Consider the following 72,089-nt stretch of genomic DNA (forward strand, 5'->3'; position numbering starts at 1 on the left):
TTTTGCATCCTCCAGTTTGAGGAGCACGTAGTGATGTAATACTTGGCCTTACTTGGAACAACTCTGCACTTTTTATGTTGTACCTTCTGGGTCTTCTGTTCCCTTGGCTTTGAGCCCTCAGCTCCCTTGTCCATTTCTCCTTTGTGGCAGGATGGTGTTGCTTGCTCACATAGCACACATGCTGCCTTCTTCCTCTGGGTGCTCAATTTTCCATCCTAGGAATTTATAATATGAATATGGGTCAGTTTAGTTCACTAGTACCTGTTCTGTGCCAGTCCTGGGGACTGAGAGATGAGTAAGATACAGTTTTTGCCCTCAAGAAGATACAGTATAGAAGGGAAGGTATTCACAAGAAAATTAAAATGTATAATTCAGTACTACTTGCTACAGTAGAGAGAAAGGCACAGGATACCAGGGAAGCACGGAGCATACTTGGGTAAGCCTGATGAGACCAAAGAGATATCATGGAGGACTTCCTAGAGGAGGTGACAGGAACTGCATGTATAATGTTACCTAGAGAATAATTCATTGTAGTACATGATCAAGAACTGCATCATGTAGTTCAGGTACTATATCCTGTAGGAATTCAGGATGTGGTCATAGGCACCTGGTGGGGTATGAGTTTTCATTAAGATAGTGGAACATGAGTGGGATCTTGAATGATATGGGGCCAATAATTATTTATAATTATTAATATCATTAGCTATCATTAACTGATTTTTTGGGGATCTTCTCTGTATCATACACTTTTTAAAAATTAAAGTTTATTGAGGTGACAATTATTAGTAAAATTACATAGATTTCAGGTGTACAATTCTGTATTACATCATCTATAAATCCCATTGTGTGTTCACCACCCAGAGTCAGTTCTCCTTCCATCACCATATATTTGACCCCCTTACCCTCATCTCCCTCCCTCCACCCCCCTTGCCCTCTGGTAACCACTAAACTATTGTCTTTGTCTATGAGTTTTTGTTTCTCATTTGTTTGTCTTGTTCTTTTGTTGTTTTTGGTTTATATACCACATATCAGTGAAATCATAGGGTTCTCTGCTTTTTCTGTCTGACTTCTTTCACTTAGCATCATACTCTCAAGATCCATCCATGTTGTCACAAATGTTCCTATATCATCTTTTCTTACAGCCGAAGAGTATTCCATTGTGTATATATATCACAACTTCTTTATCCATTCATCCATCGAAGGGCATTTTGGTTGTTTCCATGTCTTGGCCATCATAAACAAAGCTGTAATGAACATTGGAGCACATGTGTCTTTATGGATAAATGTTTTCAAATTTTTTGGGTAGATACCCAGGAGAGGGATTGCTTGGTCATATGGTAATTTTATTCGTAATTTTTTGAGGAACCTCCACACTGCCTTCCATAGCGGCTGCACCAGTCTGCATTCCCACCAACAGTGTATGAGGGTTCCTTTTTCTCCACAGCCTCTCCAACACTTGTTACTATTTGTCTTGTTGATGATAGCCATTCTGACTGGGGTGAGGTGATATCTCATTGTGGTTTTCATTTGCATTTCTCTGATGATTAGTGATGTTGAGCATTTTTTCATATGTTTATTTGCCATTTGTATGTCCGCTTTGGAGAAATGTCTCTTCAAGTCCTCTGCCCATTTTTCAATTGGGTTGTTTGTTTTTTTGTTGAGTTTCATGAGTTCCTTGTATATTTTGGATATTACCCCTTATCGGAGTAACTGTTTGCAAATATCTTCCCCTGTTCAGTTGGTTGCCTCTTTATTTTGTCGATGGTTTCTTTTGCTGTGCAGAAGCTCTTAAGTTTCACATAGTCCCATTCATTTATTTTAGCTTTTACTTCCCTTGCCTTTGGAGTCAAATTCATAATATGCTCTTTGAACCCAAGGTCCATAAGTTTAGTACCTACATTTTCTTCTATGCATTTTATTGTTTCAGGTGTTATGCTTAAGTCTTTGATCTATTTTGAATTAATTTTGGTACATGGTGACAGGCAGCATTGCAATTTCATTCTTTTGCACCGTGGCTTTCCAATTCTGCCAGCACCACTTATTGAAGAGGCTGTCTTTTCTCCATTGTATGTTTTTTGCTTCTTTGTCAAAAATGATCTGTCCATATTTACGTGGCTTTATTTCTGGGGTCTCAATTCTATTCCATTTGTCTATGTGTCTGTTTTTCTGCCAATACCATGCTGTTTTGATTATTGTTGCCCTGTAGTACAAGCTAAAGTCAGGCAGTGTGATACCTCCAGCATTGTTCTTTTTTCTTAAGATTGCTTTGGCTATTCGGGGTCTTTTGTGGTTCCAAACAAATCTGATGATTTTTTGTTCTATTTCTTTAAAAAATGCCATTGGGATTTTGATGGGGATTGCATTAAATCTGTATATTGCTTTGGGTAATATGGCCATTTTAACTATGTTGATTCTTCCAATCCATGAGCATGGAATGTCTTTCCATTTCTTTGTGTCTTCTTCAATTTCTTTTAAAAATGTCTTATAGTTTTCAGTATATAGGTCTTTCACATCCTTGGTTAAGGTTATTTCTAAGTATTTTATTCTTTTGGTGCAATTGCAAAAGGAATTTTGCTTTTATTTCTTTTTCTGAGATTTCATTGTTAGTATATAGGATTGCAATGGACTTTTTAAAAATTTTATTTATAGATTATTTATAACCACAGTATAAATGAACATTTGTAAATAAGAGTCACAGCTTTATAATGGCTAGTGTTGGGGAATCTGCATACCCCTTTGAAAGACAATCTTTTTTTAGATACTGTTTTCCAATAAAGCATGTGTTTTCATGTGGAAACAATGTTTCTTGTCATTTTATAGGGTGAGTAACAAGTAATGGAACTGATTTGTTAACAAATATGTCAAAACATATATTTTAATTAGAGTTTTTATCCTGAAAACTACTTTCATCAAACCTAAGACACCACGGATCTAAAAATGCACTGATTGGAAAATGCTAAGAAAAAACAAACAAACAAAAAACTGTCAAACTCTGACCAAAGCTTTCTTATACTAATTTTAAGACACATTTGGATGTAATGGACTTTTGTACGTTGATTTTGTAGCCAGCAACTTTACTGTATTCGTTGATTATTTCTAATAGCTTTTTGGTGGAGTCTTTAGGGTTTTCTATATATAGCATCAGGTCATCTGCAAAGAGTGACAATTTAACTTCTTCATTCCCAATTTGGATGCCTTTTATTTTTTTCTCTTGCTTGATTTCTCTAGCCAGGACTTCCAATACTACGGTGTTTCCCCGAAAATAAGACCTAGCCAGACAATCAGCTCTAATGTGTCTTTTGGAGCAAAAATTAATAGAAGACGTGGTCTTATTTTTCTATAATATAATACTGGGTCTTTATAATATAATATAGTACAATGTAATATAATATAATATAATATAATTCCGAGTCTTATATTAATTTTTGCTCCAAAAGGTGTATTAGAGCTGATTGTCTGGTGAGGTTTTATTTTTGGGGAAACAATGTATGTTGAAAAGCAGGGGTGATGGGGGACAGCCCTGTTGTGTTCCTGAACGTAGAGCAAAGGGCTTCAGTTTTTCATCATTAATTTTTATTTTAGCTGAGGGTTTGTCATGTATGGCCTTTATTATGTTAAGGTATTTTCATTCTATACCTATTTTATTAAGTGTTTTAATCATAAATGGATGTTGTATCTTGTCAAATGCTTTTACTAGATACAGTAAAATAGATACAGTAAAATGCTTTTACTGTATCTATTGATGTAATCATATGATTCTGGTGTTTTCTTTTATGTGGTGTATCACATTGTTCGATTTGTGTACGTTAGAACATCTTTGTGCTCCTGGCATGAACCCCACTTTGTCGTGATACATAATCTTTTTTTTTTTAAAGGTTTTATTGGGGAAGGGGAACAGGACTTCATTGGAGAACAGTGTACACCTCCAGAACTCCTTTCCAAGTCAAGTTGTTGTCCTTTCAATCTTAGTTGTGGAGGGTGCTGTTCAGCTTCAAGTTGTTGTCCTTTCAGTCTTAGTTGTGGAGGGCGCAGCCCAGCTCCAGGTCCAGCCGCCGCCGCCAGTCGCAGGGGGTCAGCCCACCATCCCTTGTGGGACTTGAGGAATCGGACTGCCAACCTTATGGTTGAGAGGATGCGCTCCAGCCAACTGAGCCATCCGGGAGCTCAGCGGCAGCTCAGCTCAAGGTGCCGTGTTCAATCTTAGTTGCATGGGGCACTGTCTACCATCCCCTGCGGGACCTGAGGAATCGAACTGGCAACCTTGTGGTTGAGAGCCTGTGCTCCAGCCAACTGAGCCATCCGGGAGGCATCTCAGCCCAAGGTACCATGTTCAATCTTCGTTGCAGGGGGCGGAGCCCACCATCCCTTGCGGAACTTGAGGAATTGAACCAGCAACCTTGTGGTTGAGAGCCCACTGGCCCATGTGGGAATCGAACCGGCAGCCTTTGGAGTTAAGAGCCCGGACGTCCAACCGCCCACGCTACCGGGCCAGCCCCCATAATCTTTTTAATGCATTGTTGCATTCGATTTGCTAGAATTTTGTTTAGGATTTTTGCATCTGTATTCATCAGAGATATTGGTCTGTAATTTTCTTTTTTGTGTTGTCCTTACCAGGTTTTGGTATCCGGGTATTGTGGGACTCATAAAATGTGTTAGGGAGTATTGTCTCTTCTTCAGTTTTTTAGAAGAGTTTGAGTAGGACAGGTAGATCCTCTTTGAAGGTTTGGTAGAATTCACTAGTGAAGCCATCTTGTCCCGGACTTTTGTATTTGGGAAGGTTTCAGATCACTGATTGAATTTTCTTACTGGTGATCGGTCTGTTTAGATTTTCCAGTGCTTCGTGATTCAGCCTTGGAAGGATGTATGTTTTTAAGAACTTGTCCATTTCTTCTAGGTTATTGAATTTGGTGGTATGTAGTCCTTCATAGTATTCTTGCATGATCCTTGTATTTCTGTGGCATCTGTGATAACCTGCCCTCTTTCATTTCTGATTTTGTTTATTTGTGTCTTTTCTCTTTTTTTCTTAGTCTAGCCAAGAGTTTTTCAATTTTGTCAATCTTTTCAAAGAACCAGCTTTGTTGCATTAATTTTTTGTATTGTCTTTTTTTTCTCAATTTCATTTAGTTTTGCTCTGTTTTTATTATTTCTTTCCTTCTGCTGACTTTGGGTTTCATTTGTCCTTTTTGTAGTTCTTTAAGGTGTAACACGAGGTTATTTATTTGGGATTTTTCTTGTTTTTTGTGATAGGCCTTCAATGATATAAATTTCCCTCTTAAAACTGCTTTTGCTGCATCCCCAAAATTTTGGTAGGATGTATTTTCATTCTCATCTGTTTCTATGTATCTTTTGATCTCTCTTATTTCTTCTTGACCCAGTTTTTCTTTAAAAGTGTGTTGTTTAATCTCCACATATTTGTGGTTTTTCCTGTTTTTCTTTTGCAGTTGATATCCAATTTCAAAGCCTTGTGATCAGAAAATATATGCTTGGTATGATTTTAATCTTTTAAATTTGCTGATGCTAGTTTTGTGTCCCAATATATGGTCTATCCTTGAGAATGTTTCATGTACACTAGAAAAGAATGTCTGGTGTGATATTCTAGGATGAAGTACTCTACAAGTGTTAATTATGTCCATTTCATCTAATGTGTCATTTAGGGCTGCTATTTCTTTATTTTCTGTTTGGATGATCTGTCCATAGCTGTCAATGATGTATTTAGGTCCCTAGTATAATTGTATTTTGGTCAATTTCTCCCTTTAGTTCTGTTAGTAGTTGCTTGGTATATTTCAGTGCTCCCTATTGGGGGCATAAATATTGATGACTGTTATGTCTTCTTGTTGTATAGTCCCCTTTACCATTATGAAATATCCATCTTTGTCTCTTGTTACTTTTTCACCCTGAAGTCTGTTTCAACTGATATCAGGATGGCTACACCTGATTTTCTCTGTATACATTTTGTTTGGAGTGTCAATTTCTACCCTCTGACTTTGAGTCTATATTTGTCCTTGTTGCTGAGATGTGTCTTTTGGAGGCAGCATACGGTTGTGTTTAGTTTTTTAATCCAATCTGTGCCCTTTTATCGGTGAGTTCAGTCCATTTACGTTTAGGGTGATTATTGATAAGATCCTATCATTCTATCTTTGGTTTTCTGGTAGGACTGCGTCTCCATTGTTTCTTTGCCTTTTGGTTGCTTATATAATTTCAGTGTGGTGGTATTCTATGATTTTTCCCTCTGTTTCTTCTTTTATTATGTCATATATTTCAGTTCTGAATTTTTTTGAGTGTTTATTAGTTGTCATTTTTTTAATGCTCACTTTTCCTACAAAAATTGTTTGCAGTGTGTATTTAATACAGGGGATGCCAAAAAATTTACACATTTTAAGAGACATTGTCTATGTATTAGTTTTTGAAGTTCAGTTGAATTACGGTAGCAGTGTATACTATCACTTTCACCCAAAATGTGGCATTAATGAAATGAATGCTAACGTCATTCATTGTATTACAATTCTAATACCGTTTTTTCTTTTCTTAAAATGTGTATACATTTTTTTGCACCCTTTGTATTTTGTTAGTTAAATGTGTTATATTTTAAAATAGTTTGTAAGAATAGTGATCTAATGTTACTTTGCAGAAAATATTTCTAGGCCAATTGAACTTTGAATAATGATACCGTAAAATTTAGAAAACAAATATGGGCTTTTTAACATTGTTTTGGACTATTTGTTCATCACTGAACAATAGAACAAACAACAGAACAGATGTTTCTCTTAAACCATAAGTAAGTCCATGCATCTTACTTATTGTCTCTTTTAGCAGTATATAATTATATTTATGATTACAAACAATTGTTTTGTTCATATGTCAGCCAGCTCAATAGTCTTGAATAAATCAAAACCTACAAAGTGAAGAGGTTGGTTTAACCAAGTTACACATCATGCAGACATTGATTCCCATGGGGCTGAACATCTGCATATACCAGGTTCTGGTAGCTTACATAAAGAGCAGGTTTGTTTCCAGCAACATGTGATTCATTTAAGGAAATGTAGTATGTTTAGACACGTCCTATGGTCTATGTGAATGATGTTTTCTAAGGCTGTCAGTGCATAACCAGTGCATAACCATACACAGCAGCCCTGAATGCTCAGAAATTTCATTGTCAAACCTGAAATGGCCAACAAAGTTAAGCACTTGAGCCCAAGTTTTGAAAAATAAAATTGCATAATAGAATATGGCTGCAAATGAATTAGAAACATATTTTGATTCTCAATTAAAGAAGGCCTTACTTAAATTTTGTCCTGATACCAAAGGACAGAGTGATATATAATTATATGAATAAATGTTTACTCTTAAAGATTAGCAATTTTTTCATTCACATTAAATTCACTGTTACTACATTAAAATATAAGTGCATTTTAGGATGAAGACTATGGTAATAGCTGGCATTTAATTATCGGGAAACTGTTTTCTTATTTTGCAAGTGAGAAAACTGAACCTCAGAAATGTTGATTAACTTGTCAGAGGTGACAGCTCTTAAGTGATAGAGCCAGATTCTAATTCAGCTTGGAATGCAAGCCACCGGGCTTACCTTACACACCACTCCAACTCTTTGAGGGAACTTGACTCTTTCATGGGCACAGAATTGGCTCTTCAACCTGCCCAAAGAGGCCTGCTTCTCCAATGAAGAGCCTAAGTCTAAAGTCACACAGCCTGGAAAAAGGACAAGTTCCTGGGTCAGGGAAACAGTGATAATAACCTTGATTCTGCCCCTGTGGCCATGAGAAATTTTCTAGGGAAAAGTTAGGTCAGATGTTCTGGTTTGGTTGAGGAAGTAGAGACAACTGTGATGGGGCAAAGGGTAGCTCCCTTTATTCCTGTGTTTGGAGTGGGCCTTCCAGCTAGGGCCTTTCCACTGATTAAGGCAGAGCTAGCCAAATCATTAAGGCTTCGGCTGGGAAGGAAATTTTTCGGTGTTTCTGAATGAATTTTGTGTTCTTTGGGTCAGTGGTTCTGAACTAGCAGGACTCAGATTTAGTGTATGAGACACAGAGTTTTCCTGGCAACACTTGAAAACATATTAAGACTGTCATTTCTCTGTTCCCATGTTCTCTGGCAAGTGTGACAGACACTCTAGGCCTGTGGTTGTGGACACAGGATTTCTCCTAATCATCACCCTACTGCTCACTTCCTGCTATTTTTCTGCCAACCTTACTTGCCAGGGATTATCTGCTGGCTTTCTGCCCTTTCGCCTTCCAGTGCCAGGTGCTATGTATGCATGTGGTTCTGCTCTTTTTGCGTTAGGAGGCCAAGATGTTCCTCTGTCAAGGCTACATAGAGAGGCCCAGGGGCGGGCAGATTAAGAGGAAAGCCAGCCAGGGATCCTCCATGCAGCAGGGATAAGTGCCCTGGCCAGAGCCTGGGGCCTGCATTGCTTTCACTTAAGAGTTAAAAATACAATGGAAAGAGGTGTGGGTAGCCCTTCCTCGACCTTCTCACCATATAGATTAATTAGCGGGACATTAAACATGCTCGTTGAAAATTACCACTTTGGGTGACACCAGGAGTGTTTTCTCTTAATTTGTGAAGGTCAGGTTTCCAGAAATAAGGCATGTTTTGTGGTTAATAGTGCTTAAAAACAGCTGAATGAACCAGAACCTGTTTTGTTTCTTTTATATTAAAAACCTTACCTTGGCAATGACCAATATGATTACGACCACAATGGTGCAGAGGAAAATTAACAACTATTTTACCTTGAAAGAACACCAATATATAGGTACTGCCATATTTCGTGTTTCTCAATGCTAAGAGAGATTTAAAAAAAGGAGTAATGATTTATTTGTGGATTACTGCTTGGTTGATAGGAAACTATCTTGGAGGCATTTTTAAAAATAATATGTTCAGGGGAAAATTTTGGCTGTTATATACTATTTATTAACAAAAAAAAGGATGATGGATTAAACAAGAGTTACTTTCCCAGGGAAACCATTAAATATTTATGTAGGACACAGAAAATAAGCATAATAAGAAAGAGTTCTGGCAAGTTAACAGCCCAATTTATCTTTAAAATGCTTTACAAAAACAAGCTAATTAATCCTCCCACCCTTGACATGATAAAGTAAAAAATTGTTACCCCTTTTTTTTGTTCATCAACTTAGTTTTATTTAAAAAATATTTAGTGTGAATGTGTTTTTGATCCTACTTGATGTCTTTCTCAGTGATAGATTCATTGCTGTCCCCTCAGAGACCCATCTGATGAAGCGACCCTCCCTAAGAAAAGATAAAGTCAGATCGAACTGGCCAATCATAACAGATTGCGAGCTCATTTATAAACTTTCTGAAATTGTAAAAATCCTCCTTCCCAGAGGACCATAGCAAATAAATAATTCCTACCATGCATTTCTCATTGTGGGGGAAAGCTGAAATTTAGATTCGGTAAAAGTAACTGCTGTGATTTCACTCAACTATCCAGTGCCTCCCTGCTGACGGCCTGTCTTATACCAGGGGTGCCAAAAAATGTATACAAGTGGACATGTTGGTCAGCATTGCTCAAGCAGTAGTTCACTGTAATCAGAAGTGTCTGGACGCTGATGGTAACCACTTTGAGCACCTCTTGTAATTGCAGAAGTTAAACGTGACTTGTATTCATCTTTTGTTATTGGTATATATTGAGTATTATAATCTTAATACAGTTTTCCTTTCTTAAAATGTGTATACATTTTTTTGGCACCCTCTGTATTTACATAAATTGACTTCATGGATAGTTTATCAATTAACCAACTTTATCAACATTTTTTCTCCCAGTTTTATTGAGATATAACTGACATACAAGTATATAACATTTGTGTTTAAGATGTACAACATAATGATTTGATATATGTATATATTGCAAAAGGATTACCACAATAAGTTTAGTTAAATCTATCACTTCACATAATTACATTTTTTTCTTGTGATGAGAACTTTTATGGTTTATTCCCTTAGCAACTCAAGTATACAATGCAGTGTTGTTATATAGTCACCATTGCTGCACATTACATTGCCAGAACTTAAAACTGGAAGTTTGCAGCTTTTGACCACCTTCATCCACTTCCCTCTCTGCCTTTGGCAGCCATCAGTCTCTTCTCTGTTTTTATGATTCCGATGTTTTAGATTCTACATATAAATGAGATAACATATAATAGTATTTGTCTTTATCTGTCTCCTTATTTCTCCTAGCATAGTGACCTCAAGATCCATCCATATTATTGCAAATGGCAGGACTTTCTTCTTTTTTGTGACTGAGTAATATTCCATTGTGTGTGTGTGTGTGTGTGTGTGTACACACTTTATCCATTAATTCATCAGTGGGCACTTATGTTGTTCCTATGCCTTCGCTGTTGTAAATAACGCTGCAATAAACATGGAAGTGCAGATATCTCTTCAAGACAGTGATTTCATTTTCTTTGGCTATATACCCTCATTCTGATTCTTCTAATTGTTTACATTTTGCTCCATTTGCTTTATCTCATTCTCTCTCCATCTCTCTATCGCTCTTTTATTTTTTTTCTGAGTCTGAAAAATGGACAAGATATAATCTGATTTTCTTAGAATAATTCTGAGTGTGTACATGGTCAATATTTAAAAGATTGGCATATCCTTAAAAGAATATTATTGGTTTGTTTTAAAGACAAGACTTTAACTATTGCTAATATTTAATAGAGCCAGATAAATCAAGAATCAAAAACATACATTTGCATTTGAAGTAAATCTCTTAAAGTTAGGGTCAGCTCTGCCACATAGTAGGTATTATTCAAGTATTCAGTGAATAAATAATTTATAAGCATAAATATTCCAAAGTTGTTTATATTTCCTTTTCTTAACACAGTTCCTTTCTGCAACAAGAAGATGGATGAAAGTAACCTTTATGCTGTAATTTAGAATGTGAGTGTTTAACCTTTCAAACTTGCTTAATAATGCAAACTACAAACTAATAAATTATCTTCACATTAATGAATTAAAATGTTGTGTTTTTATTAGCTTCCGTTTAAGCTTAACACTGCAAAAGTCATCGCATTCATAACTGAGTCTGTCTTAAGTTAATTTCTATCAGTTTGGATTTGGAATCAGGAAATGCATATATCTTTAAGAACAATATGAAGAACAAAAAGTCTAAAATCTTCAAATAAATATGAAAGTATCTGAATCAGAAGGGTTCCCTCTTCATTGCTTCATCATCTTTGGGAAGGACAATGGGATGGGGTTACTTGTGCCAATGTCTTTTTTGAGAGGAATATGTGATCAGTTGGACTCTAGAACTGATCTGGTTCTAGATCAGTTTTTGGTTAAGGCATCTGGTTGGCATTCCACTTTCCTTTTGAGTAGATAGCAATTAATTTTTTATTAATGAAATGGTATTGTTGACATATTTACATTGTTGCAAGAAATTAAAATATCATTAAATGAATATTGTAATGATGTCTCTATGGTCAGATTCCTTAAGAGACTGTGTTGTTTGTGGTGGAGGATACCTACGATGATTAATTTTATGTGTCAACAGGACTGGGCCACGGGGTGTCCAGACATTTGGCCAAACACTATTCTGGGTGTGTCTACTATAAGTGTGTTTCTGGATGAGATTAGCATTTGAATTGGTAGACTGAGTAATGTCTTTCCCAATGCTTCTCAGTAACAAACAACCAAAGGCATTGAGGTCCCAACCCAGTCCTGCAATTTACAATAATCCCTGCCTTATAGGAAGAGAAGGATTATGCACAGAAGGCTAGTCTAAGAGCAAAGAAAATTTCTCCGGGCCTCAGTTTGCTCATCTGGAAAATGAGTGCGTTACAAGATTCTCCAATCCCCTTCCAGGGCTGCCTTCCTGATTCTCTGGATTTTAAGGACCCCACATGGTCAGGCTGGGGTTGGGGAGGACTGCTGTCTCTAATGTAGGTGGGTCTCATCCAATCATTTGAAGATCTGAATAGAACAAAAAGACTGGAAAAAAGGAACTTAACCTGCCTGATTGTTGAGCTGGGACATTGATGTTTTCCTGCCCTTGATCAGGAGCTTAGACCATCCAGACTTGGACTGGAACCACACCATTCAGGGCTCTTAGGGTCTCCAGCTTGTTGACTACAGATTGTGTGACTTCTCAGCCTCCATATTTGTGTAAGCCAATTCCTTATAATTATCTATCTATCTATCTATCTATCTATCTATCTATCTATCTATCTATCTATCTACCTATCCATCTATCTATCAATTATCTATCATATATCATCTATCTATGCCAATTCTACTGCAGAAATTATTTTTTTCTGTAAATGGTTTGCATTGTGAATTCAGGATTAGGGTTTTGTTTTGTTAAAGTATTGCTCATTAATTGTGAACATGTGTATAAATCCTTCTAAGATATTATGAAAACAATGCGAAGTTCATTGTGAGAGTAACTGCTCTACTCACCTTGGGATTAAATAAGGTGTGTTCAGTAACTGGCACATAATAAGGTCTCCTTATGCGTTAACTATTATTTTCAGATTCAGAAGAAAACAACTTGAGACTTTTATTTTTTTTTTTTTTGCAATCCCATGTGCTTCTTCCCACACACTATTTAAGCATTATTATTGTGCTTGGTACCTATCTGCATGGAAAAGTATTGTAATAGATTAGGAGAAAAACTAAAGCCCCAGGGCTTCTTGTCAACATCTAAACAAAGGCATTCCTTCGGCAGAATCTTCAGAGCATGGCTGTTGAAGGCAAGGACATAAAATAATTCCTTTTAATAGCAAAATGAGAGTAGGACTTTGGCATTTCAACTCCAACAACCACCTAGAACAGCAGAGTTCTCAAATGCTGCACGTAACAAGCAGCATTCTTGTCAATTCCTCCTGCTGCCACTTCATTATTGATGGTTGTGAATGAAACTGCTAAAGAGATGAGGGAAGGGAGAAGGCCGACAGAATTCTTATTAAAAGGTATTTCTATTTCTGGCAAATCACCTCTTGGTTACGTAGAGCAACAAATTTATCTGGAGGCCATTTTAAAAAAAGTGAATGTTGCCTTATAATGAATACTAAATAAAACCAATAGAATCCAGATTAATTTTTAATGAGCAGCAGTTGTGTACTGCATGTAATAATATTGAAATTAATACATAATTAAAGTAGACTTGTACAGAATAGTTCACACGAGAGTTGAGTAGTGGAGAACAAAATTGAACATCTCCAAATGCGACCCACAGCTTTGTATCCAGATTTTTCAGACACATGGAGAGATCCGTATTTCCTTGAGGCAAAGTCTCATTTCCCAGAGGCATTAGAGATCAGTGGAAACTTTGACCAAGATTAAAACCTGCCATGTTACTTCATAGAAAGTGGTACAGGAAATTGATTAGGACAAAATCTACACATGTCGTAGCTTTGCCCACAATTATGTACCATTACAGTGACTTTTCTTCCATATTTTCACTGGCTAATGATTTTCACCTTCCTTAAGTCAGGTTGTTAGGTCAAGCATTGTCATTCTGGAAAAGTAAGCAAGCAGTGCTACCAATCAACATAGCTTTAAATATAATTTGACTTTATTACATTGTAGAGATTACAATGGAACAGTGGATACCTCCAAAATGACAAGGAAAATACACTGGATGGGGAGGGGCCTGCGATTCTTTGCCCTGCATCTCTACTGCGATTGCTTTAATGAACTGCCGTTATTTCTGGAGAGGGCACCTCCATGTGGGGAGGGAGCAGTTGTAGGTTTCAGCTGAAAGTTGCCTTAGTGAATATCTGTTGCTTTTTTAAAAAAACCAAAAACAAACGCTCAGAATCAATCCCCCCTTCCTCTGCTATCAGCTCCTCCATTTTCCTTGGGGGAAGCACCTCTCCCACACTCTCAGTCTATGTACTGTACTTCAGGTGGGTTGAACCTCATCCTCGGTTGTCCGTGGGTGTGACTCAGAGGGTCACATCCGCTTGTCCACTGTGATTGGTTCAGGAATGACCATGTGACCCAGACTGGAAAAAACAGAGCCAGTCAAGCTCAGTTGTAGAATTTTAGGAAACTGCTGGGAGAGGAAGCCTTCTCTTTTGCTGTGGACTTAGAGCTGTGAGGAGATAGACCTGGCACTGGGAGCGGTGCTATGGCACAAGCCTTCCAGAGAAAGAAGCCAACAAAGAAAAACATGTTGAAAAGGGGTGGGCCGTTTTCAGTAACATTGTTTAAATGCATGGACCCAGCTGTGCTTCGAATTGGTCTACACCAGGACTTTCCCTGACCCGAACTGATTAAGTTTCCTTTTTCGCTTAATCTAGTTTGAGCTAGATTTTCTGCTACTGCCACTCAGAGTCTTGACTAATACGGGACACTCAGAAGTCTGTGCCTTTTCTCTACTGTTAGCTTAATACAATTCGGGACACCCCCCCCCCCCTGACAAGTTTGTGTGGTTGCTGCTGGAATTGGGGTTGTAACACTCAATTTGATCTTTGGAATCTCCCCAGGTCCCCATCTCAATAAGGAACGCCGATGCCCAGGAAAGCGGGGAGGAGAAGCAGCTAGGATGAGGCAAAGCTGCAGAAGTGAATGATCCTGCCCTCCCACTTTTCTGTAGCCCGCAGTTAGAGGAGATCCCTAGAAGGCAGACCTCAAACACCCAAGGATCAAGTTCAAAAGGCAGATTGTGATTCAGAAAGTCTAGGGTGTGGCATGCGATTCTGCATTGCTAACAGGCTTTCAGGATGCTGCTTGTCCCCCTCCGAATTGCAAGGTGCTTGGTATTGATTGGGCATGGTCTCTGTCTGCACAAGTCATCTCTGCTTCAACCCAGAGTCTAGACTGCGACTCCAGACGGATGAAATTCTTCAAGGAGTTCCGAATGAGAAATTCTCCTTGAATCTTTTACCCTCCTCTTGGCAAAGCTTTTGAACTAGAGAAGGTTTTTGTCTGGGGTTCATGGGTTATATAGCTATGGATGAAATGTCTAGAAAACCTCCAGTTTCTTGATGATAAATCATACTTTTATTCTTCAATAGATTATATAACTTATGTATCCAGCTCTAAAACAAAAACTCCTGCTTGCATTCTTGCTGTTAATCTTCAAGTTTTCCCAGCCGACAGAGCACTTGTTATAGATGATCAAAGCCAGTTTGGCTCTGATCAGACTGAAACATACAGTGTCTTCCTCAGGGAAACCCCAGGGCAACGGTGAACAGTGATAGAGATTTTCCAGGCCAACCACTAAGTGGTCCTGGAGGAACCCAAAACCTATGTTACAGTCTTAGAGTAGGGCCAGAGGTCCTTTATTTAATAGACACATCAATTCTTATTTATTATTATTAATTTATTATTGAGTATGAACACATCAATTCTTGTGGGCTTTGTTTGAGCCCACAACTTTTTATTAAGCTTTCTTTCTAAATGACAGGATAAGTAGTTGGTTGGTGCAAAAGTAATTGCGGTTTTTGCTATTATTTTTAACTGTACTGAGAAATAGGAAAGAGTGAAACAGAGGAGTTGAATAATTTCTGGAACACATAAAGCAGATGGAAGTGGGCTGAAGAAAAACAAGGTAGAAGATCTTTCACTACAACACAAAGGAGGCAGCCACTGAAGAAGTGACTGGATGATTCTTGTCTTAAGTTCAAAAGTGACTCTGGGAGTTGGGTTAGTTACCTGTAGGCATTGGATTGCAAGCTAGAACGTAGACCATTTTTGTTCATCTACAGAGATATTTTTGTGGAAAACTGGTAGCAAATGTTATGTTAAACTAGAAGTCTAGTGCAAGTGAAAGCTTTGAAATGTGTGGTAGATGTTTGTATTTATTTTAATGAACGTGGGATTGGGTAAGAGTCTGAAGAACCACTGGAGAGGAAAGCAAGGGCAGTGAGGCAGACAATTAGGTCACCGTGGAGTAACGAAGAGGGTTGTGTGCGGGTTAGGGATTTGGTATGTGCCGTGTGTGTATGTGTTTAAAATCTGATAATTTCTCAGAAAGAAGCTTAAAGGAGACAGTGCCATAATAATTAAATTTCTGGAATCTACTTCTTCTTAGGGTTATTAGAATATGATACAGCTTGATTAGTATTCCTACTGGGTCTTTTGCTTAAATTCCAGCTAAGGGTTTTATTTCCTTGAAATATGATTCCAATATGATGATCATAAGCCTTGGCTAATTTTAAGACATTTCTCTTCAGTCATCAGTAGTCCCTGCCAAAAACTCATTAAAATACCTTTTAACTTCTATTTTAAGGTCATTTTTAGTATTCGTAGCACTGTTAATTAGAAAACTGCCATTTCCTTTATTCTTACCAGAAACCCACTGCAGTAGCATCTTTGACTCTGGCATTTTGCTGACTGCCCTGTTTCCCTGAATTTAACTCTAACAGAATAAATGGCTCCATTTTTGCTTTGCTATATTTTCTTTAGCTATTAGTTTTGCAGCCTCGATTGCTGATAAACCTAAAGCTGTCATTTATTAATTTATTGAGATGCTCTTCACATTCTCCACAGAGTCAGAGAAGATGCCAATTAAATTTGTTACTGCAAAAGGGAGATCACAGAAAATGAATTTATATGTTGAGCACTAACTTACATCAAGTTGAATTCCAGTTTCCTAAAAGTACAAAATGTCTCATATGGAAATTCAATATATACTCATTGCTGCATTTTTGCAGACGTTCAGCAAATATCGTTTAGTTATTGCCTTCAAGAAAATGCATAGAGGGAAAATGTAAACTTTATGTTGCATGTGTGAGAGAGACGTACTGAAGAGGACACAGGAAACTTAGCTTCTAGTTCCAGTTATGGGTCTTGTTTGCACATCAAGTCAGGGATGAACACAAAGCAAGAGTTTACAGAACCTGGCCATGCCTCAGAGTTACCTGGAAGTTCTTTAAGAATACAGCTCTCTGGACCCCACTGAGAACCTACTGAATTAGCCTCTCTATTGATGGGGCCCAGGAATCTGTATGTATGTAAATCTCCCCAAGGATTCTGAGGCCATTATTCCTCTGAACACTGTTTGACAGTCTTATACTGGGAGTATACAGAAATATTAAAGTGGAAAACTGTGATATGTATTGTTTAATTCAGGCAGAGGTGCATGTCTAGCCAGGACCAATCCCTTGAGTCAGAGGTGGATGGAGGTGAACACTTCTTCACCTGTGCCTGAGGGACATGAAGTAAGTAGACAGAGAAAGGAGGTCCTGTCTGGGAAAGTGATTGAAGTTTAACTGGAAGTAAAAGTCCAAAACTAGTAATAGGAAAGCAACGAAGGGTGGGAACAGTGCTGCCATGCTGTATAACTCCAGGAACCGTTAACATTATAGTTGTAGTTATCCATCATTGTCTAACAAATCATCCCAAATTTAGCAGCTTAAAGCAACAAATATTTATTATATCACAGTTTCTGTGGGTCAGACAGCTGAGTCTCTCAAGTGGTTGCATTCCAGCTGTTCTTTAGTGCTGAAGTCATCTCAGGGCTTGACTGGGGGAGTGTCTGCTTCCAAGCTTACCCACATGGTTGCTGTTAGGCCTTGGTTCTATGCCATGTGTGCCTGTCCATAGGCTACTGAGTGGCTTCATGACATGGCAGCTGACTTTCCCAGAGTCAGTGATGAGAGAGGGAGAAAGAAAAGGGGAGAGAGAGACAGAGAGAGAGAGAGAGAGAGAGAGAGAGAGAGAGAGAGACAGAGAGAGACAGAGAGAGAGAGAGAGAGAGAGAGAGAGAGAGAGAGAGAGAGAGAGAGATCCCATTAGATAGCAGCTGCAGTCTTTTTATAACCTAATCTCCCAAGTGACATCCTATCACTTCTGCATTTTCAGTTACCAGAAGTGCATCACTAACTCCAGTCCACACTCAACAGCAGGGGAATTAAGCACTTTGAGGGGAGAAGCATTAATGAATTTGTAAACCTGTCTTTAATACCTCCACAGTGGTCTATGTCCCCTCCCGCCCAAGTTGTGCAGGACACATCTTACATGGCTACACATGGCAGTCCTGGTAGAAACCCAAAAGGTCTAGGACCAGGAGTAGAAGATCAGACAAACCTGAGATTACTTGGAGAAATTCCGGATAAGGAGTAGGAATGTGTGTGAAGCAATGGAGCACAATGATTAAGGGCTTTGAATCAAGCATACCAGGTGTGATTCTTAGTGCTTCCACTGTTTAGTTCTTGCTAGTAATTTTTTCTCGGTTTTATTGAGATATAATTGGCAGTAATTTAACATTTTAGTTTCAAGTTTTTAAAATCTGTAAAAGGGGTAATAAATGGTCAATATATTTGCCAACCTCATAAGGTCACTTCCCATGTTAAATTCTTCTGTGAGCTCTGTTGGTGCCACCACACAGCATTTCTCAGATTTATCCACTTTTCTCCATACCCACTGCTACCTCCCCAAGCCGAGACTCCACTACCTCTGATCTGGATGGCAGTAATACCATCTTTGTTAGTTTCCTCACTTCCACTTTTGTTCACCTCAGGTTCATTCCTCACCTAGCAACTGCAGTCATCTTTAAAATCTAAACAAATGAGATCATTCCATACCTCTGCTGAAAATATTCAGTGCTTCCATGTGGCTTTAACATAGAATGCCAATTCCTTGCCATGAACCATAAGGGAAGGCCCCACCTCATCTGACTCCCGCCTACCTTTCAGGACTCACCTTGGACCATCCTACCTCTGGAATCTTTTCTACTCATGTAACAAACCAGGCTATTTCCCACCTTGCGGCCTTTGCACTTGTACTCTCTGCCTGGGATGTGTTCCTTCAGTTTCCATGGCTGTCTTCTTTGTGTTCCTCAGGCCTCAGTTTAGATGTCACCACTGCAGAGAGCCTTCCATGATGATGCTTTTTTTAAAATTTATTGGGGTGACAATTTTAAGTGAAATTACATAGATTTCAGGTGTACAATTCTGTATTACATCATCTATAAATCCCATTGTGTGTTCACCACCCAGAGTCAGTTCTCCTACCATCACCATATATTTGATCCCCCCTTACCCTCGTCTCCCACTCCCACCCCCCTTACCCTCTGGTAACCACTAAACTATTGTCTGTGTCTATGAGTTCTTGTTTCTCATTTGTTTGTCTTGTTCTTTTGTTGTTTTTGGTTTATATACCACATATCAGTGAAATCATAGGGTTCTCTGCTTTTTCTGTCTGACTTATTTCGCTTAGCATCATACTCTCAAGATCTATCCATGTTGTTACAAATGTTCCTATATCATCTTTTCTTACTGCCGAATAGTATTCCATAGTGTATAGTCATTCTATCGTTAGTTTTCAGGTAAGGCCATGTTTCTCCATTGTTTCTTTGCCTTTTTGTTGTTGTCTGTTATTTCTGTGTGGTGGTATTCTATGATGTTTCCCTCTGTTTCTTCTCTTATTACAGTATATATTCCAGTTCTGGATTTTTTTTGAGGGGTTACCCTTAAGTTTATGTAAAAGAAAGTTTGAAATATATTTAGAGTATTCCATTTTCTTCAGCACGCTTACTTTCTCTGTTCCCATATTCTGGTTCAGGCCTTTACTCTCCCCCTTTTTATCTTTTGGTTGCCACAAATTGTCCCTGTTGATGGTGGTCGAATAGCCTCCTTTAGTATTTCTTGTAGTGCAAGTCATGTATTAGAAAATTCCCTCAGCTTCTGTATGTCTGGAAAGGTCTTTATTCCTCCTTCATATCTAAAGGATATCTTTGCTGGATATATTGTTCTTGGCTCATAATTTCTCTCTTTCAATAGTTTGAATATTTGGTTCCACTCCCTCCTGGCTTGTAGAGTTTCTGCTGAAAAATCTGATGATAATCTAATGGGCTTTCCTTTGTAGGTTACCGTCTTCTTTACCCTGCCTGCCTTGAAGATTCTTTCTTTGTCCGTATTTTAGACAGCTTCAATATAATATACCTTGGAGAAGGCCTGTTGGGATTGAGGTAATTAGGTGTTCTATTTGCTTTTTGGATTCGAGGATCCAGTTCTGTCCATAAGTTTGGGAAGTTCTCATCAACAATTTGAAAATATTCTCTGTTCTCTTCTCTCTTTTTCTCCTTCTGGTATGCCCATTATTCTTATATTGCTCTTTTGATGGAGTCAGAAAGTTCTTGTAGAGTTCTTTCATTTCTTTTAATTCTCAAGTCTCTTTCTTCTTCCCTCTGTGTCATTTCCAGGTTTGTATCTTCGATGTCACTGATTCTTTCCTCCATCTGGTCAACTCTGCTACCTAAGCTGGTTATTTCATTCTTAATTTCTTCTGTTGAGTTCTTAATCTCCAGAAATTCCATTTGGTTCTTTTTAAAAAATTCAATCTCTTTCATAAAATGCTCATGTTGTTCTTTGATTGTGTTTCTGAGTTCATTAAACTGCCTTTCTGTGTTTTCTTGCATCTCGTTGAGTTTTTTCAGAACTGCAATCTTGAATTCTCTGTCATTTAAGTGACATATTTCCATATCTTTAAGTTCCTTTTGTGGAGACTTTTCACTTTCTTGCTGAGCTGTCTTGTTGCCTTGGTTATTCATGGCAATTACTGATTTATTATTTCTTTTCCTAGACATCTACAGGAGTGGCTTCTGCAACAGGTTGATAGGAAGAGGTCTTTCTTTTGTTTTCCAGTACTTGTTGGTAGAATGTTTTATTTTCTCTCCCACTGCAGCCTTTTTTTTTCTCTCTCACACGGTAGTGCTATATTTTCTCAGCACTATTTCAGCTTCTCACACAATGGGGGGATTCCCTGGGAGACGGGCTTCTCCTCTGTTAATAGTTCGCCTGGGTCACAGGGCGCAGTGTCCGTGTGGGGATGCGGAGAGCTTTTGAAGTTCCAAAGCTCTTCCTGTACCAGATTCAGAGCCCGTATGTTTCAGCAGTTCTGTTTACTCCTGCAGGGATCCGCCCAGATAGGTGGGGCCAGGGCGGGGTGAGTTGTGAGAGGTGGCCCAGAGCAATGGCGGCGACCACCACCACAGCCGGTCCTGCTTCCACAGCTCCCTCCCCTTTGCCGGAACTAGTTGGGCTGTGAATCTGTGTCTGCGGTCCATAGTTCTCAGAACAGCAAATATTCTGTTCTTTTGATCTGACACTGCTACTGTTCTGCTTCTAGCACCGGGCAGGTGGGGGCGGTGTGAGCACTGGGAGGGAAGGGAGGGGGTGGCTAGTCTCAGTGCCCAAGGCTTCCATTCTCTGCTCGGCAGTGAGTGCTTAAACCACCGTTTTCAGCCTTCTTCCCTCAGTCTTTTCTCCGAGGTCTCTGCCGTGAGCGTTGGGTTCAGCCGTGTTATATGCTGCCCCCTCAGCCCGGTGGCCATAAGCGGAGCCCTAGCAGTCCGAGTTCTTCCCTCTCCCGCAGCTGCGGTAGTTCTGGGATGCAGCGAGCTGGGAGCACTGAGCTAGGTTTGCGTCCTGCGCCCGTGTGGCTCCGTCTTCGCACTTCTCCTTTCCCTCCTCCCCCACTCGCACGATTAGCCCACCTGGAGGTGAATTCAGTAGTAGGCCTCTTTGTCTTGCCTGTCTTCTGTGCAGGGAGTCCTTTGTGGAGTTATTGTTGTTTGATTAGTTGTAAATTCCAGGGGAGCTTTACAGAGGCTCACCTCATGCCGCCATTTTGATGCATACCTGATCATGATTTCTAAAGTAGACATTGCTTTCTCTAGGCAGTTTTATCTCTTCATTTAATTATTTTCCTGTCCAGTATCCTATCATAATCTGTACTTATTTTGTTATTGTTTGTTTTCTTCTTTATCGCCATCCCCACCCACCTGTGAAGCAAGCTCCATGAGGATAGAGTCTGACTATTGTTTTGCTTGCTGTTGTATCCATAGACGTGAACCCCATCCCTGGACTGTAATTAATTCTCAATAAATAGTTATTGAATTACTGAATAAATGAGAAAAGCTATGTTAAATGCTTAGCTTAGTGCCTGGCACATGATAAGTACTGAATATATGTCAGATAATTACATATTCGATATATTAACATCTGTTTCACAGGGCTGGTGAAGCAAGTGATTAGTTGGGATAATTTGTGAATGGCACCAACTGCACCATCTAGTACCTTAAATCATCAAGCACTGTTTATTGAAAGCCTAGTATTGCATTTGTGGGATGAGGGTGGAGAGGGGTTGACATATGTCTACTCAATATCTATATATTTGGGAGCCCCTAGATGTTTAACAGAATTTTCAAACTTTTATATTGATATTATTTAGATTTTAAAACTTTAGCCACCAAGTGCTGTGCTCCAGATAGAGAAGCATGAGTCAAGAGAGCATATTGTTTTGACACAGTTTGTACCGTGAAGTAAGTTACTAAATAGACCTTATTGTTGGAAGCATCATTAACTGAAGTGTTCCATTAACTTTCCCTTCCTACACTTGACAAAATCAATCTTATTTGTGTTAGAATATTTGTTCTCTTGTAACAGGGATATGGATGGAAAAGTTTTTAGATAATATCAGAAAAGCTATCAGTTGAAAAAAGAAATCTTAACTCTAAGGGCTGCTACTGGCAGGAAATTTATTCTGGGTGCTCGATCCCTCACTGTAGCACCCCACGCCACGTGTCATGTTGCTTCCTTTGGCAAAGAGCGTGGCACATGAAAGGTGCTCATAAATGCTCATTAAAGAAAGGAAAAGTGAATTAAAGTGTAGGCCCACACTTATATGGGATCGAAGCCTGTGAGTACTGGCTTTAAGTCACTATCCTATTGTTTACTAGCTGTATAACCGAAGACAAATTACTTAATTTTCCAAACCTTGTATTCTGAAACCATGACATGGGAAAATGATGTTAACTTTGTAGCATAGGATTGGTGTGGTAACAAATGGGAAATAAGATAGCTAGATGAATGAAGTTGATTATTTTTACTTTTCGTCTCCTACAGCAGGCCTCAGAAAATTAGTTTGCTTTTCCATCTTTTCTAATCGTATCAGTCCTTCTACAGCTAAAAGAGATCCACAGGCAATAAAATAGCCCCTAATCTCTACTCTCTCTGTTTCAAGACCAATCTACAGGCTTTTGATTTTATGCATTTTAATGTGAAATGTGAAACAAAAATAGGAGCTAGCACATACACTCCTACAGTTGACAAAATCACAGTCAGTGATAAATGTTTTGTAATTTCCTTTGGAAAAAGTAACTGGAATCCCTGTAGATTCCTACTCTATGCCTTTGTTCTTGGGGAAGGGCTCATTAGACTTGCTGTTCACCCCTACCCCAACTTCTTCCTTTTAGAAGGGACATCCTTCAAGCAGTTATGAAGAGACAAAGTAGATTAGTAGGTGCTTCTTCCTTGTCCCAAGCGGGTAATTTGTTTCTCTTAGGATGTCTACCCTGAGTGATTTTCATTTTATCTGAGTCTCATTCAGGAAGGGTCACCTCAGATATCCTCCACACTCGTTAATGATGTGGTCTGAAAGAGTTGTCTTTGAATAAAGAGATCTAATAGGGTTTTGTGCCACCTTGATAACTCCCAGCATATCCCCGTATACTTGAAAGAGAACAGATTTGACTTGTTTTAAATTTTAATTCTGAAACTAGGTTGTAATTTAATTCACTCAATTCATCAGTTCCCAAACATTTACTGAGTCCTTCCATGTGCCAGACCTTGTACTAGGAGCTCAGGATTAAAAAGATGAAAGACATGCTCCCAATCTTGAAGAGCTTCCGGTAGAACGGAAGAGACAAAGTTGCAAACAGGCGCATGCATGACAATCCTATGATAGAGACAGAGGAAAGGGCACGGTTAGTTAGAAAGGAGAGAGGAGTTAATTCTTTCCAGGCTGGTAGGTACTAGGCATTTTCTGTGTGTCAGGAGTCGGGGCATGGTGTAACTGCATGGTTCTTGCTCAGAATTTTTCAGGAGGCCGTAATCAACATGTCAGTTGGGGCTGCAGTCATATTGACTGCTCGACTGGGGAAGGATCTGCTCCCAGGTTGTTGGACTGAGGATCTCATCCAGGCAGATTTGGGATGATGGAAAATGAGAGGCACATTGATGGCAGAGGGACCCAAACGAACAAAGTCATGAAAACGTGAGCAAGACCTGACTGGAGAATTTCCAAAATTTGACTGGAGGTCAGGGTGTGGGGGTAGGATGGTGATGGGAGTGGTTGAGAATGAGACTAGAATGATAGGGAAGGGGAGGGTTATGAATGTCTTTGTATAGAGAAATAGAGAAAATTGAACTTTATTATCCCAAGGTGATGGGGAACCATTAAGGATTTTTTAGGTGAGTCATGATTATACATGTACTGTTGAAAGATCACTTTTTTGGCAGTGTTGATAAAGGTATTGTTCATCCCATTTACAATTAATCCCTTAGGCCCTCAAAACCAACATCATGTCAGCTTTTGTGTTCTGCAGAAGCAGGGAGTTTGAGGGCTATGCAATAAGCTATCGATCTGTCTAGACTACAGGGTCCATATGTGGTGCCGGTTGTGAAATGGCAGAATGGGCAGCTGATCTCATTCTTTCCCAGGAAAATGGAAAACTTAGATCCGGAGCAGTTGCCAGGTTATCCCTTAGTGGGATAAAATGTAATTAGTTTTAACAGATTGCTCACTTTAGTCTCCCGAATTGAGAGCCACTCCGCCCCTATCTTGAGCCTTATTGTTCTGCAGTTGGAAAGTTTTGAAAAGCCATTAGCAAAGCACTAAAAGACTAATAAGTATGGGCATATTCTGGTGACCTTTTAGAGAATCAGAATATTTTTGAAATAAAACACCATAAAGCAATTATGCCTCGGTTCCTTGTTTGTAAAGCAAGAGTCTTGAACTGAGTGGTCTCTGAGGCCCCTGAGAGTTCAGATTTCTGTAAGAAGCATAATTACTTGAAATTTGCTTGTTTATTTTACTTCCAGGGATTAATTTTAGGGCAGGGTATATTTTTCCCATGTCAGTTTGACATTAATTCTTTGAAGTTTTGGGGTCATATCATTGTGGAGAAAGGCTTTTCATCTTGTATTATTGCAAAATGTGTAGAAGAGAAGTTGCTAAGATAACATTGGAACTTGTAAATGTATTTACTTTCCACTGTACTGCTGACAGGCTGAACTTTTTTCTTTTCCAGGAGAGACATTGCCACTTCCAAAGGGGAGTATATAATGTGTGAAAAGAGGGACAGCCTAGAGTGATACAGAGAAGCAGAGAGCCCATCCCACTGCTGTCACTCAGCTGGGAAGGAGGAAGAGGCCATGCTTGCACCTGAGTGCTCAGTCATCTCTGCCCATCACCTGCTTCTGAGCAGAGCAGTGCTGAGGCTGTGCAGCTAATCCAGACATGTTCCCATTGAACTGAGGGGAGGCCTGTGTGCTTAGGTAAAGGGATTCTCTATTTACCATTTAGCCACAGAGGGTTCTTGAACTTGACATCACATGAAGATAGCAAAAGAATTTGTAGGGAATGACTAACCCCTTATTCTATAATGAGAACTACATATAATTTGTGGTACATATTTATTCATCGAAGGAAAATGTGGGATTTTCCTGTAGGTCCTCCCCAGTAAGGAGGGGATGAGATCCTCTCCGGCTAAAAGTGGATTTAGGGGGCTGGAGCTATTTTCGTTTCTTGTTAAGCTTTTTAGATTGGGTACATAAATGAAATTTTTACTAAGTTCGTTTTTTTTTTTTTTTTTTAGTAGGTTATATATTCTAGTTTTATTCAGTTAACTTTTTACTTATTAATAATACCAGCCTGGGAAAGAAAGTATCCTCTTGGATCTGTTTGCCTGTTATTTTTGCAAAAATCTTGACAGTCATTCAATTTGTGCACTAAAAATCACTGAATTCAGAGAATGCGACTCACAGGACAGAAATGCATAGTGCTATGCTTAAAAAATTATGCAAACCTTAGAAATCTGTAAGTGAGAATTAAATTTGGAGCCAGAGGTAGAAAATGTTTCTTAAGGAGAATATGAGAGCTTCTAAAAATTTTTTTTCCTGGGCAGGAGTAAAAAATAATAAATAAATCTTCTTTGCGTTTTTCTCTATAAGAAGTCAATACAAAGCCTTAGAAATACAAAGTTGCTTTTGAGATTTAAATAGATTTTTTTTTTTGCATAGAGTATAGTAAACCTTGTTTAAGTTAGCAAAGCAGTATGGAGGCATGGAGTTGAGGGTAAATTCTTTACACGTATAATTTGACTGCTATGTTTGATACACTAGAGAGACAACATCAAGTATTGACCATGTTTTTGTTTCCATCAATATTATCATCATTTTTACTGGATAGAATTAACCTCTTAAAAATCTAGTCTAAACCACTTTGGTCATTTAAACACATATCAATGGTCATTTTATTTATTCAAAAATTTCCAATATACTCTTTTTTTTTGAGGAACTTATTTAAATGGGTTGAAAAAAAATTCATGAAGGCTTATGCAGGATGAAGCAACAGTGTTTATATTTAGTCTTTATTTTTATCAAAAGAGGTTTTGTTTCCTTCCACTTGCTCACATGAAATATAGCTGGTTTATGCCCCATAAACAGCACTAACCTTCTGCAGCTGAGGGGAGAGTGGCAGCATGCCTGACTAATGGCAGTTTAAAGTCTCTGATGCACAAGGATCTAATTAAATAAGGATTCTGTGTTGTCAAGATTTAGAATCTAGCGATGCACCAACATTTATTCATCTGCTTTTTATTTTTCTTTGAAGGCTTGCAGGTCAGCGGCTCAGATCGCTCTGGCCACGGTCCAGGACAGGCTGAGGCCAAACGAGCCGGCGCAATTACAATTCCACTAGGTGGCAGTCTTTGACAGAGAAACCCCCTCTCCCATTAGCAACCATTGATGCTGGTTCTCTCTCTCCCTCCCTTCCTCCCTTTTTCTCTCTTTCATGCTTTTTTCTTCTTCTTTTTTCCCCCTTTATTCCCAAGAAACATTTTATTTGTGTCTGTATGCACATATTTATTATTTACTTCCTCCCTTCTTTACTGTCACAATCTTCTTTCCATCTCTTGGCTAATGAGGGTTTCTGAATGATTAAGCTGCAAGAGGGACTATTTCTTTACACTTAATAAATGCACCTAAAATACACAAAAGGTGACCAAGTTAAAAAAAAAATCAAACATAAAGGCCTTACCAAAAAGAAAACTACATAAAACAACCAAAGACCACGTGTGAGTAGTATAATCCATCCTGCATTCCCTAGGAGAGAAGCGATGGGTGAAACTGCATTTGCTTCACTCATTGGTCAAGAAGGTATTGTTCCCTGGTTGCTGGAGCAGACAGCTCAGACTGAGATTTGAAAACTTTCTCATGTCCATTTTGCTTTTAACCTCCGAACCAGTCTCCCGTTTTCAGCCTGGTTGACAGTTTTATTGATTGGACTTGAATGTGAGGGAAGTCTGGTCTGCTCTTCTTGGAGTGAATGGTCTCAGGATGACCAATAGCAGGAGGGAAAAATTAGGAAAAATAGTTTTACTACACCTGAGGCTGGGTGTAGGTGGGATGGAGTTGAATGAGTGAAATATATTATTTTGTTCAATCCTCGTTAACTGTACTTTTAAGTTATAGATGAAGAACCTAAGAATCATGAAACCAGTAAATTGCCGAGGCTGTGTAAGATATGACATCAGAGGAAAGATTCAGATCCAGGTCTATTTCATGCCAAGACCCAAAAGGCCATCTAGGCTGCCTACAGTTAAATTATGCCAGAGCTTTCTCCCCAATTCCTTTCCTTTCCTCCCATCGATCCCATTCTCCACAGTTCCCATCTCATCTCCTTGTTCTTGAATCCAGTTTCCCATCCCTCAGATCTTTACCAGATTTATATTTCACCACTGACATGACCCTGATTTATTACCAATATCAATGTTTTTTTTCCCATGACTTTGATGATTAGTGAGGTGAGCATTTAAAAAAGAAACATACATTATTTCTTTTGTGAGTAGCCAGTTCATGTACTCTTTCCATTTTTTTCCCCATTGGGAAGTCTTCTTTTCTTTGTTAATTTCTGTAAGTTTTTTCATATATTAACTATATTACCTCTTTGTCACATACGTTTTAAATATTTTTAAAAATAATCTTCCTTTTTCAGTTGGTTTACGGAAACTATTTTTCTATGTAGACGGTTTAAATCTTTATAAATTTGAATCTGTTATATTTCTGTCACGATTCCTGCCTTTGTTGTCCTGCTTACACAAACTTTTTCACCTGAAGACTGTAAAGTATATTTTCCATCTTCCTTTTTAAAATCACTTTATTAAGGTATAATCGACATACAAAAAGCTGCACATATTTTACGTATAAAATTTAATGAATTTGGAAATAAGTATACATACATGAAACTATCACCACAATCTGTGCCATAAACATATCCATCCACTCTGAAAATTTCTCCTGCTCTCTTTGTTTATTATTTTTTACCACTTTTTGTGATAAAACAATGTAAAGTCTACCCTCTTTGCACACTCTGTATATAATTCAGTATTGTTCACTACTTGCTGTGCTGTGCAGTAGGTCTCTAGGACTTCTTGTTCTTGAATGGAATTCTTGTATATTGTACTCTCTGCATTTTTTATCTTCATTGTTAACTAAAATCTTTAATCCAGTTATTATATTTTTGTGTGGTGTAAGGTAGAAATCTAACTTCATTCCATTTGTAGGAGCAATACATCTTTTGAAATGATAACAAAAATGCATTAAGTACCAGGCACACAGTAAACTTACTCTAGGAGATAGGTACTATTTTTATTCCCATTTTTCAGGGTAAGAAATTGATGCATAGAGAAGCTATGTTGTTGACCCAAGTCTAAGCAAGAATACCTGGCTTCAGGAATCTTGAAAGTCAGTTATCTTTCAGTGGGTAGACTGACTTGAGAGACTGGCCAAAAACTTAAAAGTCTATTCTAAGAGATTTAAGTAGGATAACATTTTCCTCAAAATTGTATTTTTATCTTTATTTTCCCCTTTACACATTTTAAAAATAGGACAAAACTTAATGTACTTTCAGACTGAATTATGAAAAAAATGTGTATTAAATGTCATGGTGTGGAATTAACCCCTGGTCATTCGTTAAAGGTGAAAGCATCCACAGACTCTATAAAGTGGGAGAGTGAAGACAGATTTTGTTAAAGTTAGGAAGAGAGAAAATGCTCATGGCAGTGTCCAAAGATGACGGCTGCCACGGGTTGTAAGGAGAGAAACACCAGCGGGGTGGAAGGGGCGGGCGGGAGCCGGGGCAGAGTCCAGAGTCCGAGAGTGGACAGCTGCACTGGTTAGCTTTTTCTTATATAGGAAAGGGGGAGTTGGTTAGGCAGGTTTGAGGCCTGACATCCTTCCTGGGGTCTGCTCTGTTTGAAGACGGTGTTGTTTCTGGACTCCGGACTCTGGACTCTGGCTTTGGACTTGGCCTCTAAGCCTGGGACTGTGTGTCACCAGTAAGTACTGCAAGGGAGTTGTAAATTGGATTCTGGTGTCTGGGCACCTGAGGATTAAGAAATTACTCTTTTAAAGTTAGGATGTTGTTAATTAATGAGGTCTGGGTTGCCTTGAGAAAGGGTACTGTGGGGACAGAGGCCCAGAAAGCAGTTTCCATTCTCTCAACCTCATGTGGAGAGGTGCTGGCTTGGGTAGTAGATGGCTGTCAGCTGTGGCTGGTTGGCCATCAACTGTAACCATTGAGCCATTGGCCACTGATATAACTGCCGTGGCTACGGGAGGAGAGTAGAGGAGAGTGGAGGAGAGTCGGTCGGTTGGCAGCAAAGTGGACAGCAGGTCACACGTCGTATAAACCCAGCCTCCAGTGAGAACATAGTGGTATGACTTCCCTACCTATGGCTCCGTGGGTGTTCCTTTTTGGCCTTACCATGTCCTGCGTTCTCATGTGGGGAGCGGGAGCAGAGACCCTACAAGCCGCCCTGCACGACACATGGCGCAGTGAGCAGGGTCTCCCGCATGACAGGTGCAAACAGAGTTCTTCAGTTAATCAAGGAGGGGAGAAACAAAGAGAAAACAGATGACTATCAGGATGGATCAAACTGCAAACAGTCTAATTACAGGTGGCTAGATAGCAAGCTATGCAGTGAGTTAAACTGCAAACTAGCTAAGTCTAACTGCGTTATTGATTCCCTGAATTTCACCCTTACATTAAAGGCGAAATATAAAGGGTCTAATATAAAGACTATCATATAAATACGAATACAAATCTATATGTGTTTCCAAACCCACTCAGTATATCTGAAAATGGTTCACTCCTTTCCATAAAATATCCAGCTCTGCTATCTTTTGACACTCCCCCTATCCATTTTCAGTTGCCTTTCCTCTAAAGATGATGTGAGTGGCTGACTGACTCTCTCCTGCTCCTTGTGATGAATGGCCTAGATTTCCTAGTGTTTGGGATGCAGTCTGTTGCTTTGGAGCCTGCCAAACTCACTTTCCCAAACTAATCTCATGTTTCAGGCTCATTAACTCTATACTCTAACAAGTTAAGTTCATTTGTGTTACATTTGTTAATATTCTATGCTAGGGAACTACATTGTGTGTGTGACTGTGCCGTGGTGGCCTGAGACAATGATCATTGTTCATTATCTGAGAGTCATTTTACCAAGGGGAGAGATTTGACTTCATCAATTTTACCCATAATACCAGATTTTATCTTTCTGTACTTGACTTCCTGCATCCAGGAACAACTTTTGAATAAAACCATTAAAGAAGTAGAGAAAACCAGTGTACTCAGTACCTGGTGTTAAGACACGGATATTATAGGATATAAATTAGGAAGCAGTTGTTTTGAACAAAAGTCATAGTCAAGTCAACACCTCTTGTGATTCAAACAGAATTATCTTTCAAGTTTTGTAGGATGCAAACTGTAATCATGTTTTAAGGATCAGATATTAAAAAAGAGAGAAGCTGAAATATATAAAGTAAAAGACGTTTCACATCCACTTTAAGAGTGCTTATCTTGTTTGAAGTGAGTTCTGAAAGTGGTCTGGTTTTTATTTCAAGACCAATACCTAAATTTTATTTTAAAATCTAGTCTTGTATTGAATTCAAGTTCTGATCCAATGGGTAATATTGGGTTTGGCCCGAGATCATACAGAGTCTGTTCTGAGCTGTAGCACCTGGTAGTTATCTTGTAATGGTTTTCTCTGTGCTGGCATCTCTCTCTCTCCACACAAACACACACACACACACACACACACACACACACACACACACACACACACACACACACACACACACACCAAGAGTCAATAGTGAGAAGACAGCAAGCAGCCATTGCTTGGGTTAATTCAGGAGAAATAATTGTATGACATTACAGGCAGTGAAGAGACTTTAGATCTCGTATCTAGTCAGACCTTCAAATCTTAAGGAATTTGAGGTCAGGGCAGTAAATTACTTGTTTAAGGTCACCAAGAACATAGTAGAAAGGGCCGGGACTGGAACATAGCTCTCCAGGTCCTACTCCTTGGTTCTTCACCTTCTGCTCCCTGACTTAACTAAATTTGCTTCTTCTGGCAAGGGAGACAGTCTCTCTTAATCTATTTATGGGATAAGATTTTCTCTACCATTTGCAACACTCTAGGGAATAGAAACATAACAAAATCATTGTTTTGTTTTAATACTTCCCTTTCCAGCCATCTTGGCAATCAATCAGAACTTTTATCTTCTTGCCTGAAGAGACAAGGACATTTAATTCACAACAATTTCCTTCTTTTCTCTCAGTGACTCTATTAAATAATACATGATAGATCACAGCCTACATTTGCATGCCAGCAAGAACAGAGTCAGAGCTCTGCTAGCAGAGAGAGGCCCCTGCCCTCACCTAAACATGATAGAGGCGAAGTGGAGGTTAGCGCTGGAAAATGCTCAAATTCTGCACCAGTGAGCATTTCTCACTTAAGGAAAGGGGCCCAATTAATGGCCCGAATGAAAACTGGAAGCTATGCTAAAAATTAATAAATAAATTCCAATCAACAAAGATCGTAGTCCTGCCTAATTAAGGCTCATTTTTAAATAACACTTGAATCTTAGAGAGTTAGGCTGGGGCATAACCTGGCCAAGTACCAAGTATTCATATTTCTATACTGGTACTTTCGGTTAATTCCCTCGTTCCCATAACAATTAGAACAGAGATTTCTTTGACTCTGTACATTTATAGAGACTGTTCATAATTCTTCTTCAGAGTACCCAGGGGTGCTTGTTCTGTATGTATGTTAGAGCAACCCAGCATACCTTGTAATCTTTTGCATATGGAGCTATTAATTGTAGTGTTTCGATAGGACCACACGGGCATTGTCCAGTTCAGCCACCTGGTTTTGAGCAGACAGAAGATCACATTTCTACTTCTACATTCTCTTCTACAGGGAGTTAATAGTTGGCTTAAAAATCAAGGTTAAATAGTGAGGTGTGGACTTGAATGCAGGTCTGCTGCCTCTTGGTGACAATGTTATTTCCGTACATTTGTATCGTAATTCAAGAGATCCTGTTTTGTACTGGGAATGTAAAGACAAACAAGATGCAGTATCTTTCCACAAGCAATTTACAGACTAATGAGGGATTATAGATAAATTAGCAATAATAACACAGTGTGATTAGTACTATGGAATGAGTATGATATTCTGTGGGAGCACATTGGAGAGGTTCATAATGCAATCTGAGGGCTAAGGAAAGTGTACTAGAGAATGTAAACTCTGAGTTGCAACCTAAGATGGAGAGAAGATAGCTGAGTGAAGGACTGAGGAACTCGGTAGAGGGAAAAATGTGGGGTGAAAAAGCCTGGCTCATTCAAGGAGAAAATGTGCCATTTATGTACAGGATGACTATATACTTGTATTGACAGTGATGAGAGAAAAATCCAGAAAGAGAAATTATTTAAGCTTCATAAGCCATGTTAAAGATTTTGAACTTGCTATTTATACAATGGGAAAGCACTGAATGACTGTCAGAACAAAAATGACAAAAATCCATTTATGCTACAGGACAATTACTCAGGCTAGGGTATGGATGATAGATTAGATAAAATCAAGAGAACAGACATGACCCCGCCACAGCCTTGCATCTCTATCTGTAAAATCTTTAGCCACGATGGATCAGAAGAAGGAAACTTATTTAGGAAATGAGCAAATGCTGGAATTTCTATTGACTTGGTAACCAAATTTCATAGTCTTTCTAAGTTCCAAAATTAGGATTCTTCAGTGTTCCCTCCCCCAGTGGGGCAAGGGTGTGTCCGTTGGCATGGCCTACTTGTTACATCTAGACTTGTCGATACCTCACTAATATCAGGGAAACTGCAGCTCTTCCCAGTCTTAAATCACTCCTACATGCTGCCTGGTGATTCCAACTGAGCAATACTCACATCTCTAGCAACAAGCTTTCTAATCCAAAGTTCCCTGAAAGGACTCTTACCTCTCGTGGTCTTAGTTCATAAGCTCTTGGATATTCAAAGATTCATCTAGTAGCATAGTCCTTTTTCCCCTTTTTTGACATTCCCTATTATTTGATTCTTGATGCATATCCCTTGATTTTCATTCTTTGTCCACCTCGGGAAGGAGGCTATATACGATCCCAAATCCTCAATGAATTTTCAAAGAAGGTTGGTCCTTCTTTTCCAAAGATGCGTGACCCTGTGCCATGGGGTCTACCTCTCTACCTTAGGACTCATTATGCTGAGTAAGTCTATATATGAGAATTAAATTTTGGGGATCCAGCCAGGAGCAGTTTCCAGGCTCTCGGCCTCACGTGGAAAGGTGTTGGCTCAGGTAGTAAATGGCCATCAACTGTGATCGGATGGCCATCAGCTGTGGCTAGTTGGCCGTCAGCTGGAACCAGTGAACCACTGGCCACTAATATAACTGCGGGGCTTCACTAGCAGCAAATGGATGCTAGCAAGAAGATGGTGGCTGAGCTAGTAAGTGGCTGAGTGTAGATTGCGGATCGTGTGGCTCCTGCTTCCTGTGTCTCCATCCCAGCCGCCAGAGAGAATATAGTGGTATGACTCCCCTACCTATGGCTCCGTGGGTGTTCCTTTTTGGACTCACCATATCCTGCGTTCCTATGTGGGGAGCAGCACCAGAGGCCCTGCAGGCTGCCCTGAATGACAAATGGTGCAGCGAGCAGGGTCTCCTGCATCACATAAATTGTTCCTGTTCATGTGTGTGGGACAGTCTCAGAGAGCAGTTTCCAAGCTTCTGGCCTCACGTGGAAAGGTGCTCGCTCGGGTAGTAGATGGCAGTCAGCTGTAACTAGTTGGCCATCAGCTGTTACTAGTTAGCCATTGGCCACTGATATAACTGCCATGGCTGAGCTAGTAAGCGTGGATTGCTGTTAGCAAGGGGGTTGGTTGGCAGAGATGCAGACGGCGGATTGTGGATCATGTGGCTCCTGCTTCCTGTGTCTCCAACCCAGCCGCCAGCGAGAATATAGTGGTATGAACGCCCTATCCATGGCTCTGTTGGTGTTCCTTTTTGACCTCACCGTATCCTGTGTTCTTATGTGGGGCACAGTACCAGAGACCCTGCATGATAATGTCTATGAGTAACAAAGGGAAAACAGGAAACTATCATCTTGCCTGGGTCACCGGCTCCTCAGTACTCATGACAGGCCCAACATCTTGCTATATCTCGTTCAGGCCGCATATTAGTAGAGACCAATATTGCTCCCAGGAATAATTCTTATACAAATTACACCAAGGGGCTGTTTGGCCTTATTTACTTTTCAATCCTAGTACGAGTTTGCATTTAGTGGCTAAGACAGGTTACTTCTAAAGTCAAGAGAGAGCAGCTCATACCCATTCCAGGAGGAGCATAGAGATTAACCTTAAAAGGAGGGAGTTAATAGGAGGGGTTAGGGAAATGTTTGTGGAGCTACCATGACCATCTTCTCCCACAACTGGCTCCTCTTCTTTCACTTCAGGCAATTTTTTATATTGAACAGAAAGCCTGTACCTTCCCACACAGGTGTTCATGCTCAACCTAGAGCTGATCAGATCTCCAAAGCTCTTATCCCCCTCCATGTCACCTGCTATGATATTACCTCACAAAACCTTGATCTGGCATTTTATCAGCCTAGATACTAGAAACTACCCCAGAACATGCCCTGTAGTCTCAAAAGAAACCTTTTAGGCAAAGCCATCCTAGGATCCTACACCTGTTTGCCCAGAACCTATAATGTTTGTTCAATTAACATTTCCTGAATTGAATTCAACTTTGTAAAAATCAAATGGCTTAAAATCTCCACACTGTTTGCACCTTGCAAACGGAGTCCTAGTGCTGGCGGTGCAGTGGAAGGGAGGCCTACCATTTAGGACCCAGATATGGCACCAGGCACTAGGCTGACGGAGGCCACGGAGGTGAAGGTGATAGAAGGATTTGTACAAGGCAGGTGGTTATTTCAATAAAGATTATCGGAATAACCAGCTGCCTGTCCGCACAGGGAGCACCATTTGACATAAGTGAAGACAAGGACAGTGATCAAGTCTGAAAGAGTTAATTGAAAAGAAGTAGCCACTCTGATCTGCAGATTGAGCTGCTAGGAGAATTCAGGAAAATCAGAGCCAGTCAAACGATTTCACATGCCGAGATTTTTCCCTGGGAAACACAAACACCATAACTTTATTGACCTCAAATCAGGAAAAGGCCAACATCACAGCAGCTCAAAGGGTGTTACCTTGTTCCCAGAAAATAAGACCTAGCCAGACAATCAGCTCTAATGCATCTTTTGGAGCAAAAATTAATATAAGACCCAGTCTTATATAAGATCCGGTATTATATTATATTAGGCGCAGTCTTGTATTATGTAAGACCCAGTCTTATAGTAAAATAAGATCGGGTCTTACATTAATTTTTGCTACAAAAGACACATTAGAGCTGATTATCTGGCTAGGTCTTATTTTCGGGGAAACAAGGTAGTTTCCAGGGGATGATGCATCTTAATTCCAGTGTTTATTAAAACGTCCCCCCCCCTTTAGATCTAGACAAGCTTTTAAAAATTATCAAAGGAAAGGAGAATGAAAGAGTGGGACATTGAGTATTTGACCCTTTTTCAACTCATGACCAAATGCCTCAGTCTTTGGATTGAAAGATACAGAAATTTGGTTGAGCACTCAATTCTTTATTCTTCTGAGAATCAAGTATTAATAAGCATTAATAAGAAGAGCCTGCATTGGTTTTGTCTTGATGACTATGAACTATATACCATTTATTCTCTATCATGTAATTCCAGTCTCTGCTCAAATGTCATCTCTTCAGACAACCTGTCTAGGACTGCCACTCTATCTACATTAAGTGTCCCCATCATTCTCTATGAATAATTACCCAGAAATAATACCATTTTCTTAATGGTATTTGGTAATATTACATGATATCATATTACATACTTATTTGTTTTTCTAACCAGGTTGACTGTGACTCCTTGAAGGCAGGGATTTTGTTTAATTTACGACTATATCTTCAGTCCTTGGAATAGTGCCTAGAACTATTAAAATGAATAGCCAAATACCTTGGGCAAGAATTTTTCTGTTTATTTCTAGTAGCCTATTTTACTTTTTTCTCTGTTTAGAAAGCTATCTTATTCCATATTTTAAAATTCTCTAATGATGAAACAATAACAAGGAGCTGAAAGTACCACTAGCAATATACAACAAAAAACTAGTCATATTGGGGGGAGAAACACCAAAAATTAAGAGTTGAAGAAATAAAGTGTTACATAAATAAGCAGCCTAAATATAAATACAGTTGACCCTTGAACAATTCAGGTTTGAATTGCTTGGATCCATGTACTGGATTTTTTTTTTTTAAGATTTTTATTGGGGAAGGGAAAACAGGACTTTATTGGGGAACAGAGTGGGAACAGTGTGTATTTCCAGGACTTTATTGGGGAACAGTGTGTTTTTGCCAGCTGGACCCACCAGCTCTAAGTCAAGTTGTTATCCTTTCAATCTTAGTTATGGAGGGCGCAGACTAGCTCCAAGTCCAGTTGCCGTTTTCATTCTAGTTGTGGGGGGTGCAACCCACCATCCCATGGGGGAGTTGAACTGGCAACCTGGTTGAGAACATGCGCTCTAACCTACTAAGCCATCTGGCTGCCCCACAGCAGCTCAGTGGCAGCTCAGCTCAAGGTGCCGTCTTCAATCTTAGTTGCAGGGGGTGCAGCCCACCATCCCTTGTGGGAATCGAACCAGCAACCTTGTTGTTGATAGCACGTGCTTTTAACCAACTAAACCATCTGGCTGCCAGGGAGCTCAGGAGCAGGTCAGTGGCAGCTCGTCTTTACTCTAGTTGTGGAGGGCGCAGCTCACTTGCCCCATGTGGGAATCCAATCGGCAACCCTGTTGCTCAGAGCTCATGCTCTAACCAGCTGCCCCACTTACACAGGGATTTTAAAAAATTGGCCTGCACAGTTCAGTTGATGCTCATGGTTCAATGACCTATGCATTCAAATCTGAGTTGTTTAAAGGTCTACTGGTGGTTGGGAATCTGCCTAGGCAGAGGACTGAATTAAGCTATGTGTGGCTTTTTGACTGTGATGGCGGTCGTCCTCCACTCCTCAAGTTGTTAAAAGGTCAACTGTATACTGCAAAAATAAGTTAGGTGGAGTGAACTGTGTAAGAGCTGTAGCATAAATTTCATCATACAACTAACGGGCATATATGATGCTATTTTGGTGATCAACTTTGATGAATGAACTTTGTGACTAGCTGAGCGTTTTTTAATTAAAGTTTTTGTTGAGATCACTAGATTCACAGAAAGTTGTAAGAATTAATAAAGAAAGATCCTGGGGAGCCCTACACCAGCAGAGTTGGTCAAGCACCACCTTTCTTTAAAGTCAGAGACTCACACTATTGATTTTAAGAAATGAAAAAGGGAGAGTTCCAATCCAAGATAGTAACATAGGAGGTTTCCTTTAATTGAAAGGAGTTGGAATTCAAGAACTCTCCTTTCTTTTACTCTGCTGTGTTAAATTCCCTTGCATGTGTGTATCAGTTTGGTGGCTGTGTGGGAGTAAACCGTGTGGTGATTTATTTTGAGAAGCAAATGAGTCGATAGATGTGAATACAGAGCACCCAATGCTGAGTGTGCTCTTTGTTTTGGAATATATAGCAGAACAGTTTGCATGCAGGCTCAGACTTTATAGGCAATTTTGTTTTAATATGAATGGTAAATTTCACTGGATGTGCCTCCAAATGACTTTTGTCAGAAATTCACTATTATTCAAACTGTGCAATTTTCCTTAAGATTCCAGGAGAGATTTTAGTACAAAGTAAGTCTAATTTATGAAATGACATAGTCATACTACATATGATACCCAACTACTAGTGAGTTCTGCAGGCTTAATATTGAGTGTCATTATTCCTAAAGATAAGTAACAGTAGGAGTCAAGTTAGTATTTCTGTGTTACCAAGGGTCCACTTCCTTTTTGTCCCTGATATTCATCATCAATACAATCTTGCTTTACAAAATAAAACATACAATAGTGTGGTAGATTGGATTAATGTTCCCCATTTCTTCACTCCCTCTCTGTATTATCATTATACATCCATAGTTTTCGTCACGTGACTTTGCAAAACATCTCACCAGAGGGTGTCCTTCCCCATCCCACTGATTTATGACAATGTCTAGTTCAGGGAAAAAGCCCTAAAATACCCTGGTTTTGCTCCTGTCACTTACACTTACATTTTTTCTGAGAGGAACATATCCTGGGTAGTTGTTGCTCCAAGGAAAATGAGGAATGCATGGAGCTGACCTGAACCTGACCTGAGTTCTGAAGCAGAACTTTCTCAAGCTCCTCTCAGATCTGTGAGGAAAACAAATGAATGATTGTTGTTAGCCACTACAATTTTGAGATTTGTTTTTTTTTTTTTTGTTACACAGCAAATACTGACTAATATCAGTAGGAATTTCCAAACTTCCTTAACTGGCCTCACTGTGGATCTGCAAAAGCAGAACTGTGCCAAGTGTTATGTCTAATCTGTGTGGCTGGACTTCTGAGTCCACTTGCCAATTAAGTCAATATGATTCTCAAATCATATCCATTGACCGTTTCAAAAAAATTCTACTTTGGAAATATTTAAGCTTTGAATTTTAAAAGCCATATACAAGTCTAAAATATATAAACTTTTTAATATTTTTTAGAAACATCAAACAAATATTATAGGGTAAAGAAACTCTGGAATGATCAGAGGGCCCACAATTTTTGATTTTTTAAATGCCTTACCTGTGTTACCAGTTTTGTGGCCATCACTCATCCCAAAATACATTCCCGAGCTCTGGATCAGGAGCTAGAATGCTTGAGTTCTAGTTCCCAGTTATTTTCTAAGTAGTGTTTTTTTGTGTGTTTCCTTTTCTTTCTTTGTTCCACTTGATATGTTGATCACTATCTTGTAGAGTTTTCATTTTTACTTCCTCATCTGTTTCAGAGTGAGACTACACAAGCTTGAGTTTTCCTACCATGGACCAAAAAGGTTTCAACCTGTCAGTTATTACTTGATACTTAGAATGTGTGGAAGCATTGCTAAAGTGAACAGTATAGAACATTAAGGGATCTTTGATTATTGGAAAGAATCTCAGTGTTAGAGAATCCCATCTCAGTCTTCACAATTCTGCAGCCTTGTCATCATTTATGGGTACACGTTAATTTGCTTACTTGTCTATATCTCCATATGTTGCCTGCTTATAGGATAAGCCTTGTCACATTTCCCCTACTAGGATATACTACTCTGTATACTCTGACATCAGCTTATAAGTTTGCTCTTGCACACTCTGCCTTTCATTAATGATAATGACAACAGCAGCAATAAATAGCTTAGTGATTAAAATCATAAGCTTTGCAACCAGATTGCTTTTGTTCAAATTGTAGCTTTGTTTCTTAGTAGCTGTGTGACCTTAATGTCTCGGTGCCTCAGTTTCATCATCTGTAAAATGATAGTGTACTTCATAAGATTGTTTTAGGAAGTAAATGAGCTAATATACGTAATACATGCAGACTTGTTTGTTTTCCCTTCAGTCATCAGTATAGAATCATATTTTCATCACAGAATGAAGGATAGTCTAACATACAAAGTATTGAATAGTAGAGTCCTCAGAATGATATTGGCTCAGTAGTAAGGCAAAATTTAGACTGAAGGCATTTTGGATGCACCCTAAGAAAATTAAAATCAAACCTCAACCTGAAAAGAATCAAGCTGATTCCAACTAATGTAACTGTACTCCTGAACAAAACTCCCAAATATATAAAATTATACAAACAACAGCAACAACAACAAAGCATCAGAAGCCCTCCAACCCAACAATGCAGAATTCGGAAGTTTGAAATCCAATAAAAAATTACCAGATGTGAAAAGAAACTGGAAAAATTTATTCATAAACAGAAGAAAAATAATTCAATAGAAACATACCTATAAATGACATGAATGACAGAATCAGTAGACAAGGATGTTAAAACATTTATTATATATATGCTCAAGAAGAAAGAGAAAAGCATGAGCAGGTCAAAGGGAAGATATTAAAGATATAAAAAAAGACTCAAACTTCTGAAAATTAACTATACATTATCTAAAATGAAAACTATACTAGATGGATTAACTGTAGTTGAGACATTGCAGAAGAAAAGATTAGTGAATTTGAAGACATAGTAATAATAATTATCCAAAATCCCACCGGAATTTACTATTGATTCTCATGTTAAGGATATTGAGTAACTAATGAAATTTCTCAATATGTGTGTTTTCAATTATTTAGAAGTAAAAAGCGAAGGTGTAATTGTGACTGTAACCTAGTGAGCTCCTTTTTAGGGGGTTAAGCTAATATAATTATTTCTGGAATTCTAAATTGATCAAGTTACAGAACTTAGAAAATCTCCATGGTGAAGAGTAGTACGAGTTGTGATAAAAATTATGGTGAATGCTGCTGCTTCCATCTAATGGAAAGATAGGCATCTTCAATATGGGAAGCGACACGTCAAACCTTAGTAACAGTGTGACAAGTTTCAATTTGTTCAGTGCAGTCAGTTGGGTATGAGCTATGGTTGAGGAAGGTGTGTTTTAAAGTGTGCTGTAAATCATCCTCCATCATGACAATGTTCTGTGTCACACATCACTTCTGGCCTGGCAATTTCTGTCAAATGAAAACATTATGGTATGTCCTCATCCACCTTATTCACCGAATATGGCACCATACAACTTCTGGCTCTTCCCCAAATTCAAAATGATTCAGGACATCAAGGCAGGCATGAAAGAGGACTTCAAGAACTGCTTCAGAAAGTGGCAAGAATGATGGGATAAGTATGTTCGAAATGAAGAGGAGTATTTTGAGGGGGATTAATGGCAATGTGTCTTTTACTGTAATATATATTTTTTTACTTAAACATTCACCATATTGTTTGATCACACCTCATATGTCCTGTAGGTAGTTTCTTAGATCGTCCTGGGTGGTCTCTGTAAAATAACACTTCCTGAATAATCCTTTAGGCAGATGTTGGGTGGTAGTTAGGCTACTCAAGACTTGTTTTATTGAGGACAAGGAAAGGGTAGTGCTCTCCATAGGAGTGAGTAGATTTGGGATTATCACCCAGGTCTGATTATGCTGTCTCACAGCAGCCCATGGAATGAACCTATTTATTCAAATAAAGGAAGAACCCTTCAAACCATCAATAGCAAGTATATTTGGCAGAACAACTGAATTTTTCATTTAAAAATTTCATTCTTGTTATGAGGAAATACATACTTTCTAGAAATACTTTAATGATTCCATCACTGCTGTTTTATAAAGATTTTTCTTCTGGATTGCTTTAGCAATTTTCAAAAGAATGTCTTTGCTTCCATAATTCAAAATGTCTTCTTAATTCATAGCCCTTTTATCATTCATAAGATCTCTACAGCTTGTTTTCTTTTCAGGTAATTTCTTTTGACAATGTTACTGCTCTTTCTTCGTTCATATTCTTTTTTGGGCTGGCAGTCCATTTGCCTTTGATTATTTTCTGGACTTTTTCTCTTCACTAGCACTATTTCTTCTTATATCTTTCTTTTTTAAAATTTTTTATTAGTTTCAGGTGTACAAGACAAGGTAATACTTAGACGTTCATCATTCACATCCCTCACATTGTGAACCCCCCTTTCCCCTCCACCCCCTCCCCCCGACCCCACACTGAGCCACCACACCACATATATAAAATTATAGTTGGCATTCATCAATGCCCAGCCTCTGGTGTACAATGCCATGATCAGGCATCCACAGTATCTCTGAGGTGGTCTCCCAAATAGGATGCATGTCCATCGGATACCCAACAAAATCTTTACAACATTATTGAATAAGTTCCCCAAATTAATTTTCAAAAAACCCTGAGGCCATCTTGTGTTTACCAGCTACTTCCTAATCCCTTCACCTTTCCCCTTATCCCCACCTCCCCCCCCCCCCGCCCATCTAACAACTCTCGGTTTTTTCTTTGTGTCCCCAAAACTGTTTCTGATTAGTTCATTCACATATTCTTTTCTTTAGATTCCGCATATAAGTGAGATCATATGGTACTTGTCTTTCTCTTTCTGACTTATTTCACTTAACATAATGTTCTCTAGATCCATCCATGTTGTTGCAAATGATAAGATTTCTTTCTTCTTTATGGCTGCGTAATACTCCATTGTATAAATGTACCACAGCTTCTTAATCCAGTCATCTACCGATGGGCATTTCGGTTGTTTCCATTATCTTGGCTATTGTGTAAAGTGCTGCAATAAACATAGGAGTGCATACTGATTTTTGAATTGGAGTTTTGGATTTCTCCGGGTAGATGCCTAGGAGTGGAATTACTGGATCATAGGGTAGTTCCATTTTCAGATTTCTGAGATCTTATATCTTTCTTCATTGGAATTTAAATAAATTTCTCCTAATTGCAGAAAGAATAATCTTCATTCTCTAATCACAATTTATTAAATTCAAATGATCCATTCAGCCAAATTTCAACAAAAGATATGAAAAGATTTCTAATCCTAAAATTTTCTAATCCTAAGATTTCTAATCATAATAATGATTACTATGATACATAACTTACAATCATGTATATCAGAAATATAAATTGCATGTTATTTACTGACTCTATCATTAGAGCTGCATGAAAAAAGCTCAGTTGCTTTTACCTACATTTAATTTGGCAAAGATTTACTTCCACGCTTCCATTTTTGTAAAATGGTTACAACCCCAGAGGAAGAAAAATATTATAAAACCTGCATATATGATTACAGGATTACTTACAGTGAGAATCTGGGTTTCTGGTACTTCTGACTTCAAAGTGGAATAGATTATGCAACAGTATTACTCCTAATCACTCTCTCTGAGACCACTGTGGAATTGCCTTTTAGCTCAGTGCTTGTGCTTATTATTGTAAATCTTCTCTTGTGAAAATAGAAACAATCATTATTGTAGTTTCTCAGGAAGTTGGTGAATGTCATACTAAATCAAAAGAAAAGGGTAAAAATAGCAGACTATTATGGCTATAGCATGACAGAACTGGAAAGGCTGTTAGAGAGCATTAGACTGATGGTATTAGCCCAGTTTCTGTTTTTGTAGACTGGTAAACTGTAAAATTCCAGAGAAATGTGTGACTTAATAATATTGATGTCTACCAGTCAGAGAACACCAGAGACACTTTAAGTCACAAGAAGTTGGGTTTATTACTTGATATAATAAGGGAAACTGATTCCATGGACAAGTGTGGGCATCAAAATAAGAGGGTTTAGCAAGATTTGTTATAGAGTTTGCTTTTCTGTTAGGTGACTTGAGGGAGAGTTCAAGGGGACAGGAGTTTGCTGTGGATGGATACTATCAGGAAAGTACAATTGTTTGTAGTTAGGCTACAGGGGGAACAGTAGGGATACAGTTGTAGTTGATAAAAAAATACCCTTTGGCACTCATGATAGTTGGAAGAGGGGGATGTTTGGGTATTGTTCTTATTTTTGTCTGGGATCAAATATGATTACAACGTGATCTTGTATTTTTCTCCCTCCATCACAATTGCAGAGTGACCTTGGCTGACATTGGTGCCCTGTGACATTTATATGTTCAACAGGAGAACACCATTGTCAATCTATGTCAGGCTAGCTTCCTGCTGACAGCTATCATGGCTTCTTTATTATTTCTCATTAAGACACACAAAATGGGAAGAGTTGGAGTGATAGTGTCTGGGCTTGATCATAAATCTCTTGACTTCGAGGACAGAGGCCTTTGTATTAGTGCATGCTAGGCCATGAAAATCTATAATGTGGGAAAAACAGTAAAGTGGAAAGTACACAGAGTTTGGAATTTGATAAACTTGGGTCCAAATACTGGCTCTGCCACTTAATTGGTGTTAGAAAGCAATACTTCTAAAATTGCTTTCAAATAAAATATTCATGTTAGTTACATTTATGAATAACACCATACACATTTTATAAAAGCCTTTTTTATATCATTATGTATCATAATAATCATTTGGATTAGAAATCTTTTAGTTTTGCCTGTTAATGAGTCATCCTAGCGATGGTATGTGGAAAAAAATTTTAGATTCCAGAGGAAAAATAAATTTCCATTTCCTCAGTAAGCCCATTGAGAATCTTTAGGTGAGTGTTTCCCAATTCTGTGTTATTAATTTTGCAGGAGGGTCCAAAAAATAAAATTTTATTCAGTTTCTGAAAAAAGCATAATAGATGCCAACTTTTCCTGGAAGCTTAAATTTTATTTTAATTTAAAGTAGATTTAGATTTTTTTGTATGTATAGTTTTTAAAATCTTAAGTCAAAACTGGTAAATAGCTGGCATTGTTAGTCCTTGGAAAGTAATGAGATAATTTCCTGAATGTTATTTAATGTTAGGGGGGAAAAATGACACAGTGTATTTTGCTTCTTGCCCAATTTTAACGCGGTTATCAAATAATACCTAACTGGGTGAGTAAGGTTGTTCTCTTTCTCATTAAGCTCAAATTGGGACTACATATCTGTCTCTTAAAACGCTTAAGCAAGTCTCAAGATAATCTACCTGTTACATATTTCACTTCAGTTCTTTCCTTGAAAATTGATTACAAAATTTATAATTCTACAAGGTATTTACAAAGGCTATTTTGGGTTTCATGAAAGGACAAAAATCCTAGGAATAAAACAATAACAAAAATATACAGATGAAATAAGGTTAGAAAGCAATACTTCTAAAATTGCTTTCAAACAAAATGTTCATGTAAGTTAAATTTATGAATAAAACCATACACATTTTCTAAAAGCCTTAGTTTTACCTGTCAATGAGTCATCCTAGTGATGATATGTGGAAAAAAATTCAGGTTACGGAGGAAAAATAAATGGCATAAATAAGGAAAATGATATTTAAACAGAGATAAAATGGGCAAATTAAATTTTTACAAATTGCATTTATTGCAATAGAAAAGCTCTTTGTTTTGCTTTAAAAGCAAAGGAATGTTTTGTGGGTACAGGGGTTGGTTATAGGACTCAGAGAGCTCAGAGGAAGGATTAGGAAGTATTCACTCAAAAGAGGGGACACAGCCCCACAACTCTTTCAAACACAGAAATGTTGAATGAAACACACAACAAGAAACATTAATATAGAGTGAACCTCAAAGCTAAGGAAGACACTGAGAGGAACTCTAGCCAGAATAGTGAGCTAAAACTAAAGCTTAATGTACTGTGGAACTGTGGAAGAATGCAGAAGACTCAGGGGAAATAAATATGGAATTTCCCTATGAGGTTATCTCTTATGAGGAAAAAAAATTCCCACTAAAGATGTCAAAACGTGTCATGTTATTGATGGAATAAGTCACCAAGAGAAAGTTAATGCAGGTAACAAATGGATGTATAAACAGCCCAAGAATTTTCAATAATGAGCAATCTAAACAAGACTAAATATTTTAAAAAAATTATCAGAGATGCAAGAAGGGTAGAAGCCATAAAGTAAGAACAAGACATGATGAAAAAAGGAAAAGTTTAAATAAAAGAACCAAGCAGGAATTATAGAAATATGATTTTATTGTTTTAAGATTTTTATTAAAATATAGCTAACACAATATTGTATTAGTTTCAGGTGTACACAGTAGTTACGAGGTGACAATCAAGTTCTTGAACTCACCCTATAAAAAGTGCTACATACCTTATTGCTGAATATCACTACAGTCACCTTCAAAGTACTCCCCTTGGAAGCTGTGCTCCGACACCAGTGCCTAGTCCACCCTTCAAAGCAATTTGAAAACTCTTTTTCTTGAATGGCCATCAGAGTTGTCGTCATATTACCCTTGATGTCCTGAATGTCATCAAAATGTCTGCCTTTCAATATTTCCTTTATCTTCAGGTAAAGAAAGAAGTCATTGGGGGCCAGATCAGGTGAGTAGGGAGGGTGTTCCAATACAGTTATTTGTTGACTAGCTAAAAACTCCCTCACAGACAGTGCCGTGTGAGCTGGTGCATTGTTGTGATGCAAGAGCCGTGAATTGTTGGTGAAAAGTTCAGGTCTTTTTTGTCTAACTTTTTCATGCAGCCTTTTCAGCACTTCCAAATAGTAAACTTGGTTAACTGTACAATTGGTACAAATTTGTAATGAATAATCCCTCTGATAATAAAAGTGGTTAGCAACATTGTTGCAACAAGTTTGCGAACCTAATTGTCTGACCTCGTATTCAACATATATATACCGAAAGAAGTGGTCACCATGCTAAGTCCAGCAGCCACCCAACACCGTACCACACTATCACAATATTATTCATTTTATTCCCCATACTGTACATTACATCCTCATGACTTGTTCTATACCTGGAAAGTTGAACCTCTTATTCCCCTTCACTTTCCCCCTCCCCTTTTTAATTTTTAAATTACAGTTGACCTTCAATATTATTTTATATTAATTTCAGATGTACAGCATACTGGTTAGAAATTAATTTACTAACTGATCCCCCTGACTGACTCACCTGGCACTATACATATTTATTACCATATTATTGACTATATTCCCTATGCTTTGCTTTACATCCCCATGACTATTTTGTAACTACCATTTGTACTTCTTAATCCCTTCACCTTTTTACCCTGTACCCCAACACCACTCCCATCTCTCACCCCAATGCATCTAGAACCCATCTGACACCACACATAGTTATTAAAATATTATTGACTATATTCTTTATGCTATACCTATAGCCCCTTGACTACTCTGTAATAACCAATTCGTACTTCTTAATCCCTTTCCCCTCTTCACCCATTCCCAACCCCCTTCCCATCTGGCAACCATCAAAATATTCTCTTTATCTATGAATTTGTTTCTGTTTTGTTTCTTTGTTTATTTTGTTCTTTAGATTCTACATATTAATGGAATTACATTGCATCTCTTTCGCTGTCTTGACATACTCCACTCAGCACAATACTCTTCAGGTCCATCCATGCTGCTGGAGATGGCGAGAACCCATTCCCTTCCATGGCTGAGCAATATTCTATTGTATATATGTAACACTGCCTCTTTATTCATTCATCCATCACTGGACACGACGGCTGCCACCACATCTTGGCCATTGTAAACAATGCTGTAATGAACATATGGATGCACACATCCCCTCAAAGTAGTGTTTTGGGTTTCTTCAAATAATTACGCAGAAGTGGGATTACTGGGTTCTTCTTTATAACATGTTATAGCCTTTGTTTTGAAGTCCATTTTGTCTGGTATAAGTATTGCTACCACAGCTTTTTTTGTTTATTTTTGTTTATTTCATTTGTCATGAAATATCTTTTTCCCATCCCTTTACTTTCAGTTTCTGTGTATCTTTTGATCTGAAGTGAGTCTCTTCTAGGCAGCATGTGTAAGGCTCTTGTTTTCTTATGCATTCAGCCACTTATCTTTTGATTGGAACATTTAATTCATTTACATTTAAAGTAATTGTTGATAGATATGTAGTTATTGCCATTTTGTTAGTCATATTTTTAATTTTTTATTTCTTTGTTTTAAAGAAGTCCCTCTAACATTCTTTGTAATACTGGTTTGGTGATGATGAATTCCTTTAGCTTTTTCTTTTCTGGGAAGCTCTTTATCTGTCCATCTCTTCTTTGATTCTAAATGATGGCTTTGCTGGGTAGAGTAATCTTGGTTGTAGGTCCTTTCTTTTGATCACATCACTTTGAATATTTACTGCCAATCCCTTCGGGCCTGCAAAGTTTGTCTTGAGAAATCAGCTCGTATTCTTATGGGAGCTCCTTTGTCGGTAACTAATTGCTTTTCTCTTGCTACTTTTAAGATTCTCTCTTTGTCTTTAACCTTTAGCATTTTAATTATGATGTGTCTTGGTGTCGGCCTCGTTAGGTTCATCTTGTTTGGGACTCTGTACAGTTTCTGGGCTTGTATGTCTATTTCCTTCACCAGGTTAAGGGAGTTTTCAGTCTTTATTTCTTCAAATATGTTTTCAATTTCTTGCTCTTCCTTCTGGTACCCCATGATGTGAATGTTGGTACACTTGATATTGATCCAGAGGCCCCTTACACTCTTCTTATGTCTTTGGATTCTGTTTTCTATTTGCTGTTTTGATTGGGTGTTTTCTGCTACCTTATCTTCTAAATCATGGATTCGATCCTCTGCTTCATCTAATCTACTGTTGATTCCCTCTAATGTATTCTTCATTTCAGTTTTTTATTCTGTATTTCTGACTAGTTCTTTTTTATGTTTTCTGTCTCCATTTTTATGTTTCCTCTCTCTTTGTTGAAATTCTCCCTGAGATTATCGAGCATCCTTATAACTAGTTTTTGGAACTCTGAGTTTGGTAGGTTGCTTGTCTCCATTTTGTTTAGTTTTTCTTCTGGAGCTTTGTTTTTTCGTTTGGCAGATGTTTCTTTGTCTCCCCATTTTGACTGCTTCCCTGTACTTGTTTTTATTTATTAGGCGGGGCTGCTATGCCTCCTGTTTTTAGTAGAATAGCTTATGTAGTCGGTGTCCTGTGGGACCCAGTGGGGCAGTCTCCCTAGTCACCAGAGCTGGGTGCCCCAGGTGTGTCCCTTGTGTGGGTGGTGTGTGCCCTCCTGTTGTAGTTGAACCTTGGTTGCTGTTTGCAAGTCATTGAGAGGGATTGACCCTCAGACTGTTTGGTTGTGAAAACTGACTGTGACTACAGTGGAAGAGATGTTCAGGGGCTGACCATACAGGGTTTGCTTCAGCTTGGCTTTGGTGCCTTACCAGTTTGTCCTTTGAGTGTGTCGTTTTGGGAGGTGGCCCGGTGATGCTCTGGCGGTGTCTGAAGATGGCCACTGGGCCTATCAGCCTCGGGGCTTCCTGGAAGGGGACCTGCTGCAGGCCAAATTCAGCTGCAGTCTGTGCTCTGCCTTGGGCCACCTGGCAGGAGCCATAATGCAATCCAGAGATGGCGGCCACCTACCCTGTGCTTAGAGGTGCCTCAAAAGGCCAAGCCACGAAACAAGGATGGCTGTCACTAGTGCCGGGCTTAGGGCTGTTCATCCAGAGACATGCTGAAGCCAGATGCTGCTTGTTTGGGTTTTGTGAACATTTGAGAGATTTTAGGAAAGTCTGCAGCATGAGCCAAGACAGGCTGTTTATACGGAAAAGCCACCGGAAGTGGCTTGGACGAACTGGGAAGTTGGATGGGGCATAGCCTCAGGGAATCCCTGGGATGGGACAGATGAAAAGTGATTGCCCATTTGATGGAGACTGAGATGTGGCATCTGCCTGCATTTGCATGCAGGGGCGGGGGAGTGCTCAACAAAGAAACAATGGCTTCCTTAAGCTCCTCCATCTGGGAGAAAGCTGTTGCTCCAGCCTTCACCCTGAAATTAGACAATTCAGTTCCTCATTGTATATCCCTGGCACCTTTCGAGCTGCTGTCCCAGTATTAGCTCAGAGCCAGTGATTACATCAATGAGTAGCACCTGGGACTCCAGCTGTTCTCTGTCTCACTCAGCCACAATAAACGCTAGTTTTCAAAGCCAGAAATTATGGGGACTTCTCTCCCTGGCACTGAAAACCTGGGCTGGGATTCTTTTCTTCTCAGGTGGGGGCCTCTATGGCCGAGCTATCCCTCCCCATTTTAACAGATTATACGAGGATGTGGGACCAGCCTGTTCTGCATTTCTGCCCTTCCTACCAGTCTTGAGGTGCCTTCTGTATAGGTGTAGTTGTAGGACTTTGGTATAACAAGATTTAGGTGATTGTCAATAATGGTTCTTTTGTGGTTTAGTTGTAATTGATGTGGTCCTGAGAGGAGGTGAGCAGAGCATTTACCTGCTCTGCCATCTTGACTGGAAATAAATGAATATGACTTTATGTTTAAAAGTAACAACAACAGCAGCAGCAGCAGCAGCAGCAACAATAACATATTTGGGAGAGTAAAAGCAAGATGGACTAAAGTATAAATGCTACTAATAAGGATAAGGTAAGGAAGAGTCTGCAATAAGTCCTAATATATCATAGTCACAGTTAAGCATAAATGAACTATTGGAAGCAAGTTCAATAACTATCATGTAGATGAAAGGACAGATTGTGGTGTGCTTATATAACGGGATACTTAAATGATGTGGTTAAAAAATGAATGAGATCATATGTGCTATGCATAGAATTTAAAAGCATCATTAAGAATGAAAGCAAGTTGCAATGCAATGACTATTGCATGATACCATTCATGTCAATGTCATAAACCTATATTATAATACAATATGCTCATGGATATATAGTAAGTAGTTAAAATGTAAAAACAGTTTAAACAGTGTTAACTGTTGTCCTAGGGAGAGATCAAGAAAAATTCAACTTGGGCCATTTTCAATTGGAACTCCAGCTGCAGCTACAGTGTTTGATTTAATTTAAAAACTGAAGCAAACATAGTAGTGTTTATGTTCTTAGAAGATAGGTAGAGATATTTTATAGTACTTTTTGTGTTTTCTAATGTTTTAAATTTTTTTTACAATAAAAAATACAGGGAAAAATAAAACAATATGAAAAACTTTCAGGTGAGCATGGGTTTTATCAAATCTAATAGTCTCTCTGCTTCCCTAAACATGGGAGTGACTCTGTAATGGGAACCACAATTTTGAAGTAGAGTGGGATTACCAGATAGAAATAAAATTTCTCCAAGTTAATTTATGCAACCTAAGTATGTGGGAAGAAGAGATTACCTTTTAAGTGTAACATTTTTCTGTCTGTATTTGTCCTATCACCCCCTCATCTTTGTTAGTCTTATTAAAAGCCTTTCCTAACATAAATAGAAGTGCAAGTGACAGAAAAATAGAACTTGTAACATGAGAGGCAGGGCATTCATCTGAAGTTCCTCTTTTAGTTCTCATAGTGGAGATGTCTTTCTCTTGACTTCTTGTTTTATGGTGCAAGGTGGTATATGACAAATGGTAAAAGCAAAGGATCAGCTGCATAAAGCTGTAGGGAATCAGATAATAACAAAATGAGGGCACTAGAATGATCTATTGTTATTCAATATCAATGGGAGAAAAACTTCAAAATTCAGTGACTAAACAAGAAGTTTGACACACAAGGAGTAAATTTTTGTGTAAGCGAAAATAGAGACAGTAATTAAATCATTTTAGTTGTTAATAATTGAAGAGACACATTTAACATATATTATGCTTTTGATGTTAACTAGAGTTTAATTTATTAATTGCCCCAATCTGATGTGAAATGATGCAAATTTAATCCTGCAACTGCTCTTTCTTATTCACTTTAACTTGAGTTTCCAGCATGAGATTTTTCTTTATAAAATATTTATGATTGTGCCAAGTATGTGTGGATTCCTTCAAAAATATCTCATTTTTTCCCAAAAAGCAATTAAAAGTTAGAATAGGCCTTATTAAAATTCAGGAATAAAACTTGTCATTAATGGAGTAATCTGTGTGCTGAATACCAAAGGACTTGGCAGTTCTATGTTGATGACTCTGAGCCTAGGCTAAAGCAGAGTAACAAGGCTTTAGTGACTGAAATATGCGTTAGGTTGCAATTCTAAAAAGTCACGGAAAATTCAATTTCATATATAAGAAATAGAAGGAGACTGTTTCTTTTTTTTAAAACATCTTTTGAAATTCGGGTTGATTCAATGAATGTGAAAAAAGGGAAAAGTGTTTGGGCCTTTGGATGGAGAATAACAGAGTATTTGTAACAAAAATAGATACCTGGTATCCAATAAGATGTTTCCATTGCATTCAGGGATGGGCGTTGCATAGTGAAGGTATTTCTAGGCAGAGTAAAATGGAAGAGAGATTGGTACCTCCTCTGGAATTAGGCTTGGGGTTGCCAGAATTGACATACTGAATACTCTTTAATATTTTCTCTCAGTCCCTGGAAAAATTATTTAGCACACTATCCCAAACAGGCAGAATTAATTACATACTGGATTTTAAGGACTCTACATATAAAAATCTCTTTTTCTCTCTTACATTTCCCTCACAACACCCATCCTTTTAAAAATGATACTATCCTTGGATTCTTAATCCCATCCTTCTACGACTCCTGTTAAAACTACTTTAAGTCACTTAAATTCTAGACAGAGAATCTGTGACCTTAATTATTGTGGGAGCTGGGTGGACGGGTTAGCGTTTGATTATAAAAAGAAGAATATGAAGGTATGTCTCATTTTGAGATATTAAAATATATCAAATTCATTATCTGACTGATAAGAAATTGTCCAGAGGCTACATTTTAAATGTAAACTATTTATATTTAGGTATGAATTCTGCCTCACAGTCTAGGTGAGTGTCAGTTACTGATGTACAAAGAGTCTCATTCTTAACTCAGGGTGAAAAGAAATTACAATCTAGAAAAGACTAGAGAATATCAGTGTTTTGAGGAGGTCAGTATTTAATAAATCTTTTCCCAAGTCAAGTTCTGAAACAATTGGAAGACACAAATGTAAAATACTAGCTTCGTTATGAGAGAGTTGTTGAAGAATGTAGTTTAGATGTGAGGCAAAATGCGATTCCTAATAGTATAGTCAGAATTATACAGGTGTACCCTCCAAGTCACAATCTCCTCCATTCTCTATACCCAGTAAACCATAAGTATAAAAGATCATCTAAAACTATGCTTCCTACAGATGGATTCTCAAGAAGGAAGCTTTGCATATCCAGTTGATTATATTATTTCAACTTCACCAACCAGATAAATTATTTCTCTTCCCTTAGAAGAATATATTAAGAAATAGCTTTCTAGGGTGGCTGGTTGGCTCAGTTGGTTAGAGCGCAGTGCTCATAACACCAAGGTTGCCGGTTGGATTCCCACATGGGCCAGTGAGCTGCGCCCTCCACAACTAGATTGAAAACAATGAGTTGACTTGGAGCTGATGGGTCCTGGAAAAACATACTGTTCCCACCCCCGAAAAAAAAAACAAAACACGAAATAGCTTTCAATATAGTCTTCTAGATTCAATCCTGTGGATCTTCACAAGCAAGAGATACAAAATCAAGGAGTTTTGGGTCTGCCAAAAATTTATATTATTTAACATATTTTTTGCCTTCATTTTTCTGGTTTATGCAATCCCAACAGGTAATGCTCTCCCATCAGATTAACATTTAACCAGGGACTCGATTGTCCTTCATGGTTTCCATTTAATATGCTTCATCTTTAGTCTCCTAATGTTATAAACTTTTGGGGCATGGTCCCAATTCCATCTACTTTCAGTAACAACCTTTCATTGCAATTTACTCAGGAATTCTGTGAATATTTTATGTTGTTGATCTTACAGATCTCTCCCTGTTTAAACATTGCTTCTGAAACTTATCTGCATGTTGGCACCACCTAGGAGCTTTAAAAACACTAATGCTGGATATGATATCCATTGCCACCCCAATAAATTTAATTAAAAAACAAAAACCACTAATGCTAGAACCCCAGAGGTTCTTATTTATTTGGTCTGGAGTGCAGTGCTTTAATAATTCTAATGTTAGCAATGTTTGAGAACCATTGGACTGAAACATGTTTTCTTTTTCTAATACTTTCTTTAGAGCAATTAGAACCTTTTGTATTTTGTGTCTATTACTCTGACCTTTTAAGTTCTGATTTCTTTCATACCTGTTTAGTCTGTCTGCTAACATCTCACCATCCTCCTAAGCACTTGTGTCCTGCATCTGCTTAACAAGTCTGCTTTTCTTTGTTTTCATTCTTTAATTGTTTATATTCTCATAGGAAGACTGAAGGAATCAAAAAAGTTGCCATATTTTCTTTATAATCAGCTTTCCATGTCTTCTTTTTTTGCTAGTTAACAAAATCTATTACTCTTCTCTGTGTGAAGCCTCATTTGAATCTAAAATCTAAAGCCAGTTTCGAACCAGATGGTGGCGTGGTTCTTGGGCCTGTGGACTAGTTTCATGAACTTAAAGATTAGTTGATCCATTGTCTCCTTCTGATTCCTGAAGAAAGAATGGAATTTGTAACGGGGGACCATTGCCTTACTGTTTATCCAGATGTGGTGTTATCACTAGACCCTAACTCAGCTCCATAGAATTCTGCTGTACAAGACAGCTGTCTGTGAAACAGTAAAATGAAATAATTTTGTGTATCCATTCATACTTAGGAAGGCTCACCACACCACAACACTGCACTCAACATGAGTCCATTAGTGAGGTTGAACATTTTTTAGAATTCAAGGTCAGACTGCATCAGCCCCCATTTGAGGCCCACGTGGAAATCTCTGGATATGTTTCTGTGGCCTGGTGTCTACAGCTCAGCCTTTATTAAAGAGCCACTCATCTGTGGTTGAAACTATCATTAACTCTGATGACCTGACGAGGTTCAAATACCACGTATTAATCACTTGCTGAAGCCTAAATCTTAAAGCTGCCATTCAGAGCTTATCAGCTAAAAACAAAAACAAGCAAAACAAAACTAACCCCCACACCCCCAAGTTACACTGCACAATACAGGCTGCTGACACCAAATGTCTGGAAACAATCTTGTTCTGGGCCACACCAGATCCCTCAATCTCCAGGTATCATTGTACCACTCAAGTTCCACCCTATTTCTAGGACGTTAGAAGGACAATATCTAACCGTTTTTCTACATTCAATTAGAGACAAAGCAATTAGGTAGGGAGAATGAGATAAAAAAAACTCCAACTTGTTATTAAAAAGCTTTTTGGAGAGTATGACTTAGTTGTGTGCCAATAATTTTTTTTAAATTAAAGTTTATTGGGGTGACAATTGTTAGCAAAATTACATGGATTTCAGGTGTACAATTCTGTACTACATCATCTACATATCACACTGTGTGTTCACCACCCAGAGTCAGCTCTCTTTCCATCACCATATATTCGATCCCCTTTACCCTCACCTACTACCCGCCTCCCCCCTACCCTTGGTAACCACTAAACTATTGTCTGTGTTTATGAGTTTTTTTGTATTGTAACATTTTAAAAATTAGTTTCAGGTGCACAAAACAATGTAATAGTTAGACATTTATTATTTGTATCCCTCACACAGTGACAACCCCCCTCTACTATCCCTCTGATATCATACACAGCCATTACATTTCCACTGTCTCTAGTCCTAATGTTATACTCTGCTTCTAGTAAATATACATATGTTTAAAATTGTAGTTGACATTCATTATTGTTCAGCTTCAGCTTCAGGTGTACAGTGCAGTGATCAGGCATCTACATCATCCCTGAGGTGGTCTCCCTAACGAGACAAGTGTCCATCGGATACCCTAAAAAATCTTTACAACATTATTGATTACATCCCCAAATTGACTTTCGTAACCCTGTGGCAATCTTGTGGTTACTGACTGAGCTTTCTAATCCCCTCACCTTCCCTCTTATCCCTACCCCTCCTCCCAACTAGCAACCCTCAGTTTTTCCTCTATGTCTCTGAGACTGTTTCTGATTAGTTCATTCATTTATTCTTTTTTTTAGATTCCACGTATAAGTGACATCATATGGTATTTGTCTTTCTCTGTCTGACTTATTTCACTTAACATGATGTTCTCTAGGTCCATCCATGTTGTTGCAAGTGGTAAGATTTCATTCTTCTTTACTCCATTGTGTAAATGTATCACAGTTTCTTAATCCAGTTGTCTACCAATGGGCATTTTGGTTGTTTCCATGTCTTGGCTATTGTGTATAGTGCTGCAATAAACACAGGGGTGCATGTATTTTTTTTGAATTAGAGTTTTGGATTTCTCCAGATAGATACCTAGGAATGGAATTCCTGGATAATAAGGTAGTTCTATTTTCAGATTTTTGAGATACCTCCACACTGTTTTTCATAGTGGCTGCACCATTCTGCAATCCCATCAACCAGTGCACAAAGGTTCCCTTTTCTCTACAGCACTTGTTTGTTGATTTATTGATGATAGCTGTTTTGACTGGGGTAAGCTGGTATCTCATTGTGTGTTTGTGTGTGTGTGTGTGTGTGTGTGTGTGTGTGTTTATTTCTCTAATGATTAGTGAGGTTGAACATTTTTTCCTATGTCTGTTTGCCATCTGTATGTCCTCTGCCCATTTTTTAATTGGGTTTGTTTTTTTGTAGTTGAGTTGAGTGAGTTTTTTATAAATTTGGGATATTAGCCCCTTATCATATATATCATTGGCAAATATCTTCTCCCATTCAGTAGGATCCCTTTTTGTTTTATTGATGGTTTCCTTTGCTGTGAAAAAACTTTTTAGTTTGATGTAATCCCACATATTTATTTTTTCTCTTACTTCCCTCGCCCAATGGGATATATCAGTAAAAATCTTACTCCTGGTAATGTCTGTAAGTTTCTTTCTATATTTTCTTCTAGGAATTTTATGGTTTCAGATCTTACATTTAAGTCTTTAAGCCATTTTGAATTTATTCTTGTGTATGGTGTAAGGAGGTGGTCCAGCTTCATATTTTTGCATGTGTCTGTCCAGGTTTCCCAGCACCATTTATTGAATAGACTGTCTTTACCCCACTATAAATTCTTGCTTCCATTGTCATAGATTAAGTGACCTATGACCGTCCATGGCGTGGATTTATTTCTGGGCTCTCTATTCTGTTCCTTTGATCTATGTGTCTGTTTTTATGCCAGTACCATGCTGTCTTGATTACTGTAGCCTTGTAGTATAATTTGATGTCAGGTATCATTATACCTCCCACTTTGTTCTTATGTCTCAAGATTGCCGAGGCTATCCGGGGTCTTTTATGGTTCCATATAAATTTTAGGATTATATGTTCTACTTCTGTGAAAAGTGTCCTTGGTAGTTTGACAGGAATTGCATTGAATCTGTATATTGCGTAGGCAGTATGGACATTTTAACTATATTAATTTTTTTTATTCATGAGCATGGTATGTGTTTCCATCTATTTGTATCTTCTTTAATTTCTCTCTTTAGTGTCTTATAATTTTCTGAGTACAGATCTTTTACTTCTTTGGTTAAATTTATTCCCAGGTATTTTATACTCTTTGAAGCAATTGTAACTAGGATTGTTTTCTTAATTTCTCCTGGTATTTTATTATTGGTATATACAAATGCAACTGATTTCTGAATATTAATTTTGTATCCTCCTACTTTACTAAATTCATTTATCAGCTCTAATAGTCTCTTGCTGGAGTCTTTAGGGTTCTCTCTATATAATATCATGTCATCTGCATATAATGACAAATTTATTTCCTCCTTATCAATTTGGATTCCTTTTATTTCTTGTCTAATTGCTGTGGCTAGAACTTCCAGCACTATGTTGAATAGAAGTGGAAAAGTGGACAGTCTTGCCTTGTTCCTGATCATAAGGGGAATGGTTTTAGCTTTTCCCCATTGAGTATGATATTAGCTGTGGGTTTATCATATATGGCCTTTTTTATGTTGAGATATGATCCCTCTATTCTCACTTTATTAAGGGTTTTAATCATAAATGCCTGCTGGATTTTGTCAAATGCTTTTTTTGCATGTATTGATATGATCAAATGGTTTTTAGTTTTCATTTTGTTAATGTGATGTATCACATTAATTGATTTGCGGATGTTGAACCACCCTTGCATACCAGAAATGAATTTTATTTGATCATGGTGTATGATCTTTTTTTTTTTTCTTGATACATATTGATGTACTTTAATCAGTTTCTTAGACTACTTGTCATGGTATTTTCTGTAGAACGCATTTTCCAATAGTTTTATTATTTATTTATTTATTTATTTATTTATTTATTTATTTATTTATTTTAGTTTTATTTTATTTTATTTTATTTTTACATCCCTCACACCGTGAACCCCCCTCCCCCCATCCACCACCACCCCGACCTCACACCGAGCCATCACATTATACACATAAAATTATAGTTGGCATTCATTAATGTCCAGCCTCTGGTGTACAATGCCATGACCAGGCATGTACAATCTTTTTAATGTATTGCTGAATTCTGAGTGCTAATATTTTGTTGAGGATTTTTACATCTATGTTCATTAGAGATATCGGCCTGTAGTTTTCTTTTTTTGTAGTGTCTTTGTCTGATTTGGGGATCAGGGTGATAGTGGTCTCGTAAAAAGTGTTTGGGAGCCGTCCCTCCTTCTGGATTTTTTGGAATAGTTTGAGGAGAACAAATGATAATTCCTTTTTGGATGTTTTGTAAAATTCACCTGTGAAGCCATCTGGTCCAGGGCTTTTGTTTGTTGAGAGCTTGTTGATTACTGATTCAATTTCTCTGCTGGTAATCAGTCTATTCAGGTTTTTCGTTTCTTCTTGAGTTAGCTTAGGAAGGTTGTATCTTCCTAGAAAATTGTCGATTCCTTCCAGATTGTCTAATTTGTTGGCATATAGTTGTTCATAGTAATTTCTTAAATTTTTTTGTATTTCTGTGGTATCTGTTGTCACTTCTCCTCTTTCATTTCTGATTTTATTAATTTGGGTCCTTTCTCTCTTTTTGTTTTTGATGAATCTGGCTAAAGGTTTGTTGATTTTGTTTATATTCTCAAAAAAGCAACTCTTGGATTCATTGATCTTTTGTATTGTTTTTCTGGTTTCTATTTCATTTATTTCTGCTCTGATCTTTATTATCTTTTTCCTTGTACTGCCTTTGGGCTTATTTTGCTATTCTTTATCCAGATATCTTAAGTGTGAAGATAAACTGTTCATTAGGGATTTTTCTTGTTTCTTTAGGTAGGCCTGCAATGCTGTCAGTTTTCCTCTTAGGACTGCTTTCGCTGCATCCCATAGATTTTGGGTTGTCATGTTTTCATTTTCGTTTGTCTCGAGATATCTTTTGATTTCTTCCTTGATCTCATGCTTGACCCATTCATTATTTAGTAACATGTTATTCAGCCTCGATGAAATTGTGTGTCTTCCAGTTTTTTTCTGTATTTATTTCTTATTTCATAGTTCTGTGGTCAGAGAAGACAATTGGTATGATTTCAATTTTCTTAAATTTATCAAGACTTGTTTTGTGGCCTAACATGTGGTCTATCTTGGAAAACGTTCCATGTGTGCTTGAGAAGAATGTGTATTCTACAGCTTTGGGGTGAAATGCTCTGAAAATATTGATTAAATTCAAGTGGTCCAATGTGTCATTTAAGGCCATTGTTTCCATATTGTTTTTCTGTCTGGAAGACCTGTCCCTTGTTGTCAGAGGTGTGTTCAAGTCCCCTACATGATAGTGTTACTGTTGATCTCTGTCCTTATTTCTGTCAATATCTGTTTTATATATTTAGGTACTCCTATGTTGGGTGCATAGATGTTTACTAGGGTTATATCCTCTTGTCGGATTGATCCCTTTATTATTATATAATGCCCATATTTGTCTTTTAATATATTCTTCATTATAAAGTCTATTTTGTCAGATATAAGTATTGCAACTCCAGCTTATTTTCTCATTTCCATTTGCATGAAATATCTTACTCCAACCCTTCACTTTCAGCCTGTGTGTGTCTTTTGATCTGAGGTGAGTCTCTTGTATACAGGATATACAAGGGTCCTGCTTTCTTATCCACTCAGCCACCCTATGTCTCTTGATTAGAGCATTTAATCCATTTACATTTAAAGTGATTATTGATAGGTACATAGTTATTGCCATTTTAAAATTTGTAGTTAGATTGTTTTCATCTTTCTTCTGTTTATAGACGCCCTTTTAATATTTCCTGCAATGCTGGCTTGGTGGTAATAAATTCCTTTAGATTATTCTTTTTTAGGAACGTCTTTATTTCTCCTTCAATTTTAAACGATAGCCTTGCTGGATAAAGCAATCTAGGTTGTAGGCCTTTGTTTTCCATCATTTGAGTACCTCCTTCCATTTCCTCCTGGCCTACAATGTTTCTGTGGAGAAGTCAGTTGATAGTCTTATAGGAGTTCCCTTTTATGTATGTAACCTTCTGTCTTTCTCTTGCTGCTTTTAGGATTCTGTTTTTGTCTTTAACCTTTGCCATTTTAACTATAATGTGTCTTGATGTGGACCTGTCTGGGTTTATCCTGGTTGGAACTCTCTGCACTTCCTGGGCTTGTATGTTGGTTTCCTTCACCAGGTTAGGGAAGTTTTCGGACATTATTACTTCAAATATGTTCTCGATCTCTTGCTCCCTTTGTTCACCTTCTGGTATTCCTATGATGTGCATGTTTTTGTGCTTGATGTTAATCCCAGAGGTCTCTTAAACCATCTTCATTGTTTTTTCTTTTTTTTTCTTTTTGTTGTTCCATTTGGATGATCTCTGCTAACTTGTCTTCTAAGTTGCTGATTCGATCCTCTGCTTCATCTAACCTGCTGGTAATTCCTTTAAGAGTGTTCTTTACTTTAGTTATTGTATTCTTTAGTTCTAACTGGTTGTTCATTATGATTTCTCTATCCTTCTTTATGTCGTCACTAAGCTCCTTAAACATTCTTATCATCAGTGTTCTGAACTCTGTCTCTGATAGTTTGGTTACCTCTATTTCATTTCGTTCCAATTGTGGAGGTTTATTTTGTTCTTTTATTTGGAACATGTTTCTTTGATTCCCCATTCTGTCTGACTCTCTGTGTTTGCTTGAAGTATTAAGTAGATCCCCTACGGTACTAGGTTTTTGCTGGGTTATCTTATATAGTATGTGTCCTTTATATTTGATTTGCACCACTTCCTTCTTCTCCTGTACGTGTTCTCCAAAGGTGATTCTTGTGTTGTGTATATTGTCCTGTTAAAGTTGATGTTCAATTGCTTTTGGCTTGTCAGTAGGTGGGATTGACTCCTTGGCTGACTAGTTGTGAGACGTGGCTCTGCTTACAGCAGATGTTCCGCTGCGTGAGAGTTGACTGCTTAAATGAGACCATACTGTTTTGATTATTGTAGCCCTGTAGTACAAGCTAAAGTCAGGCAGTGTGATACCTCCAGCATTTATCTTTTTTCTAAAGATTCCTTTGGCTATTCAGGGTCTTTTGTGGTTCCAAACAAATCTGATGATTTTTTGTTCTATTTCTTTAAAAAATGTCATTGGGATTATGATGGGGATTGCATTAAATCTGTATATGGCTTTGGGTAATATGGCCATTTTAACTATGTTGATTCTTCCAATCCATGAGGACGGAATGTCTTTCCATTTCTTTGTGTCTTCTTCAATTTCTTTCAAAAATGTCTTATAGTTTTCAGCATATAGGTCCTTCACATCCTTGGTTAAGTTTATTCCTAGGTATTTTATTCTTTTTGCTGCAATTGCAAAGGGAATTGCTTTTTGTATTTCTTTTTCTGAGATTTCATTGTTAGTATATAGGAATGCAATGGACTTTTGTACGTTGATTTTGTAGCCAGCAACTTTACTGTATTCATTGATTGTTTCTAATAGCTTTTTGGTGGAGTCTTTAAGGTTTTCTATATAGAGCATCATGTCATCTGCAGAGTGACAATTTAATTTCTTCATTCCCAATTTGGATGCCTTTTATTTCTTTGTCTTGCCTGATTGCTCTGTCCAGGACTTCCAACACTATTGTTGCAAAGCAGAAGTGATAGGTGACAGCCCTGTCGTGTTCCTGAACGTAGAGCAAATGGCTTCAGATTTCACCATTAATTATGAGATTAGCTGAGGGCTTGTCATATAAGCCTTTGTTATGTTAAGGTATTTTCCTTCTATACCTATTTTGTTAAGTGTTTTAATCATAAATGGGTGTTGTATCTTGTCAAATGCTTTTTCTGCATCAATTGATATAATCATATAATTTTTGTCTTTATTTTATTTATGTGATATATCACATTGATGGATTTACGGATGTTGAACCATCCTTGTGCCCCGGGGATGAACCCCACTTGGACGTGAAGAATAATCTTTTTAATGCATTGTTGTATTCGATTTGCTAGAATTTTGTTTAGGATTTTTGCATCAGTATTCATCAGAGATATTGGTCTGTAGATTTCTTTTTTTGTGTTGTCCTTACCAGGTTTTGGTATCAGGGTAATGTTGGTCTCATAAAATGAGTTAGGAGGTACTGTCTCTTCTTCAATTTTTTGGAAGAGTTTGAGCAGGATTGGTATTAGATCCTCTTTGAAGGTTTGGTAGAATTCACTAGTGAAGCCATCTGGTCCTGGACTTTTGCTTTTGGGAAGGTTTTGGATGACTGATTCAATTTCGTTACTGGTGATCAGTCTGTTTAGATTTTCCAGTTTTTCCTGGTTCAGCCTAGGAAGGCTATATGTTTCTAAGAACTTGTCCATTTCTTTTACGTTATTGAATTTTGTGGCATATAGTCCTTCATAGTATTCTTGCATGATCCTTTTTTTTTCTGTGATGTCCATGATAACTTCCCCTTTCTCATTTTTGGTTTTGTTAATTAGTGTCTTCTCTCTTTTTATCTTCGTGAGTCTAGCGAAGGGTTTGTCGATTTTGTTAATCTTTTCAAAGAACCAGCTCCTTGTCACATAAATTTTTTCTATTGTCTTTTTGTTCTCTATTTCATTTACTTCTGTTCTGATTTTTGTTATTTTTTTCTTTTGTTGACCTTGGGTGTCACTTGTTCTTTTTCTAGTTCTTTAAGGTGTAACATGAGGTTATTTATTGGGATTTTTCTTGTTTCTTGAGATAGGACTGTAATGATATAAATTTCCCTCTTAAAACTGCTTTCGCTGCATCCCAAAAATTTTGGTAGGATGTATTTTCATTGTCATTTGTTTCTATGTATCTTTTGATCTCTCCTCTAATTTCTTCTTTGACCCAGTCATTCTTTTAAAGTATGTGGTTTAATCTCCATGTATTTGTGTTTTTCCTGCTTTCTTTTTGCAGTTGATATCCAATTTCAAAGCCTTGTGATCAGAGAATATGCTTGGTATGATTTCAATCTTCTTAAATTTGCTGAGGCTGATTTTATGTCCCAATATATGGAATGTTCCATGTACACTGGAAAAGAATGTGTAGTCTGATGTTTTAGGATGAAGTGCTCTATATATGTCAATGATGTCCATTTCATCTAATGTGTCATTTAGAGCTGCTATTTCATTATTTATTTTCTGTTTGGATGATCTATCCATAGCTGTCATGATATATTTAAATCCCTTAGTATAATTGTGTTTTGGTCAATTTCTCCCTTTAGTTCTGTTAGTAGTTGCTTGGTATATTTTGGTGCTCCCTGATTGGGGGCATAAATATTGATGACTGTTATGTCTTCTTGTTGTATAGTCCCTTTTACCATTATGAAATGTCCATGTTTGTCTCTTGTTATCTTTTTCACCCTGAAGTCTGTTTCATCTGATATCATTATGGCTACACCTGATTTTCTCTGGATACCATTTGCTTGTAGTGTCAATTCCCACCCTTTCACTTTGAGTCTATGCTTGTCCTGTAGCTGAGATATGTCTCTTGGAGACAGCATATGGTTGGGTTTAGTTTTTTGATCCAATGTGCTACTCTGTGTCTCTTTATTGGTGAGTTCAGTCCATTTACATTTAGGGTGATTGTTGATACGTGAGGATTTCCTGTCATTCTATCTTTAGTTTTCTGGTAAGGCTGTGTCTCCATTGTTTCTTTGCCTTTTTGTTGTTGTCTGTTATTTCTGTGTGGTGGTATTCTATGATGTTTCCCTCTGTTTCTTCTTTTATTACTGTATATCTTTAAGTTCTGGATTTCTTTTGAGTGGTTACCCTTAAGTTTATGTAAAAGAAAGTGTGATATTTAGAGTATTCTATTTTCTTCAGCACGCTTACTTTCTCCATTCCCATATTCCGGTTCAGACCTTTACTCTGTCCCTTTTTATGTTTTGATTACCACAAATTGTCCCTGTTGATGGTGGTCAAATAGCCTCCTTTAGTATTTCTTGTAGTGCAGGTCGTGTATTAGAAAATTCCCTCAGCTTCTGGATGTCTGGAAAGGTCTTTATTCCTCCTTCATATCTAAAGGATATCTTTGCTCGATGTATTACTCTTGGCTCATAATTTCTTTCAATAGTTTGAATGTTTGGTTGCACTCGCTCCTGGCTTGTAGAGTTTCTGCTGAGAAATCTGATGATAATCTAATAGGCTTTCCTTTGTAGGTTACCGTCTTCTTTTCCCTGGCTTCCTTGAGGATTCTTTCTTTGTCATTGATTTTGACAGCTTCAGTACAATGGGCCTTGGAGAAAGCCTGTTGGGATTGAGGTAATTAGGTGTTCTATTTGCTTCTTGGATTCGAGGATCCAGTTCTGTCCACAAGTTTAGGAAGTTCTCATCAACAATTTGTTTGAATATATTCTCTGTTCTCTTCTCTCTTTCTTCTCCTTCTGGTATGCCTATTATTCTCATATTGCTCTTTCTGATAGAGTCAGAAAGTTCTTGTGGAGTTCTTTCATTTCTTTTAAGTCTCAAGTCTCTTCTTCCATCTGTGTAATTTCCAGGTTTCTATGTTCGATGTCACTGATTCTTTCCTCCATCTGGTCAACTCTACTACCTAACCTGGTTATTTCATTGTTAATTTCATCTGTTGAGTACTCAATATCCAGAAATTCTCTTTGGTTCTTTTTAAAATTTCAATCTCTTTTGTAAAATGCTCATGTTGTTTTTTGATTGTGTTTCTGAGTTCATTAAATTGCCTTTCTGTGTTTTCTTGCATTTCGTTGAGTTTTTCAGACCTGCAATCTTGAATTCTCTGTCATTTCAGTCACATATTTCTATATCTTTAAATTCCTTTTGTGGAGAGTTTTCACTTTCTGTCTGAGCTGTCTTGTTGCCTTGGTTATTCATGGCAATTACTGATTTATTATTTCTTTTCCTAGACATCTACAGGAGTGGCTTCTGCAACAGGTTGATAGGAAGAGGTCTTTCTTTTGTTTTCCAGTACTTGTTGGTAGAATGTTTTATTTTCTCTCCCACTGCCGCCTTTTTTTCCCTCTCTCACACCGTAGTGCTATGTTTTCTGTGCACTATTCCAGCTTCTCACATGATGGGGGGATTCCCTGGGAGACGGGCCTCTCCTCTGTTAACAGTTCACCTGCATCATGAAGGAACCATGTCCTTGTGGGGATGCGGAGATCTTTGAAAGTTCCAAATCTCTTTGTGCACCAGATTCAGAGCCTGTATGTTTCAGCAGTTCTGTTTGCTCCTGCAGGGATCCGCCCAGATATGTGGGGCCAGGGGCAGGGTGAGTTGTGAGAGGTGGCCCAGAGCAATGGCGGCGACCACCACCACAGCCGGTCCCGCTTCCACAGCTCCCTCCCCTTTGACGGAACTAGTTGGCCTGCAAATCTGTGACTGTGGTCCACAGTTCTCAGAACAGCAAATATTCTGTTCTTTTGATCTGACCGTATTACTGTTCCGTTTCTAGCACTGGGCAGGTGGGGTCTGGGCGAGCTCTGGGAGGGTAGGGAGGCAGCAGCTAGTCTCAGTGCCTAAGCCTTCCTTCTGTTCTGTGGCTGGCAGTGAGGGCTTAAACCACCGTTTTCAGCCTTCTTCCCTCAGTCTTTTCTCCGAGGTCTGTGCCGTGAGCATTGGGTTTAGCCATGTTATATGCTGCCCCCTCAGCCCTGTGGGCCATAAGCGGAGCCCTAGCAGTCCGAGTTCTTACCTCTCCTGCAGCTGTGGTAGGTCGGGGAAGCAGCGAGCTTGGAGCACTGAGCTAGGTTTGCGTCCTGTGCCTGCGGGGCTCGGTCTCCACACTTCTCCCTTCCCTCTTGCCCCGCTTGCACGATTCTCCCACCTTTAGGTGAATTCAGTAGTGGGCCTTTTTGTCTTGCCTGTCTTCTGTGGAGGGAGTCCTTTGTGGAGTTATTGTTGTTTGATTAGTTGTAAATTCCAGGGGAGTTTTACAGAGGCTCACCTCACGCTACCATTTTGATGACGTCTTGATTGGTTCTGTTTTCAACACGAGGAAACCTGTAACCTTTCAGAGACTGTTGTGAGAATTAAATGAGATTTAATGCATGCCACACCATCTGGATCACATGTACTTAATAAACCTTAGCCCCTATCATTTTTCCTTGTGTTTCTAGATATACGCTGGGTAAGGCCAAATGTTGCACTTATGATTCCAAGGATCTAAGTCATTTGGTGACAAACCTGTTCAGCCACCCACTATAGCATCTAGAAGCTCCAAATATGTAACTAGTCCCGGAGATGTCCCAGCCAAATGCATGAGAGCTCTCCCAAATGTTCGCATGTATGTCCCTCTGAATTGTTAACAAGGTTCTCCAATAGAATTTAAGGGCATACAAAATTTCTGTGGAGCTTGTAACAAAAATATGTGTTCTGTAAACCTCAGTTTCCTACTTGATCCACTCTCTTGATCAACTATCAGATGCCTGCTATTCTGCTCTCTTTTCCTGTTTTGCTGTGCCTGGCTGTTTTGTACTATTTTAGTCTGCTATACCCAATGGCTAATTTGATCAACCCTGGCACCTACTAACTGGCTGAGTGAGCTTTAGCAATGCTCATCCTCACTGAATCTCAGGCAGCTCATTTGAAAATACAGTAACAGTCTATATTTGAAAGAATGAGTGAAGATTAAATGAGATGATATATCTAAAGCAGCAGTTCTCAAACATTTTTGAGTCAAAAATTATTGAGGATTTCAAAAAGCTTTTTATTTATATGGGTTATAGATGTTGATAATTACTAGAAATTATAACTGAGAAACATTTAATAATATTTATTTCTTAAAAATAGCAATAATAATCCCATTACATGTTAACACAAATAATATATTTTTTATTAAAATAACTACATTTTTCAAAATAACTTTAGAGAGTGGCATTGTTTTATATTTTGTCAATCTCTTTACTGTCTTTAAGACAGTTGGATTCTCATATATACCTCTACATTTGATCTGTTGCAATATGTTGTTTTGGTTGAAGTACACGAAGAGATTGTGGTCTTACACAGATATGTAATTGGAAAAAATACAAGTACTCTTGTAAACTTTTCAGATAATTTTGGATGTTCTCCTTTGATGTTCCACTTAAACTCAACAAGTTGTAGGTTATAAAAGATTAGTTGGAATCTGGACTCTTATACCATACCAACAAATATTTTGTAATCTGTAATATTAAAATGCTTTGGTCTTTGTAATCTGTAATATTAAAATGCTTTTGAATGGATCTTTCACCTGTTATGATTTTATGCATTGTGCATGGGTCATTTGGAATATATTGGTTTACTGAGTTATGTAGGTCTTCCAAATGTTGACATATTATCATAACACATAAAAAAATCACGTTTTTAAATTCACCACATATCGAATCAGAAAAGTCTAAAGTATTGGAAAGCTGTCAAGCTCATAGTGGTAAATTCAAGTCTTCAAAATCCTAATTTTTACTTTAAAGTTCAAATTTTATCATTGGCTACAAATACTGTTGTTTTTCTTGAAGTGACAGGTTTATTTGATTCATTTGCTAGAAAATACCTGCCAGATATCCAAGTCTGAAAACCATTGTTTGTGTGTCAGCTGTCCTTTCAAGTAAAAATGGTGTTCCATGAAAAAAGTGGCAAGTACAACTTGGTACTCAAATAATCACACAAGTGCTTTCCCTCTAGACAACTGTAATACTTCAGTATGTGGCTTTATGTGTAGTTTTCATTTAGTCATATAGAATATTAAAAAGATGAGTATCCAAGGGGTGGGATTTAATAAAATTAGTAATTTTTACTGCTTCATTAAAAACACTCTTAAGTGAGACTGGCTTTCGTTTATTTATTTTTCTTACAAGTACATGGCTGTGAAGAGTAGAATTATTACAGGTATATTTTTATGTCGGTGCCACTGCCTTCATTAGTGCTAAGATACCGTGTTTTCCATAATTAACCTTATATCACCAATACAAATGTCAACACAATGAAGAAAGACATAACTTCTTAGCATTATTATAAAATTAGTTTTGACTTTACAGAGTCCATAAAAGTGTCTTAGGGATCCTAGGGGCTTCTGAACCATATGTTGAACTGCTAATATATACTTTAGATATTACATGGCCTAATACAGAGTAGGGCCCCAGTAAGGAACATCAATTCCATTATTACGATAGACCATTTTAGTTTATTTTTAATTTTTGTGTGTTACAATAAAACTATTTACATAAATAGGTGGTGGGCCAGATTTGTCTTTTAAATCCATTCACTTTTTTTTATTAGTTTCATGTGTACAAAAGAATGTAATAGACATTTATACCCCTCACAAAATGATAACCACCCTCTCCCAATCTACTACTCCTCTGACATCGTATAAAGCTGTTACAGTTCCACTGACTGTTCCTTTTGCTGTACTCCACATCCTGTGACTATATAAATATATATATATATATATATATATATATATATATATATATTAAATTATAGTTGACATTCGATATTATTCAGCTTCAACTTCAGGTGTACACTGCAGTGGTCAGTGTACACCTGACCATGAAGTAGTCTCCCTAGTAAGACAAGTGCCCATTTGACACCCTACAAAATCTTTACAATATTATTGATTATATTCCCCAAACTCTCTTTTGTATCCCCGTGGAAATTTTGTGGTTAACAATTTGTGCTTTCTAATCCACTTATCTTTTCCCTCATCCCCACCTTCCTCCCATCTAGAAACCCTGTTTTTTTCTCGATATCTCTGAGACTGTTTTTGATTAGTTTGTTCATTTATTCTATTCTTTAGGTTCCACATATAAGTGAGATCATATGGTATTTGTCTTTCTTCGTCTGACTTATTTCACTTAGCATAATGTTCTCTAGGTCCGTCCATGTTGTTGCAAATGGTAAAATTTTATTCTTCTTTGTGGCTGAGTAATACTCCATTGTATAAATGTACTATAGTTTCTTAATCCAGTCGTCCACCGATGGGCATTTCGGCTGTGTCCATGTCTTGGCTATTATGTATAGTGCTGCAATAAACATAGGGGTGCATGAATTTTTTCGAATTAGTGTTTTGGGTTTCTCTGTATAGATACCTAAGAGTGGAATTACTGGGTCATAAGGTAGTTCCATTTCCAGTTGTTTGAGATATCTCCATACTGTTTTCCATAGTGGCTGCACCAATCTGCAATCCCACCAACAGTGCACGAGGGTTTCCTTTTCTCCACATCCTCGTCAGCGCTTGTTTGCTGATTTATTGATGATAGCCATTCTGACTGGAGTGAGGTGGTATCTCATTGTGGTTTTTATTTGCATTTCTCTAATGATTAGTCAGGTTGAGCATTTTTTCATGTCTGTTTGCCATCTGTATGTCCTTTATTAGAAAAATGTCTCTTCATGTCCTCTGCCCATTTTTTAATTGGGTTGTTATTTTTTAGTTTTGAATTAAATGAGTTTTTTTATAAATTTTTGATATTAACCCATTATCAGGTGTATCATTGACAAATGTCGTCTCCCATTCAATAGGTGCCTTTTTGTTTTATTGGTTTCCTTTGCTGTGAAAAAACTTTTTAGTTTGATGTAATTCCATATGTTTATTTTTTTCTCTTGCTTCTCTTGCCTGAGGGGATATATAAGTAAAAATATTACTAAGAGTAATATTTGCATATTTTCTTCCTATATTTTCTTCTAAGAGTTTTATGGTTTCAGATCTCACATTTAAGTCTTTAATCCATTTTGAATTTAATCTTGTATATGGTGTAAGGAGGTTGTTCAGTTTCATTTTTTTGCATGTGTCTGTCCAGGTTTCCCAGCACCATTTATTGAATAGACTGTCTTTACCCCACTATAAATTCTTTTTTTTTTTAATTTATTGGGGTGACAATTGTTAGTAAATTTACATAGATTTCAGGTGTACAATTCTGTATTATATTGTCTATAAATCCCATTGTGTGTTCACCACCCAGAGTCAGTTCTCCTTCCATCACCATATATTTGGTCCCCTACCCCACTATAAATTCTTGCTTCCATTGTCATAGATTAAGTGACCTATGACCGTCCATGGCGTGGATTTATTTCTGGGCTGTCTATTCTGTTCCTTTGATCTATGTGTCTGTTTTTATGTCAGTACCATGCTGTCTTGATTACTGTAGCCTTGTAGTATAATTTGATGTCAGGTATCATTATACCTCCCACTTTGTTCTTATTTCTCAAGATTGCCGAGGCTATCCGGGGTCTTTTATGGTTCCATATAAATTTTAGGATTATATGTTCTACTTCTGTGAAAAATGTCATTGGTAGTTTGATAGGAATTGCACTGAATGTGTATATTGCCGTAGGCAGTATGGACATTTTTAACTATTTTAATTCTTCCTATCCATGAGCATGGTGTTTCTATTTATTAATTTCTCTCTTTAGTGTCTTATAATTTTCTGAGTACAGGTCTTTTACTTCTTTGGTTAAATTTATTCCTAAGTGTTTTATAGTTTTTGAAGTAATTGTAAATGGGACTGTTTTCTTACTTTCTCCTTCTGATAGTTTATTATTGGTGTATACAAATGCAACTGATATCTGAATATTAATTTTGTATCCTTCTACTCTATTAAATTTATTGATCAGTTCTAATAGGTTTTTGGTGGAGTCTTTGGGGTTCTGTCTATATAGTATCATGTCATTTGCATATATAATGACAATTTTACTTCTTCCTTATCAATTTGGATGCCTTTTATTTCTTTTTCTTCTCTGACTCCTGGAAATTCCAATATGTTGTTGAATAAAAGGGGAGAAAGTGGGCAACCTTGTTTTGTTCCTGATCTTAAGGGGAATGGTTTAGCTTTTCCCCATTGAGTATGATGTTAGTTGTTGGTTTATTGTATATGTCCTCTATTATGTTGAGATATGATCCCTCTATTCATGCTTTCTTGAGAGTTTTTATCATAAATGGCTGCTGGATTTTGTCAAATGCCTTTTCTGTATCTAGTGATATAATCATGTGATTTTCATTTTTCATTTTGTTAATGTGGTGTATCACATTAATTGATTTGCGAATATTGAACCAACCTTGCGTACCAGGAATGAATTCCACTTGATCGTGGTGTATGATCTTTTTAATGTATTGCTGAATTCTGTTTACTAATATTTTGTTGAGGATTTTTGTATCTATGTTCATTAGGGATATTAACCTGTAGTTTTCTTTTTTTTGTAATGTCTTTTTCTGATTTTGGGATCAGGGTGATAGTAGCCTCGTAAAAAGTGTTTGAAAGCCTTCCCTCCTTCTGGATTTTTTTGGAACTGTTTGAGGAGAATAGGTGATAATTCTTTTTTGAATGTTTTGTAAAATTCACCTTTAAAGCCATCTGGTACAGGGCTTTTGTTTGTTGGGAGCCTGTTGATTCCTGATTCAGTTTTACCGGTAGTAATCAGTCTGTTCAGCTTTTCCATTTCTTTTTGAGTTAGCCTTGGAAGTTTGTATGCTTCTAGAAAATTATCCATTTCTTCCAGATTGTCTAATTTGTTGGCATATAGATGCTCATTGTATTTTCTTAAAATTTTTTGTATTTCTGTGGTGTCTGTTGTCACTTCTCTTTCATTTCTGATTTTATTAATTTGGGTCCTCTCTTTTTTTTTTTTTTTGATGAGTCTGACTAAAGGTTTGTCGATTTTGTTTATCTCCTCAAAAAAAACCAACTCTTGGTTCCGTTGATCTTATGTATTGTTTTTTTAGTCTTTGTTTCATTTATTTTGCTCTGATCTTTATTATCTCCTTCCTTGTACTCCCTTTGAGCTTATTTTGCTGTTCTTTTTCCAGTTCCGTTAGGTGTAAAGATAGCCTGTTGATTTGAGATTTTTCTTGTTTCTTTAGGTAGACCTGAATTGCTATGAATTTCCCTCTTAGGACTGTTTTCGCTGCATCCTATAGATTTTGGGTTGTTATATTTTCATTTTCTTATGTCTCGAGGTATCTTTTACGATAGAGTAATTTATAATGTGAGTATGTGCGTGTGCCTGTGTTTGAACTTATGGTGTGTAGGATTATGTTCATAGCACATTAGCATTACAGGTCC

The sequence above is a fragment of the Rhinolophus hipposideros genome, assembly GCF_964194185.1.
Source record: "Rhinolophus hipposideros genome assembly, chromosome: 11".
NCBI classification, from domain to species: domain Eukaryota; kingdom Metazoa; phylum Chordata; class Mammalia; order Chiroptera; family Rhinolophidae; genus Rhinolophus; species Rhinolophus hipposideros.